The following is a 72,089-nucleotide window of genomic DNA, read 5'->3' on the forward strand; positions in this document are numbered from 1 at the left end:
TTGTCGCCCTAGTTTCCGTCATACCGGTGTTATGTTCCTTGATTTTGCGTTCCTTACGCAGTTGGGGTCATGAGACCCCCTTGAAAGTTTGCTTTGAATAAAACTCCTCTAGCAAGGCCCAACTTTGGTTTTACATTTTCCTAACAACCTATAACTTTCCCTTGGGTTCTACAGACCTGAGGATCATCCTTATTTTAACCCCCCGGCCAGTGCTCCTCTGAGTGTTGGTCCAAAACGGACAGCCTGCGGGGCGACCTCGGGGAAACTTGAGGGCTGGTTTTACTCATAACTTGTCCCATCCGGTGTGCCTTAGGAACGAGATACGTGCGACTTTTATCAGGATTTGTCAGCACATCGTGCGGTCTTGCTGGTCTTGTTTTACCATTGTCGAAATGTCTTTTAACCGGGACTCCGAGACTGATCGGGTCTTTTCGAGAGAAGGAATATCCTTCGTTGATCGTGAGAGCTTGTGATGGGCTAAGTTGGGACACCCCTACAGGGTATAAACTTTCGAGAGCCGTTCCTGCAGTTATGTGGCAGATGGGAATTTGTTAATATCCGGTTGTAGAGAATTTGACACTTGACTTAATTAAAATGAATCAACTGCGTGTGTAGCCATGATGGTCTCTTTTCGGCGGAGTTTGGGAAGTGAGCACGGTTTGGGGTTATGTTTGAACGTAAGTAGTTTCAGGATCACTTCTTGATCACTTCTAGCTTCACGACCGTTGTGTAGCTTCTCATCTTACTCTTATTTGTGTATGTTACCATATTTTCTTAGCGCTTGCTGCAACTCCACCTCATTGCCTTATCCTACCCATAAGCTTAAATAGTCTTGATCTCGCGGGTGTGAGATTGCTGAGTCCTCCTGACTCACGGATACTTCCAAAAAGTTGCAGGTGCCGATGATACCAATGCAGGTGATGCTACTGAACTCAAGTGGGAGTTCGACGAGGACCTTGGTCGTTAATATGTGTCATTTCCTGATGATCAGTAGTGGTGCCCAGTTAGGACGATCGGGGATCTAGTAGTTTGGTTTATCTTCCTTCGCATTTGGTTGTCCGTAGTCGCACTATGACTGTACTCTGATGATGGATGAACTTATTTGAATATTGTGTGACGTGGCGAGTGTAAGCCAACTCTATTTATCCCTTTCTTATTCATTACATGGGATGTTGTGAAGATGACCCTTCTTGCGACAAAACCACTATGAGGTTATGCCTCTAAGTCGTGCCTCGACACGTGGGAGCTATAGCCGCATCGTGGGCGTTACAAGTTGGTAATCAGAGCCATCCCCGACATAGGAGCCCCCTTCTTTTTTCGACACCTGAAACAGTAGGAGAGTCTCCTACTGCAAATTTAATTAAAGAATGCAATTATGTTACATGAGATCATTTACAAAACATTCCCTTTTGGGAATGAGGGTGGGGGGAGACTTTTTACAGGGAGTTAAGGAAGGATGAGAGAAAGGGTTTGTGTTTATCTCCTACTCTATAAGTCAGGAGAACAAGATCTTCCTTGAGCCTAGCAAGCCAGGAGGCTTGAGATGGGAGCACTCCTCTGAAGTGCTTATTATTTCGTTCCTTCCAGATGCTCCATGAAGCAAGCATAAAGATTTCCATGAACAGTGGTTTATTCCAAGAGATTTTAGCTTGTTCCACCCAATCTAGACGTGTAGGCATTGCATGGCCCATGATCTGAAGTTTGTCCTAGCATTTAAGGCTAAAGGTGCATTCCAAGAAGAGGTGCTCCACTGTCTCATTGTTGCAATTTGTGAAAAGGAGGCATCCAAAGTTAGTGCCAATGTTATAATGTCTCCTTTTGAGCATGTCTCGGGTGTTGAGTCTATCCGAGAGTAGCAACCAGCCAAATACTTTGATCTTCATTGTTGCTTTAGATTTCCAGATCGTTCTGTATGCTCAGTGTTCATGGATATCCTTGAAGTAGAAGGTGTAGAACCTGTTGGCCGAATAGTAGTCGGTCCCCCAAACACATGTCCACTCATCATTAGTTAGGGGGTTTAGGAATTCAACATGCATGGTTTTTTGCTGTAAATCTCGTGTCTCCTCAAGAGCTTGAGTGGAGAGTGGAAGATGGAACGTTTCACTAAGAGACGTGTTGCACAAGAAATCTCTCACAGATATATCCTCCTGTTTTGTGAAGGAGAAAGCTCTAGGGTGGGTCTCAGCAAAAACGTCTCCAATCGAGATATCCTTCCAGAATAGAGCTAAAGATCCATTGCGAACAGTCACATTGGTGATTCCTCTATATAATGGCATGAGTTTTGAGACGTCGCACCACCAAAATGAGCCGCACGGATCTATTGCATGTGGGATTTTAGTGGTGTAATATGTGTTCCAAATTAGCTCCACCCAAGGTATGTCCCAGTGGTTATAGAATTTGTGGAGGAGTTTGAGGAGTAGTGCATCACTTTGCACTTGAAGATTAAGAATGCCAATCCCTCCACACTCTTTAGGTTTGCAAATCATGTCCCATGAAGCCAAAAGTTGCACTTGGCACCTTGGTCTGTTTTGTTTGTCCATAAGCATTTTCTTCAGATTTTGTCTATAAGCTCAATAATGCCATTCGGGAGTTTGAGAGTGCAAAGAGCGAAAATTGTTAAAGATGTTATGACTGAGTTCATAAGTATGAGTTTCCCTCCGTAAGAAATCGTATTGAGGGTGGCAGACAATCTTCTCTCCACACGACGAACAAGGGGCATGCGATCCAGAATGGTTAGTTTAGTAGTGCCCATTGCCAGTCCGAGATAGGTGAATGGTAGCTTGCCAACGACACAACCAAAGATATCTACCAATGCGGTCGTAGTCTCTAGATCACAGTTCATTGGTATGACAGTAGATTTGTGGAAATTTATCTTCAAGCCAATTGAAGTAGCATAGTCAGAGAGTATGTTCTTGTTGGCTGTGGCTTGGGCAGAGCAAGCAGGCATAGCAAGTATAGTATCATCCGCGTATTTGATCACTGGATAGTCTTTCTGGCTATTGCAAGGAAAAGGTAGGCTGATCTCACCACGTGAGAATGCATCATTGATCGCCGCTTGCAAGAGGTTAGCCGCAAGTACGAAAATTAGTGGAGACAGGTGGTCACCTTGGCGTACTCCACATTTGTAATGGAATTGCCTTCCAGGTACACCGTTGAGCAGGACTGCAGATTTGCCTGATGAGAAGATGCATTGTATCCAACCGAGCCATTTGTCATTAAATCCCATATTCTTCATGATGACCATCATTGCCTCATGATCTATTGTATCAAATGCCTTAGCAAAATCAAGTTTGAGAAGCACAATTTCTTTCTTGGAGCTTTGGCATTGATAAATATATTCAAAAGCCCATGCAAGGCAGTCTTATATGGTGCGACATTTGAGAAATCCGTACTGGTTGCTGTGAATAATTTTGAGAATGGCCTTCTGCAAATGGTTAGCCAAAATTTTTGTGATCACTTTTGGACAACAGTTTAGAAGGGTGATCGGTCTGAAATCATTCACAATGTTGGGAGCATTGGTTTTTGGGATCAGCGTGATAAAACCATCATTAATTCTTTCAAGATTGAGATTGCCATCAAAGAATTGGTTGCAAAGTTTATAGAAATCCTCTTTTATTATCAGCCAACAAGCTTTAAGAAATGCTCCATTGAATCCATCCGGGCTAGGTGCGCGACCAGCAGGCATTGTTTTAATAACATGATCGATCTCAGCTTTGGTGAATGGGACTGTTAACTCATCGAGACCTTCAATCCTTTCGATAATTCTTGGAAGGTCAAATTTCATATCATTATGAGAGGAAGTGCCAAGTCTTTGTTTAATGGAGTGGAATAGTAAAGCTTCTTTCCCCGCGTGATCCTCCACGCAAATACCATCATATGTGGATAGTGTTGCAATATTATTTATTCTGTACCGCTCGGATGCCATGGCCTGAAAAAACTTGGAGTTTTCATCTCCGAATTGCACCCATCGAATGGTGCATCGTTTCTCCCAATATAAATTTTTTATAGTTGAGCAATTTGATGAGGTGGGCCTTGAGAATTTTTCTGAAATTTACTTCAGGTGTGGACAATTGTCTTGTTTTCCAGCCCATCAATTTCCAATAAAGCCCTCTTCGAATTTTCTATGGCAATGGAGAGCTTCGAAATGCTTTTGCTCAAGTGTTTGAGATCATGCCTTAGAGTTTTGAACTTTCTACAGAGCACTGTTGCCATATTTTGGGAAGACACAGGTTTTGACCTAGCATTATGAACTACTTGCATGAAGCCTGGATGTTGTAACAAGAAAGATTCAAACCTGAATAGCTTGGAGTGAGGGATGGAAGTTTCAATGTTAACGACGCAAGGGATATGGTCAGATACTGGTCGTCCGAGGGGCTTAACCATTGTGTGAGGTTAAGTGCTTGTCCAATTATTGCTTGTGAAGAACCAATCAATTTGCTCATGTAACGGATCAAGTTGCATGTTACTCCAGGTATACTTGCGGCCTTTAATGTGAAGTTCAATTAAGGCTTGTGATCAAATAAAGTCATCGAAAGTAATCATCGCACTATAACTCCCACCAGGCTTGTTTCTATTATCAGGGCTTCTAATGAAGTTAAAGTCTCTGACCAAGAGCCAATCTTCTTGAGAGGGGATATTTAGTGCCATGAGCCAATTAATGAAGTTAACTCGGTTGACCCCTTGACATGGTCCATATACATTAACCAGGGTCGAGAAATGAGCCGATTAGGTTGATTGAAAATGTGTAACCACGACAAAGTCTTCGTGAGCTATTGTGGTGGCTATGAAAATGGCACTATTCTAGATCATAGCCAGGCCTCCCAAGGCCCCCCGGGAGGGCACAAAATCAAACTGATCAAACCGTTTAGGGCAGCAAGACTTAATAAAAGTGTGATCAAAAGATGATTTTTTGGTCTCTTGCAAACATATAACAGTATAACCACACGAGTTGATTGCATTTTCATGTGCTAATTGTTTTGCATCAGAATTCATACCTTGGACGTTACAACAAAGTATGTTCCAATTAACATGGAGGGCCATAATAAAGATAGGATAATATGAAAGTACGAGTGGATAAACGCCAAAAGTATGAGCCCTGGACAGAGGGCTTGAGCCTGGGTCGAGGGTGGGCCATCATTAGGAGATGCCTGGAGATGCTCATCAGTGAGCTCTTCAGCAGGGATAGCACACATCATAGTACCAATGTGCTGAATAACTAGTATCGCCGTGGGTGGTGGTATCTCTGAAGTTGGAGATGGCTTGGAAACAACAGTGGTTGAAGCCACAGAGGGAATCACCCTAGGTTTTACCTTAGAGACCTTGGTCTTGGTGTCCGAGAGAGATGGAACTTTGAATCCATCATATTTATTAGATCTGCTGCCGCGGCGGAGAGGAACGACAGATTCAGGGGCAGGTGCTTTTCCACGGTGACTTGTAGAGGAAGTGACCACAGATGCAGGTGGATCAGGTGTTGGTAGAATGATTTGCATAGCCATATCCAGAGCAGAGTCCTCCATATGAGAATCTTCCATATGCTGAACAGCAGCCACATCCACCCCAAGATGAATACTAGGGTTATCAAGTGAAACAATGGCAGAGTTCTCCTGAAAAACAGTTTCATTTGATACTGACAGTGGCTCAGGTATTTGAGTTAAGCTTAGGGTGGAAGGAGCAGACAGTGTATGAGGTAGGACACTGCCAAAATCAGTCACAAGCTGAGTAGCTTCAGACAGTTGCAGAACACCATCTTGCTCAACAATGGTCAGTCTCATATCATCTCTTTCATATCTGAATCCATAACCAGTACTCCAAGGTCCATAGGCAGCAATGATAGGCATAATTGCAGCAGAGTTACAGGAATACCTTGGTTAAGCAGCATACAAGACATGATGTCGCCATTAGTTGTCATCTCAAAATGCAACCCAGCAGTAGAAATTGAGATTTGCACATCCAGTGAGCTAGGCTGAGGTGCCCTGAGAGCTGAACTCTCCCCTTCTTCATAATGAGCTGCAATACTGTTGAAAATGTTTTGAGGCACTAGGACATAGGTGTTAGAAACTGTGGCACTAGAGTCTGAAGATCCAAAAGAAGAGATAGAGTAATTCCAGGCCATGCCTGGGCTGTCCTGCAGGTTGTTGGCTGGAAGAATTCCATCTTGCACTTGTAACCCCTCAGCAGCAAGCCAAGCTTGGTAGTTATAGACAGCAGGTGGTGGTGAAGGCGGCCAAACTCCCCAATTGGGCTGGAAATGAATCTCATTACCTTGCTGAACCTCCTCATTGTTCTGGTTGGGAGCTGCATTCTGTGCCAGCCAATTATTCAGCTATGCTTGATACATCTGCTCTGCCGTCAGACCCTTTCCAAACAAAGGATGTGGGATTCCATCAGTGGGTGGAGGATCATTGCCCGCCGGAGGGACATCAGGGATATGAGCATTCCAGTCACTACTTCTCAAGATCGTGACACATACAGTCCAGCAGTGTCGTGCTCCACCAAGTTGGTGCATGACAAAACATTTAGGCACCCTACTAAGACCGAGTACTCTGGCTTTGATCAACACAACCTTCCTATACCCTCTAGGGTTATTCCAGGTAATCAGCTCACCAAACTTATCTACTGATTTGTGAATGTAATGCGAAGTCTGATAATCGTGAGGGAAACTAATGTATAAGAGCCACACTTGAGGACCATAAGTAGTCAACCTCATGTTAAGAGCAGCATCATGAGGGACAAAAGAGACAATAGTGTTCAATTTTTCCTCATCTTCATCGAGCTCAAAAGTAGTGCCAACCACAGCATCTCTAATGACTGAATCCGTAAATCCAAAGATCGCAATGCCTAGCGGGTAATCATCCACCTCAGTGGGAAAGAAATGAGACTCATGGAGCAAACCTTCGATGGTGTGGTGCAACGCACCTTTCTGGTGGAACGGGACGAAGCAATTGACTTCCACCATCGCCAGGAAGTCATGGCGCAGCGGCGGAGTGGGACAGACGACCATCTCATCCCGCACAACACGATCCTCAGGGCCCAGCTCGATTGTCATCCCTTGCAGTAGGTAAGGAACGACATTGACAGGGTAGTTCGCCATGGGCGAGGGCGGGCGACGAACCAGAGGAGCAGCAGGGGAGGTGGGAATAGCAGAGGAAGAAGGCGTATCGGCGGGGCTGATTCTAGTCTTGGGGACCCAAATTCCCTGTGCGGACCACCGAGTAGCCCAACAGGAGGTCACCACGTGTCCAGGAGCACCACATGATTCACAGCGGACGGTCACTCTTCCACGGGTGTCAGTGCGTCGACTTACGGGAAGTGTATCATTATTATCTGTCAAGATGATTTCTTGCCATTGTGATTGTGCCAAGGCCGGTGCAAGAATAGAAGGAGAATTATTTTGGATGATGTGAGGATTTGTATAAAAATTATCTGCAGAAATATTTAGTAAAGTATCCCTGGAATCTTGGTCATTCCAAGAATGCAACAATGCCACAACAGTTGGGCCATCGTGGGTATCTGGTATGCGTGCAATTTTATGAGCAATGGGCCGAGACTTCGGCTTCCAAAACATGTAAAGTGCAGTGATTAGCCCTCACTGACGTTTACTGTGGCCCAACCAACCACAACGATGGCAGAGGACTAGAGCAGGACAATCATAAAAATAATGTTCACTGGATCCACACGTGTTACATGGAGAAGGTCCAATCATTGGTGACACAGATGCATTAGCATGATTGGAGATATCACTATTCTCATGCGTCACATTGGCAAGATGTTTCTAAGCAAGAGGCACAAGCAATTCCCGGGCAGGAGTCAACAAGATGGCCCAATGCACTGAGAACAGATATTAAGCCTTTTGTAAATGTAATCCGAAGTTGGTATAGATGACAGTGACCATATCATGGCAATGTGACTCCGGGAATAACCAAACTTCATTTGATCAAGAATATGGAACACCATATAAGTTGGTATAGTATCCCAATAAAGTTGCTGAAAAGACTGACCTTCAAAAACATGTCATGGATCCTCAGAATTGGTTGATAATTCTAAATTGAAAGCATCGAGACATAAATCCTAAGGTAATGAATGCTGATTGTTCTGATTGCTGTTATTGCTCGGGGGAGTATTGACATGATGGAAACTCCCAAATTGAAGGCCGACCACCAAATTATGGTCATGAATGCCATTAAGACCATTAATGTTTGGAATATGGTTACTCGGAATGGCCTCGCTGGCGTCACACGCCGGAATGCACGTCGGCGGTGACACCACAGGAGATTGCAAAGGAGGGGTTGTCAAGTTATGATCATCACCAGTATCCCTTAGACGTAAAAAGTTCAAATTTGCTCTGATTGCTATGGGAGATCATGTGGAAAGCGCGTGGATAACCTTATATGAGTGCCAATGATAATCATTCCAAGGAGTAGAGGCCATGGAAGATCTAAAAAGTTGAAAATGGCAAACAAAGTCCGGCCAAATCCGATCTTAGAGATGATATATGAAATGCCCAACTTTGTTGGAGGCTAAAGAGAACCGAAAACTTCTTTCACCAATGGATTTGACATTGAGTCCCGATGGTAGATCTCCCATGCAACATTGCAAAGCAATACCCACAGATTCTTCAGACAAAGGGAATGAAGCCGAGGAGAAGTGAACCACCAAGAAAACTCCTTGGTACCGAAAGAAGGTGAGAAATGGACTGTAGAACCGAACCTTCAACGCACCTGATCAGCAATGGAGAGCCCATGCTTGAAATCCCAGTGTAGGAGGCCCTCCATGATGGTACAAAGCTATAGATCGCCGTTGTTGGGGTGGGAGGGTAGGTGGAGAGCGGTGGAGAGAGCCATTCCCTGTGTTAGGAGCACCCTTCTTGATCGAATCGCTGATGTTATTGAGTCTAGGACAAATTTTTTTGAGTCTTAGGCTTATATATAACAGAGAGTAGGATTCTTTTTACTCCTCAGTCCCTTCGTCGCTCTGGTGAGGCCTCCTGACGTAGATGTTTTGTCTTTCCTCTGCTAAAATGTCACTAAAAAAATTTAGGATCACGCGGGTATCTTGGGATCGTTCCGATATTATTGTGATGAGAACATTGTTCTTGGTGCCTCCTGACATTTAGGGGGTTGTGGTAGTGTCCCGGGGAGTTGAGCTACAAGGTGTTCTCGTCACAATTTTATCGTTGTAGTTCTGGAATACCTGAGTTCGCTGACATCAAAAATCTCTTTTATGCAGTTGTTGGTGAGATAACCTCGACGCCACCCAGTACTGGGGCGGGAGTTCAGGAGTATTGCCATTACTCATATAACAGATGCTTTTTGAAGGTTGAGGTACACAATTTTCGAAGGTTTCTTGGTTATGTGTTGACGGATGGCTACAGTTGGAGCATAGGGCTTGTTAGTTGTGTGATATATATTATGCCTCCCTGTATCCCCAACACCAGATTGCATAACCAGAAAGTTTCGGGAGTTTATAGGTTGGAATTCAAGTAGCTCTAGTATTTCTTCCCGTAGATATTTGGTTTATGATTGGGTAATCCTTACCACTTATTTGTTCCAGTCATACCTTGTTGTTTCATTCACCAACCTTTATTTAAGTGGCTTCTCACTTTAATGTACGTGTGATGTTAACTTTGGAAATTCATTCGTTCAAGCTATGTTCGGATATTTATTGTGAAGACTATATATTGCAATTTCTATCCGTTGATTCAGCTTATCTATCTGTCTATCAAGATTCTAAGGGATGTCACCCTCTTCTGGATGGCTCCTCCAACGTGTCTGAATCCGGAATGCAATGAAGGGAGTCAGGCGAACCCTCCACCTCCACCTCCGGAGGCAAGGCAAACTGTCATGGCAGCCACCAATGCCAACACCCAGATGCTTTTGCAAATCTTGCAAGAGCGCAACCAAGGCCAAGGAAATCAAGGAAATCAATGTAATGCCCTCGATGCGGCTATATCTCCTACATGTCGAAGCACGACTTAGAGGCATAACCGCATTGGACGCAATGTCACAAGTAAGGTAATCTTCACAACAACCCATGTAAGTATATAAAAAGGGAAAGGATACATAGTCGGCTTACACTCGCCACGTCACACAAATACATGAATAACATTACAATCATCCAATACACTCATGGTCCGACTACGGGACCAAAATAAAAGATCAACCCCAACATGTGACACGGTCCCCAATCGCCCCAACTGGGCACCACTACTGATCATCTGGGAAAGACACATAGTAACAGCGAGAGTCTTCATCGAACTCCCACTTGAGCTCAACCGCATCAACTGGAATGGTATCATCTGTCCCTGCAACTGGTTCGGAAGTAAACTGTGAGTCACGGGGACTTAGCAATCTCGCACCCTCGCGATCAAGACTATTTAAGCTTATAGGTAAGGCAAGGTAATATGTGGAGCTGCAGCAAGCGACTAGCATATATGGTGGCTAACATGTTCGCAAAAGAGAGCGAGAAGAGAAGGCAAAGCACGAACGAAGAACTATGATCAAGAAGTGATCCTATAGCAACCTACGTCAAGCATTACTCCAACACCGTGTTCACTTCCCGGACTCCGCCGAGAAGAGACCATCACGGTAACACACGCGGTTGATTCATTTTAATTAAGTTAAGTTTCAAGTTATCTACAACCGAACATTAGCAAATTCCCATCTGCCCATAACCGCGGGCATGGATTTCGAAAGTTCAAATCCCTCCAGGGGTGTCCCAACTTAGCCCATCACAAGCTCTCACGGTCAACAAAGGATATTCCTTCTAGCGGGAAGACCCGATCAGGCTCGGAATCCCGGTTACAAGACATCCTCGACAATGGTAAAACTAAACCAGCAACACCGCCCGAATGTGCCGACAAATCCCGATAGGAGCTGCACATATCTCGTTCTCAGGGCACACCGGATTGTCCAAGGTTCCGGTAGGCCAGCCCAGAGTTGCCCCCGGTGGCCACCGGCAGCTGACAGGTTGGACCAACACTCAGAGGAGCACTGGCCCGGGGGTTTAAATAAAGATGACCCTTGAGTCCGCGGAACCCAAGGGAAAAATAGGCTAGGTGGCGAATGGTAAAACCAAAGTTGGGCATTGCTGGAAGAGTTTTATTCAAGGCGAATTTTCAAGGGGTTCCCATTATAACCCAACCGCGTAAGGAACGCAAAATCCGGGAACATAACACCGATATGACGGAAACTAGGGTGGCAAGAGTGGAACAAAACACTAGGCAAAAGGCCGAGCCTTCCACCCTTTACCAAGTATATAGGTGCATTAAGATAAACAAGATAATATGGTGATATCCCAGCAATAAACAATGTTCCAACAAGGAACTATCTCCAATCTTCACCTGCAACTAGCAACTCTATAAGAGGGGCTGAGCAAAGCGGTAACATAGCCAATCAACGGTTTGCTAGGACATGGTGGGTTAGAGGTTGACATGGCAATTTGGGAGGCATGAAAGCAAGTGGTAGGTATCATAGCATAGGCATAGCAAAAGAGCGAGCATCTAGCAAGCAAAGATAGAAGTGATTTCGAGGGTATGATCATATTGCCTGCAAAGTTGTCAGAGTTGACTTGATCCTCATTACCTCCTCATTGTTCTGGTTGGGGACTGCATTTTGTGCCAGCCAATTATTCAGCTGCGCTTGATACATCTGCTCTGCCGTCAGACCCTCTCCAAACAAAGGATGCGGGATTCCATCAGCGGGTGGAGGGTCAATGCCCGCCGGAGGGACATCAGGGATATGAGCATTCCAGTCACTACTTCTCAAGATCGTGACACAAACAGTCCAGCAGTGTCGTGCTCCACCAAGTTGGTGCATGACGAAACTTTTAGGCACCCTACTAAGACCGAGTACTCTGGCTTTGATCAACACAACCTTCCTATACCCTCTAGGGATATTCCAGGTAATCAGCTCTCCGAACTTATCTACTGATTTGTGAATGTAATGTGAAGTCTGATAATCGTGAGGGAAACTAATGTATAAGAGCCACACTTGAGGACCATAAGTAGTCAACCTCATGTTAAGAGCAGCATCATGAGGGACAAAAGAGACAACAGTGTTCAAATTTCCCTCATCTTCATCAAGCTCAAAAGTAGTGCCAACCACAACATCTCTAATGACTAAATCCGGAAATCCAAAGATCGCAATGCCTAGCGGGTAATCATCCACCTCAGTGGGAAAGAAATGAGACTCATGGAGCAAACCTTCGATGGTGTGGCGCAACGCAGCTTTCTGGTGGAGCGGGACGAAGCGATTGACTTCCGCCACCGCCAGGAAGTCATGGCGCAGCGGCGGAGTGGGACTGACGACCATCTCATCCCGCACAACACGATCCTCAGGGCCCAACTCGATTGTCATCCCTTGCAGCAGGTAAGGAACGACATTGACAGGGTAGTTCGCCGTGGGCGAGGGCGGGCGACCAACCAGAGGAGCAGCAGGGGAGGTGGGAATAGCAGAGGAAGAAGGCGTATCGGCGGGGATGATTCTAGTCTTGGGGACCCAAATTCCCTGTGCGGACCGCCGAGTAGCCCAGCAGGAGGTCACCACGTGTCCAGGAGCAGCACACGATTTACAGCGGACGGTCAACCTTCCACGGGTGTCAGTGCGTCGACTTACGGGAAGTGTATCATTATTATCTGTCAAGATGATTTCTTGCCATTGCGATTGTGCCAAGGCCGGTGCAAGAATAGAAGAAGAATTATTTTGGATGCTGTGAGGATTTGTATAAAAATTATCCGCAGAAATAGTTAGTAAAGTATCCCTGGAATCTTGGTCATTCCGAGAATGCAACAATGCCACAACAGTTGGGCCATCGTGGGTGTCGGTGTCAAAACCGGCGGATCTCGGGTAAGTGGTCCCGAACTATGCGTCTAGGCCGGATGGTAACAGGAGACAAGGGACACAATGTTTTACCCAGGTTCGGGCCCTCTTGATGGAGGTAAAACCCTACATCCTGCTTGATTAATATTGATAATATGGGTAGTACAAGAGTAGATCTACCACGAGATCAAGGAGGCTAAACCCTAGAAGCTAGCCTATGGTATGATTGCTGTATGATGAAGTTGTCCTATGGACTAAAACCCTCCGGTTTATATAGACACCGGAGAGGGTTAGGGTTACACAAAGTCGGTTACAATGGTAGGAGATCTTGAATATCCGCATCGCCAAGCTTGCCTTCCACGCCAAGGAAAGTCCCATCCGGACACGGGACGGAGTCTTCAATCTTGTATCTTCATAGTCCTGGAGTTCGGCTGAAGGTATAGTCCGGCTACCCGAACACCCCCTAATCCAGGACTCCCTTAGTAGCCCCTGAACCAGGCTTCAATGACGACGAGTCCGGCACGCAAATTGTCTTCGGCATTGCAAGGCATGTTCCTCCTCCAAATTCTTCATAAAACTTTGTAAACATCAAGAGTAGTGTCCGGCTCTACAAAATAAGTTTCCACGTATTGTCCGGCTCTACAAAATAAGTTTCCACGTATTGCCATAGAGAGAATAATATTAACACAAATCTAATCTGCTGACGTATTCCACAGCGTGACATCACACTACGGCCAAGCCTTTGTTCGAATCGTTTTTGCTTTTCCACCTTAGCGTGTTTTGCGAGGCGGTTTCCTTGGGACGTCTTGTCAAAGCAGAGATCGTGTCCCCTTTATTTATGAGATTCTCATCAATACAGACGTGGGTAACCCAATCGTGCCCGTTAGCATGTTTTCTCGATTAAAGGCGAGTCCCAAACGGTTACGGGGAGGGCTCCTGGTATTCAACCTCTTATAAAGAGACCAATGCCTTGCTCCTTTTCTCCAATCTCAAAACAAGTTCGCCTGTCGCCTCGAGTTCCAACACCCTAGGCTCCAGATTCCAGGCGCTTCGGACCTTCGACAATGTCCGGTTCCGACCTTCAAGGCCGGTGGATGCCCTCCTCCGTCACGGAGGAGGACGTGCTAAGGTTGAGAGAGGCTAAGTTTTTGACCGCTGAAATTTCGCATAGGTTGCCTGCTCAAAGGCAGGCTATTCCCAGTCCCAAGCCTGGTGAGAGCATAGTGTTCATGTCTCACTTCCTTCGGGGTTTAGGCCTCCCGATGGATCCCTTCGTGAGGGGGCTGATGTTCTATTATGGGCTGGAATTTCATGACCTAGCTCCGGAGTCCATCCTCCACATTTCCTCATTCATCGTTGTGTGCGATGCGTTCCTCCGTGTTACTCCTCACTTCGGATTATGGCTCAAGACTTTTGGAGTGGAGCCGAAGATGATCGAGGGACGGCACGCAGAGTGCGGAGGTGCTGTCATAAGTAAGAATGCCGATGCTCCATGGCCCGAGGGCTCCTTTCAAGAGGAGCTCGGCTTGTGGCAACGAGAGTGGTTCTATATCACCGCTCCCAGGAGCGCCAAGTGGGTGGCGCCTCCTGCCTTTCGCTCGGGTCCCCCACCACGGCTAGCGTCATGGGTCAACAAAGGATTAGATTGGGGGTTATCCAAAGACGTGCCCCTATTGCAGGGCCGCATTAGGGATCTCTTAGAAAGAGACCTCAACCTGGTCAAGGTGACGCAGGTCATGCTGATTCGCCGAACATTGCCCGGCAAACGTCGCTCCCTTCGTCTGTGGGAGTTTAATCCAGAGGGACCACGAGCTCTCCAGCATTTTATGGGCGCAACGCCCGTGGAGATGTATAAAATGTTCTTCGGATCACAAGCAATGTGTCCGGATTTGACCGAGGACGCAGGTTTAAGCTGCAATCGCCCGGATACTCAAGTGAGTAACCTTGTGCCCGGACTCGCAATCCGTAAAATTGTCATAAACTCCCCCCTAAAAGAGCTGTCGTTTTAAACAGGAGTGGGTAGCGAAGGCGAAGCTGATCAGGTGTCCGGCTCCCCTTCCTGAAACTAGGTGTAACGCCCGAGACCGATGTGCTAGGTGTCGTCCAGTTATTCACTGTTGTTGTCTTGTCATTCGCTTGCCTGTTGTATATTGTCTTGTCATCATGTGCATTGCATCATCATGTTTTCAAAACTTGCATTAGTCCGGGTCTCCTAGTTCCGTCTGTTTTCCGTTCTGAACCCAGGCACACTTGCACCCGCCCGCGGCATGTCCGAAATAGTATTTTATAAGTGGCCAGAAAATGTTCTCGGAATAGGTTGAAAGTTGGCGTGCGGTCTTATTTTAGTGTAGGTAGACCGCCTGTCAAATTTCATCGCGTTCAGAGTTCGTTTGATGCCCCAACGTATAACTATAGCAGCAGTATAGCCGGTCTAACGTCGGACATTTTCGGTCTCCGGAAAGAGTCGCCGGGCCTCCCTCTCTTCTTTTCTCTCAGCTCGAGACCGTCTTCACAGCCCACTACCTACCGCCAGGTCCAACCTAACCTCTCTCGTCAGCCCGCGGCCCTCCTCACGCGCGCGTCCGAAAATTGTCCCGGACCTGACCCGAGCAGTCGTCACCGTCATGTCCGGATCATCCCCAAACATCTACAAAACGTCTCCATTTTGTTAATTGGACTTCCTAACATATTTTTCTCGACCTCCTGATTTCGACCAGAGGGTCTGAATCTACCCTAAACCCCTCCTCTTTTCTTATATAAGAGACTCCTAGTCTAAATCTAGACAAACCCTAAAATTAAGGACCCTTGTCCCATCCATCGTCCTGCCCGCCGCCACCGACCTGCCTTGGGATCCCCTCATTCCTTCCCGAGCCAACTCAGCGCCGCCACCCACCTTCCTCGAGCGGCACGCCTACCCGATCCACCACTGCATCAAGCCGTATCAGCAGCTCCAGGAACCCATAGCTCCACTCCCTTTCTCTCCTCCCGTGGTGTCTGAACACCTCCTGGAGCCCGACCTCGCGCGCCGCCTCCTGGCTCCCCTCGTCAGCCAGGAGCCCCATCCCCGAGCTCCAGATCGAGATGAGCTCGATCCCGAGCAGCCAGCCATCTCCAGCCTCGAGCAGATGGCCACCGAAGTCCCAGGAAGCCCGAGGAGCCCCATCGTTCCCATGGCCAACGCCTCAAGCTTGTCTCCGTTGGGTCTGCGCCCGTACCCGGTTCCTGGACGCCTCCGCCTAGATCCGCCGCCTGTGAGTCCCACCTCGTCTGCCTCACGCCTTGTCGCCGGAACCCCCGCCAAGTCCCACTCCGCGCCATGGGCGCTTCTCCTGCTTCGGCCTCCAAGTTCCAGCGCCAAGTCTCGCTCCCGTTGGCCGAGCTTGACCCTGCCTCTGGCTAGGTTGGGATCCCCAAGGCCGGATCCGCCCGTCCGCTCCAACCCCGCCGACCCGCCGGAGTACCCCTGCCTCGCCGCTGTCCACCAGTGCCGCCGTGCCCCGGCTTCCTCTGCTTCCAAGACGAGCGCCTCGACCCCGCTCGACCCGTTGACCGCGCCTCCGCACGCTTGGGTCGCCTCCTCTTCGGCCATTGACCGAGGCCTAGTCCCACCTCACCGATCTGGGCCGAAGCCCATGGTGAGCCTCCTGAGAGCCCTCTGCCCTGTGCACTAATGGGCCAACCAGTTTCAGCCCGTGGATGTTTTTTCCAGTCTTTGTGAATTTAGCTAATTTCCAGGGAACTGCAGTTTTTCAAAAAAAAACTAGAGTTCTTGCATATCATAACTCACCAACCGTGCATCGGATCTAAATAAATTATATATGAAAGTTGCTTAGAATTTTGTCTAGTTTAAGAATATTCAACTTTCATGCATGTTTGAAATATTTAAAATGTTGTTTGGTTAAATTTTCTCAAATAACTTGTTAAAATGTTTTAATTCACAACTAAATAACCGTAACTCGGATTTTAATAAACTTTATATGTAAATGGGGTGGAAAAATTCCTAGTTTAACATGGTGCACTTTTATTTCATGTTTAATAACTCTAAAGTATGGTTTATGGCAGAACAGTACCAAACCTTAAAATATGCATATGGGGTTTTACCGGAATTGTTGTTCGTTGTTTCCGGCCTCATTTAAACTTGCCTAGATAGGTAGTTTTGCTGTGCTTCACCCCTTGCCATGTTAATCAACATTTAATATTGTTGGGTACATAAACAAGATCGAACTAAATAACTTATCGTGGTGTTTCGTCAATATGCACCGTTGCATATTGAGCTCCACTTAATTTGTAGGATTGCTTGTGCACTTTGCCATGCCATGCATATTAAACTGGACATGCATCATAATTGTTTGCGCATCATGCCATGTTTATGTGATGGTTGTTTAATATGTTGTTTGCTTCTTTCCGGTGTTGCTTCTTCAGGTTGGTTCTGATAACGTCGTGTTTGTGAGGAACCGTTCGACTATGTCTGTTTGTCTTCTTCATGGACTCGTTCTTCTTCCTTGCGGGATTTCAGGCAAGATGACCCTACCCTCGAAACCACTTCTATCTTTGCTTGCTAGTTTCTCTCTCTTTTGCTTTGCCTATGCTGCGATACCTACCACTTGCTTATCATGCCTCCCATATTGTTGAACCAAGCCTCTAACCCACCTTGTCCTAGCAAACCGTTGATTGGCTATGTTACCGCTTTGCTCAGCCCCTCTAATAGCGTTGTTAGTTGCAGGTGAAGATTGAAGTATGTTCCTTGTTAGAACATGGAGTTGTTGTTCCTTGTTGGAACATGTTTACTTGTTGGGATATCACTATATATCTTATTTAATTAATGCATCTATATACTTGGTAAAGGGTGGAAGGCTCGGCCTTACGCCTGGTGTTTTGTTCCACTCTTGCCGCCGTAGTTTCCGTCATATCGGTGTTATGTTCCCGGATTTTGCGTTTCTTACGCGGTTGGGTAATAATGGGAACCCCTTGATAGTTTGCCTTGATTAAAGCTTTTCCAGCAATGCCCAACATTGGTATTACCATTCGCCACCTAGCCTTTTCATTTCCCTTGGGGGTGGTGCGCCCAAGGGTCATCATTATTTTACCCCCCCCCCCCCGGGCCAGTGCTCCTCTGAGTGTTGGTCCAACCGAGCGATGTCCGGGGCTACCAGGGGCAACTCTGGGCTGGCCTACCCGACGTCTTGCTCATCCGGTGTGCCCTGAGAACGAGATATGTGCAGCTCCTATCGGGATTTGTCGGCACATCTGGGTGGTGTTGCTGGATTTGTTTTAACTTGTCGAAGTGTCTTGTTGTACCGGGATACCGAGTCTGATCGGAATGTCTCGGGAGGAGGTTATTCCTTCGTTGACCGTGAGAGCTTGTCATGGGCTAAGTTGGGACACCCCTCCAGGGATTTGAACTTTCGAAAGTCATGCCCGCGGTTATGGGCAGATGGGAATTTGTTAACGTCCGGTTGTAGAAAACCTAAACTTGACCTTAATTAAAATGAATCAATAGCGTGTGTTACCGTGATGGTCTCTTTCCAGCGGAGTCTGGGAAGTGAACACGGTGTTGGAGCTATGTTTGACGTAGGTTGTTCTAGGATCACTTCTTGATCATACTTTTATCGACCGTGCTTTGCCTTCTCTTCTCGCTCTCATTTGCGTATGTTAGCCACCATATATGCTAGTCGCTTGCTGCAGCTCCACCTCATACCTTTTACCTTACCCATAAGCTTAAATAGTCTTGATCGTGAGGGTGCGAGATTGCTAAGTCCATGTGGCTCACAGATACTTCCAAAACCAGCTTGCAGGTGCCGTTGAGACCGTGCAAATGACGCAACCAAGCTCAGGAGGAGCTCGATGAAGATCTTGTCCTTTGCGTTGCTTCGTTCTAGTTGATCAGTAGTGGAGCCCAGTTGGGGTCGATCAGGGACCTTTGTCGCATTTGGGGTTCTTCTTTTATTTTGGTTTCATAGTCGGACCTTGATTGTATTTGGATGTTGTAATGCTTTATTCATGTAATTGTGTGAAGTGGCGATTGTAAGCCAACTATGTACCCCTTTCCCTTATGTATTACATGGGTTGTGTGAAGATTACCTCACTTGCGGCATTACTTTCAATGCGGTTATGCCTCTAAGTCATGCTTCGACACGTGGGAGATATAGCCGCATCGAGGGCGTTACACCAGGGCGGATCCCCTGCTAGTCAGGATGTTGAAGATCGTGCCTTTGGAGGGAAGTGAGGGTGAGGACAAGGAAACTATGGCCTCCTCGAAGGAGGCTGCTCCGAAGGGAGGCAACGACAATTCCTCTTCTAGGGGGAAGAAGAGGGCTGCCTCTGACGACCCGGAGACCATGGCCTCAAAGCGGGGGAAGAAGTCCTCGTTAGAGGGTCCGGCGCCGGGGAGATCCTCGCCCGAACTACGCCCCCAAAGGGATCAGCCCTCTAGCGAGCCGTAAGTAGAGAAAGATTTTCCTTTAGAGGGATGAGAGAAATCCATACTTTTTATCTACGAAGATTAACCGAAATTTTACCTTGTAGCTCGGACCTCAGCCCTTCTTAGCAGAGCTCGTCTTCGGGGGATCTTCTTCCAGAGATGATGGAGAGTGGAACGCCTCCCCCTGCCGTACCGCCTAGCGAGGTGGGCGACCCTGAGGTGTCGTCGCGGAGGGTTTCTCCGAATCTGGCAGGGGTGGAAGGTAGCCATATGGCCCCCCAAGGTTCTCCGTATCCTGGCTTCGATGGAGGTCATAGGATGAGTCCGGCACCATCTGGTGCGCGGTCGGAGGAGCTGATGATTCTGCTGGGGTGAGCTTCTATCTCAGAGGAGCACCGTGCATTGATGGGTACGATGATTGGAAGGATTTCGTCCGCGGAAAGCAGATTGCACGAGGCCGTCAGAAGTTTGCTGACGGGTTTTGAGGTACGTTTGATAATGTACTTCTTTGTCAGTTACGCATAAACAAGATGCACCATGTGTAGATAGTAGCCCCTGAGACTCTGTGCGTTGTCAAAATTGACGGCGCGCAGAGGATCATAATCCCAGGTCTAATTTTTGCCTTTGTATATAGGTGGCGAAGTGTCCGAAATCGAGCCGAACTGATGATTTTGCCGAACTAAAGCAGCAACTTGACAAGGCAGATGCCGACATCGCACTCGTCAACGAGTGACTTGACGATGCTCAAGGTATGCAATTCCTCGGGCGGCATCTGGTAAGAGGAGCTTTTATGCCAGTATCTTACAATGTGTGTGCTTGACGCAGATGGTGCGGCCGCCGTGGAGAGTCTCCGGGTGGAACTTGCCCGAGCTAAGGAACAAGCCAGGACAAGTGATGCGGCTGCCGAGAAGGCACTTGAAGAGCTGAGAGCCGAACATGCTGCTCACTGCCGAAGCAAGAAGGAGATGGCCGAGATGGCCGTGAAGTTAAAAAGCGCTGCTGACTGTTGCAAGTCTCTTGAGAAAGAAGACTGGGCGAGACAAATGGACTTAGAGAAGGCCGTTGTTGATGCCAAGGACGCTCGCTCTGCGATGAGAGGTGCGAAGGAGGAGCTGCGTCAGGCCGGACAGATTGCGGCTGGAAAGCCCTTTATGCTGCGGAGGAAGTTTGGCGATCCGAAGTTTGCTCTGTTGGACCGGATGTGGAGTGCGAAGGACACCTATCTGGATTTGGCAGCGAGTGATGCTGATGCGACTGAACACTTTCGAGATCAAGAAGATCGCGAAGCGGAAATGCTTTTCTGGTCGCAGTTCCACAATCCAGAGCGTCCATTGGCAGTGGACGGTCGTCTGGCTCAATGGGCCGAACTGAATAGGTTGTCCGGACTTGCCATGAAGTACGTCATGGGTCATCTGTGGCCGGGGAGATCGGAGCCAAAGAGTTATTTTGGCTTGGTGCAGCAATTCCTTGGCGCGGTGCCACGTATCGATGCAATGAAGTGGTCAGCATGCATAGAGGGCACACGGATGGCTCTTTCGTGTCAAGACATACTGGGCAGAGATGGAGACCACCGTTGTTGCATCCCGAGATTCGGACCAAAGCCGAGTACCCTCCGAGCACTATTTTCAGGAAGTCCTTGAAGGCGCTCGTGTAATAGAGACGCAGTGCTCGAAGGATGCTATGTTCTGATAGCATATGTAATTATGAAGCAATATTTTGATGAATTGTAGTAGCCTTTTATACTTGTGCCTGCAAGTATGTGGAACACCTCCTGTGCGGCCGTTTTAAGATATACATACAAAATCTGAAAGATGGCAGTCGTTGGCTTCTGCCCCCACGCACATAGTGCGGGGGTGCTCGCAGAAGGCGCATTTTCACACTTAATCCAACGTCTTGGTCCTAGAAAGGAGGTGATAGTGCAGCGAGCTAGGAAACCGGACTATAATGCTTTAACACTTTCACTTAGCCATAGGAGCTTGACAATGGGACTATTTAGGTAGCCCCTGGTGGCGACTGCGCTCGCCCGAATTGGGGGCGCGTATGTGCCTGGCCGGGAAACGGCCCTTCGTTAGCCGGAGAGTTGTCGAGTGGTTGACTAGTCTCACGCCATATCATGACAGTCAGTTTTTGGCTTTCTCTGCTGAGGTGCTCGCCTGGCCGAACCAGGGCACAATCGCAGTAGTTCTCCTGGTGCTGCCTTAGCCGATAGAGCGGAACGTAAGGCGGCCGAACACAGGAGCCGAGCAACCCAACATTTGACCAAAATCATGACTCGGAGCTGATGCATATAAGGCCAAACTCGCGACGCCGAACACTCCCTAAGGTATTCGGTCTTTATGAGAGCGGGCTAAGTAACGCTCTAAGGTATAAGCCCCTAGTGTCCAGGTATGCGCAAGAATTCTGACGTGGCCACATGCCAAGACGACAGCCTCCTCCTTGGTCATAGAACCAGGGGATGTGTATCAACAAGAGACAGTAAAAAAGGTTTATGCAGGGTCTTAATCTGAAAAGAATCCTTGGAACGGGTCCCTACTGCACGTCTGCGCCTGTGTCTCCGTTGTGCCATATCCTGGACGGGCGCAACACGACGTTCATCTATAAAAAAGAGAGCAACTAAGTTGAAAAAGGGGCGTGCCAAACAATAGTTATATGAAATAAACAAAGTGTAAAGTAAAATATGGAAAGTTGAGCTTTATTGTCTCTTATTTTATACGTGTGAAGCCCCTAGTGCAGGGGTATATGGCCAGTAAGCCTTTATCAACGATACTTTTGTGCCGGACTCGTCTATCCGTGTCCGTGGTCTTAATGACCTGTTCCAATGTTCTGGCTGGTGAAGCCATTGTATTGTGGGGCTGTTAAAGCGGCCGCACAATCCTCCGCTTGGGGGAGGCGCCCTTACTGCTTCCCCGTTAAGGAGATGATGCCGCGTGGACCGGGCATCTTAAGCGTAAGAGATGCATAATGCGGTATTGTGTTAAAGCGGGCGAAAGCTTCGCGTCCCAGCAGTGCTTGATAGCGACTTGAGAATGGGACGATGTGGAAAGTCAGCTTTTCGCGACGGAAGTTATTGGCAGATCCGAAAATAACCTCGAGCCGGAGAAAACCCATGCAATGGGTGTCCGGACCTGGTGTTACTCCTTGAAAGGAGGTTTTGCTGTGGCGAATTCTTTTTGGGTTGATCCCCATGTGGCGGATTGAGTCCTGATATATCAGGTTGAGTCCGCTGCCACCGTCCATAAGGACATTTGAAAACTGGAGTCCGCCAATTATTGGATCGAGTACCAGGCCAGTCGAGCCTGGGTTCCTGATACTTCTAGAATAATCCAGATGATCGAAGATGATTGGTTTTGACAACCAGTGGCGGGATTCCTTTGGGATAGACCGTGGGGCGCGTACCTTTATGGGCGCCGCACATTTTGTTATGTGGAGTAAGTTTACTGTTTTTACTTCTTGTGGGAAATTCTTTTGTTTCCCGGTGCTCTGCTTTTGGGGTTCGTCCTGGTCTTCGCTTGGTGTATCGAGCCCCTTGTGTTCGGTGTTGAGTCTGCCGGATTGTTTGAAAACCCAACTATCTCTATGTGTATGGTTAGCAGGCTTTCCGGGAGTACTATGTATTTGACATATCCTATCCAGGATTTTGTTTAGGTTGGATAGGTCGTCCCTGATATCTTGGAGGGGCGGCTTTTTCTGATTTGGTCATGAGCTTTTGAATCCGGCATTGACTGTCGTGCTCTTCGGACTTTTTTCCTTAGTCTGGCGACGGTCCTTATTGCGTCGCGGTTTTTCATTTCCATCCCTAGTTTCGGATGTACTTGGGTCGCTGGTGCTGCATCTTGCCAACCAGCTATCCTCTCCTGCGCAAAAGCAGGTCATGATGTTTGTTAGTGCGGCCATTGTTCTTGGCTTTTCTTGGCCGAGGTGTCTGGCGAGCCATTCGTCTCGGACATTATGCCTGAAAGCTGCTAAGGCTACAGCGTCCAGACAGTCGACTATCTGATTCTTTTTAGTAAGAAATCTATTCCAGAATTGCCGAGCTGACTCTCCGGGCTGTTGAGTTATGTGACTAAGATCGTCTGCATCCGGAGGGCGGACATAGGTCCCTTGAAAATTTGCTCGGAAAGCGTCCTCGAGCTCTGCCCAACTTCCGAGTGTGTTTTCAGGAAGGCTTTTAAGCCAATGCCGGGCTGGCCCTTTAAGCTTGAGGGGTAAGTATTTTGTGGCGTGGAGGTCATCTCCTCGAGCCATGTGTATGTGGAGGATATAATCCTCGATCCAGACTCCAGGGTCTGTTGTTCCATCATATGCCTCTATGTTTACGGGTTTGAATCCCGCTGGAAATTCATAATCCAGGACCTCATCGGTGAAACATAGGGGGTGTGCGGCACCCCTATATTTGGCGGTGCCATATTCTGATAATGGCTTTATTGCATTGCTTACGAGAGCTTGCTTTCTTGGCCCGTAAATGGACCTGGCTGGGCCATGATGCGAATCCTTAAGTGGGTCGCATACCGGCTTAAGTGCGGCGTTGCTTGCCGCTTTAAGCTGGACCTGGGGTCGTTTATCCGACTGTGTGGCTTTCTTACTTTTTGAATGCGAGGGCTCTAAGGCCTCCTCGTCGAATTCAGGCAGTAGTTTTCTCCTCGGATAGCTTTTAGTGCGGCGACTGCCGCCGTATTTGTCTGCGTTATTGATTACTTTACTCCATCTGATCTTGAGTGCATCTTCCGCAGTCTTTAGCTTCCGCTTCTGCTTTTTCAGGCTGCGTGTAGTTGCAATGAGCCGTTTGTGGAGGTTCTTCTACTTCGTGGGCTTGTCCGGTGTAGGGTCGTCCAGAATGCCATTTTCGCCGGGGGAGGAATGTTCGGTTTCTCGATCCGGCTTGTCTTGTTGGGACGGTTGCTATGAGGCATGCTCGTCGTCTACCGGCTCATCCTGCTCTATGGCTTGGTCTTTATCGAGGCGGGGCTTAGGTCGGCGTTTACGCCGATGCTTTGATTGTTTTTCGAGAGATCGATCCCCCTCCCTATTTTCCTCGTTGTTGCTTCCTTTAGGGGTATCCACCATATACACATCGTGAGATGAGGTGGCTGTCCAATGCCCTATAGGAGTTGGTTCTTGGTTGTCTCCTGCATCGTTGTCCATACCGTCGATGTCTTCGGAGTCGAAGTCGAGCATGTCGGTTAAGTCATCGACAGTGGCTACGAAGTGGATGGTGGGTGGGTTTTGAATTTCTTCATCATCCGTATCCCAACCTTGCTGACCATAGTCCGGCTAGGGCTTTCCTGATAAAGAAAGAGACTTTAGAGAATTCAGGATGTCGCCGAAGGGCGAGTGCTGAAAGATGTCCATGGCAGTGAACTCCATTATCGGCGCCCAATCGGATTCGATCGGCGGGGGCGCGGGGGGCACGGAGTTTGGAGAGGAATCCGGCTCTTCGGAGTCACGGGCCATGCGGAGTGCGGGGCTGGAGTTCGGCTCGATCACCTCTGAGATCGCAGCCCTTGAGTCAGCGTCTAACCGCTGATCCTCGATCTGCGCAGTAGGCTCCGAATCAATGGTCGGAACCGGTGCGTGTGTGGCCTCCAAAGCGCTGCTCGGCGGCAGAGCTATATCATGCCCATCGAGACAGTGCGGCGTGCTTGGCTGTGGCTTGAATCCATCGAAGATCAAGTCCCCGCGGATGTCAGCCGTGTAGTTTAGGCTTCTAAGCCTGACCTGATGGCCAGGGGCGTAGCTTTCGATCTGCTCAAGGTGGCCAAGCGAGTTGGCCCGCAGTGCGAAGCCGCTGAAGACGAAGATCTGTTCGGGGAGAAAAGTCTCACCCTGGACTGCATCATTGTTGATGATCGAAGGAGCCATCGGGCCTAAAAGCGACGACGCAGAGGAACTCTCAATGAAAGCACCAATGTCGGTGTCAAAACCGGCGGATCTCGGGTAGGGGGTCCCGAACTGTGCGTCTAGGCCGGATGGTAACATGAGACAAGGGACACAATGTTTTACCCAGGTTCGGGCCCTCTTGATGGAGGTAAAACCCTACGTCCTGCTTGATTAATATTGATGATATGGGTAGTACAAGAGTAGATCTACCACGAGATCAAGGAGGCTAAACCCTAGAAGCTAGCCTATGGTATGATTGTTGTATGATGAAGTTGTCCTACAGACTAAAACCCTCCGGTTTATATAGACACCGGAGAGGGTTAGGGTTACACAAAGTCGGTTACAATGCTAGGAGATCTTGAATATCCGCATCGCCAAGCTTGCCTTCCACGCCAAGGAAAGTCCCATCCGGACACGGGACGGAGTCTTCAATCTTGTATCTTCATAGTCGTGGAGTTCGGCTGAAGGTATAGTCCGGCTACCCGAACACCCCCTAATCCAGGACTCCCTCAGTGGGTATCTGGTATACGGGCAATTTTATGAGCAGTGGGCCGAGACTTCGGCTTCCAAAACTTGTAAAGTGCAGTGATTAGCCCTCACTGACATTTACTGTGGCCCAACCAACCACAACGATGGTAGAGGACTAGAGCAGGACAGTCATAAAAATAATGTTCAATGGATCCACACATGTTACATGGAGAAGGTCCAATCGTTGGTGACACAGATGCATTAGCATGATTGGAGATATCACTATTCTCATGCGGCTCACATTGGCAAGATGTTTCTAAGCAAGAGGCACAAGCAATTCCCGGGCAGGAGTCAGCAAGATGGCCCAATGCACTGAGAACAGATATTAAGCCTTTTGTAAATGTAATCCAAAGTTGGTATAGATGACAGTGACCATATCATGGCAATGTGACTCCGGGAATAACCAAACTTCATTTGATCAAGAATATGGAACACCATAAAAGTTGGTATAGTATCCCAATAAAGTTTCTAAAAAGACTAACCTTCAAAAACATGTCATGGATCCTCATAATTGGTTGATAATTCAAAATTGAAAGCACCAAGACATAAATCCTGAGGTAATGAATGCTGATTGTCCTGATTGCTGTTATTGCTCGGGGGAGTATTGAAATGATGGAAACTCCCAAATTGAAGGCTGACCACCGAATTATGGTCATGAATGCCATTAAGACCATTAATGTTTGGAATATGGTTACTCGGAATGGCCTCGCCGGCGTCACACGCCGGAATGCACATCGGCGGTGACACCACAGGAGATTGCAAATTAGGGGTTGTCAAGTTATGACCATCACCAGTATCCCTTGGACGTAAAAAGTTCAAATTTGCTCTGATTGCTATGGGAGATCGTGTGGAAACCGCGTGGATAACCTTATATGAGTGCCAATGATAATCATTCCAAGGATTAGAGGCCATGGAAGATCTAAAAAGTTGTAAATGGCAAACAAAGTCCGGCGAAATCCGATCTTAGAGATGATATATGAAATGCCCAACTTTGTTGGAGGCTAAAGAGAACCGAAAACTTCTTTCACCAATGGATTTGACATTGAGTCCCGATGGTAGATCTCCCATGCAACATTGCAAAGCAATACCCACAGATTCTTCGGACAAAGGGAATGAAGCTGAGGAGAAGTGAACCACCAAGAAAAACTCCTTGGTCCCCAAAGAAGGTGAGAAATGGACTGTAGAACCGAACCTTCAACGCACCTGATCAGCAATGGAGAGCCCATGCTTGAAATCCCAGTGTAGGAGGCCCTCCATGATGATACAAAGCTATAGATCGCCATTGTTGGGGTGGGAGGGTAGGTGGAGAGGGGTGGAGAGAGCCATTCCCTGTGTTAGGATCCCCCTTCTTGATCGAATCGCTGACGTTATTGAGTCTAGGACAACATGTTTTGTGTCTTAGGATTATATATAACAGAGAGTAGGATTCTTTTTACTCCTCAGTCCCTTCGTCGCTCTGGTGAGGCCTCCTGACGTAGATGTTTTGTCTTTCCTCTGCTAAAATTTCACTAAAAAAATTTAGGATCACGCGGGTATCTTGGGATCGTTCCAATATTATTGTGATGAGAACATTGTTCTTGGTGCCTCCTGACATTTAGGGGGTTGTGGTAGTGTCCCAGGGAGTTGAGCTCCGAGGTGTTCTCGTCACAATTTTATCGTTGTAGTTCTGGAATACCTGAGTTCGTTGACGTCAAAAATCTCTTTTATGCAGTTGTTGGTGAGATAACCTCGACGCCACCCAGTACTGGGGCGGGAGTTCAGGAGTATTGCCATAACTCGTATAACGGATGCTTTTCGAAGGTTGAGGTACACAATTTTCGAAGGTTTCTTGGTTATGTGTTGACGGATGGCTACACTTGGAGCGTAGGGCTTGTTAGTTGTGTGATATATATTGTGCCTCCCTGTATCCCCAACACCAGATTGCATAATCAAAAAGTTTCGGGAGTTTATAGGTGGGAATTAAAGTAGCTCTAGTATTTCTTCCCGTAGATATTTGGTTTGTGATTGGGTAATCCTTACCACTTATTTGTTCCACTCGTACCTTCTTGTTTCATTCACCAACCTTTATTTAAGTGGCTTCTCACTTTAATGGACGTGTGATGTTAACTTTGGAAATTCATTCGTTCAAGCTATGTTCGGATATTTATTGTGAAGACTATATGTTGCAATTTCTATCCGTTGATTCAGCTTATCTATCTGTCTATCAAGATTCTAAGGGATGTCACCCTCTTCAGGATGGCTCCTCCAACGTGTCTGAATCCGGAATGCAATGAAGGGAGTCAGGCGAACCCTCCACCTCCACCTCCGCCTCCGGAGGCAAGGCAAACTGTCATGGAAGCCACCAATGCCAACACCCAGATGCTTTTGCAAATCTTGCAAGAGCGCAACCAAGGCCAAGGCAATCAAGGAAATCAAGGTCAAGGGCAATTCAACAATCAGCCTCAGTTTGCTACCCTCAACCAGTTCCTTGCAAATCAGCCGAAGTCTTTCAGCAACTGTGCCGAGACCACGGACGCCGATGATTGGCTCGTGGATATCAATAAGCATTTTGGATGTAGCAATGCCAGGCCTGAGGATTTTGTCAAGTTCGCTTTGTTTCATCTCAAGGACCAAGCTGTTGATTGGTATCAGCAATACAAAGATTCTAGAGGAGGTTGAGTGATTACCTGGGATGATTTCTGCCAAGACATCAATGCTCATCATATTACAACAAGTGTTGCTGAGAGCAAGCGTGAGGAGTTCCGCAATCTCAAGCAAGGAAGGATGTTCGTGTACCAATACAACATCCAGTTTCAGAAACTTGCTCGCTTCGCAAGGCAGGATGTTCCTGATGAAAAGAGCATGATCTATCACTTCAGGGGTGGCCTCAAAGAAGATTTGCAGTTAGCTCTCGTTCTTGTTGAGCCGACTAAGTTCGATCAATTCTATAACACGGCCCTCAAGCAAGAAGGTGCTCAGCTCAAGTGTGAGGCTTCTAAGAAGAGAATCGGGGATGCATTTCAGTCTTCTTCTTCCTCACAAGTGGTAGCTAAGCAACAGAAGTTTTGGCTTCCTCCTCCTCCGTTTCGTCAACCCTACCAACAAAAGAAGAAAGGTGGCAATGGATCTTCCCACCCACCCAACCTAGGCTATCAGAACAAGTCTCAGACTCAAGCTCCAAGCTTAAGTGCTCCTTATCATCGTCCGCTCGCAGAGGTGACTTGCAACAAGTGTCAGCAGAAAGGTCAGGATGCAAACAAGTGCTTCAAAAAAAGGCGCCTTCCGCCTCCTCCTCCTGTGAGGTATTCAAGCAATGAAGTGGTCAAGCATAATCCCAAGTCTGCAATGGTAAACATGATTAATGCAGCTCAAGCAGAGGATTCTTCTCAAGTGATCACGGGTAATCTTCCAGTTAATGATATTCCTGCAAAAGTCTTATTTGATTCTGGTGCATTGCATTCTTTCATGTCATATCCATTTGCATCGAAGCACAATTTTCACACAGAGGCTTTACCTAAAGCATTGAAAGTTGTTTCTCCGGCTAAGCGTTTGAGCTCTAGCATGTTGGTTCCAAATTTCGGTATCCAGATGGGCAACCATAAATTTCTGGCTTCCCCAATTGTTCTTGGTGACTCGGATATTGATCTAATTCTCAGGATGGACTGGCTTTCTATGCACAAGGCTCAACTTGATTGTGCTGCCAAGGAGATTATGTTGGCACACTCGTCTGAGGATGTGATCATCTATGCCGCTCATGAAGAAACCATTCGATTGTTTTCTCTCAATGAGAAGGGTGAGTTTGATGCAATTTCTCAGATTCCAGTTGTTTGTGAATACCAAGACGTCTTTCCAGAAGAGCTTCCGGGAATGCCTCCTCACCGGCCAGCTGAATTCATTATCGATCTTGAGCCTGGTACGGAACCCGTTTGCAAGCGTCCATACAAGCTTGGACCAAAGGAGCTGAATGAATTAAAGAAACAGCTCGATGAACAGGAGCGTCTAGGTTTGATCAGGCCGAGTTCATCTCCGTGTGGCTCTGGTGTTCTTTTTGTCCAGAAGAAGGATGGCACGGACCAACTTTGTGTCGACTTTCGTCCATTGAAAAAGAAGACAATAAAGAACAAGTATCCACTTCCCAACATCAATGAGCTATTTAAGCAACATAAAGGTGCAAAAGTATTCTCCAAGCTTGACCTCCGTATGGGTTATCATCAGATTCGCATTCGTGAACAAGATATTCCCAATATAGCATTCAGAACAAGTTTTGGTCCTTATGAATATACTGTCATGTCTTTCGGCCTTGTCAATGCTCCTCCAACATTCTCTCGCGTGATGAACTTCGTATTCAACCCCTACACAAATGAATTCGTCCTGGTGTATCTCGATGATATCTTGGTCTTCTCCAAGAATAAGAAGGATCATGCCAAGCATTTGCGATTAGTGCTCGACAAGCTCAGAGAGTATCAATTCTATGCGAAGTTTTCCAAATGTGAGTTTTGGCTTGATGAAGTTCTTTACCTTGGTCATATCATCTCCGCCAAGGGAATTGCTATTAATCCTGAGAAGGTTTCTGCAATTGTGAACTGGGAACCTCCTCAGAATGTCAAGCAGCTCCGTAGTTTTCTTGGACTTGCAAGCTATTGCCGAAGATTCGTTGAGAATTTCTCAAAGATCGCAAAGCCTCTTTCCAACCTCCTCTAGAAGCAGGTCAAGTATGTCTGGACTCCGGAGTGTGACGTTGCCTTCAACACCCTCAAAGAGAAGCTAGTCTCAGCTCCTGTCTTGACTCCTCCTGACGAATCCAAGCCATTTGAAGTTTTCTGTGATGCCTCTTGCAAGGTCTTGGTGCTCTGTTAATGCAAGAGAAGAAAGTTGTGGCCTATACCTCTTGTCATTTGAAGCCCAATGAAAGCAACTACCCCACTCACAATCTTGAGTTGGCAGCAGTTTTCCATGCATTAATAACATGGAGACTTCCCTTGTTGGTAAGGCAAGTGAACATTTTCATAGATCACAAGAGCCACAAGTATATATTCACTCAACCCAACCTCAACCTCAGGCAAACTCGTTGGGTCGAAATGATTCAAGAGTACAATCCAAGTATTGAATATACTCCAGGCAAGGCCAATGTGATTGCAGATGCTTTGAGCAGAAAGGCTTACTGCAATAGCTTAATCCTCAAGCCATTCCAACCAGATCTTTGTGAAGCTTTCCGCAAACTCAACCCCCAAGTTGTTCCTCAAGGTTTTCTTGCCAACCTTCAAGTCACTCCTTCTTTGGAAGATCAAATTCGTGAGGCACAACTCATTGACACCATGGTGAAGAAGGTGAAACGCGGTATTGCCAAGGGCCTATCCAAATACAAGTGCTATCACATTGATGACAAAGACACTTTATGCTTCGAGGACCGGATTGTGGTTCCTAAAGGTGATCTAAGGAAGGTCATAATGAACGAAGCGCACAATTCTCTTCTGTTCATTCATCAGGCAGTTCGAAGATGTACCATGACCTCAAGCAGTCGTATTGGTGGACTCGAATGAAGTGAGAGATTGCTCAATTTGTGAATGAATGTGATCTCTGCCGAAGGGTGAAAGCAGAACACCAATGACTAGCTGGTCTCCTCCAACCTCTTGCTATTCTAGAATGGAAGTTTGATCATATCGAAATGGACTTCATCACTGGGTTTCCTAAGTCCAAGCATGGGAATGATGCTATTTTCGTTGTCATTGACAAGCTTACAAAAGTGGCTCATTTGCTTCCAATCAAAGAATCTATCACAACAGCTCAGTTGGCAGAGCTATACACCTCCAAAATAATCTTGTTGCATGATATTCCGCAATTGATATCTTCAGACCGCGGAAGCATTTTCATTTTTAAGTTTTGGGACTCCATTCAGAAGGCCATGGGCACCAACATTCGGTTTAGCACAGCTTTCCATCGTCAAACAAGTGGGCAAGTCGAGCGAGTAAATCAAACCTCAAAGACATGCTCAGGGCTTGTGTCATCTCTTTAGATATGAAGTGGGAAGACTATCTTCCATATGCCGAGTTCTCCTACAACAGCATTTTCCAAGCAAGTTTGGGCAAGGCCCCATTTGAAATTCTATATGGCAGAAAGTGTCGTACTCCTCTCAATTGGTCAGAGATTGGTGAACGCCAACTTCTTGGCAATGACTTGACCACATAAGCTGAAGAAATGTGTAAAGTCATCCGTGAAAATCTCAAAGCCGCGCAATCGTGCCAGAAGAGTTACTATGATAGCAAGCATTGTGACTTGGCTTTCGAGATTGGATACTATGTCTACCTCCACGTCTCCAATGAAATATACTCGAGGCTTTGGTATCAAAGGGAAGCTTGCCCCAAGATATGTGGGTCCTTTCAAGATCATTGGAAAAATAGGCGGCGTCGCCTATCAACTTGAGCTTCCATCCAACTTCACGAATATGCATGATGTGTTTCACGTATCACAGCTTCGCAAGTGCTTCAAGACCCCCGAGCGCACTATCAACTTCGAAGAGATCGATCTCCAAGAAGATTTGTCTTATCATGAGTATCCCATTGCTATTCTTGAAGAAACCAAGCGCAAGACTCACAACAAGTCAATCAAATTCCTGAACGTGAAGTGGTCACACCATTTCGACCGAGAAGCCACCTAGGAACACGAGGATCAGATCTGTTATAAATATCCGGAGTTCTTTCAGTCCTAGATCTCGGGACGAAATCCTCTTGTAGTGGTGGAGTGTGGTAACACCCCGGATGTAACTTTCCTTATTTGTAACTCCAACTCTTGCCATTTCCGGCTATGTGATATGATATTTCCTTCGTGGTTGGGTTTTTGTCTTTCATTTTGCATTTTGTTCATGTCATGCATTTCATATCATGTCATCATGTGCATCTCATTTGCATTCGTGTTCTTCTCATGCATCCGGTCTTTTTCTCATTGTCCGTGTCGCAATCCGACACTCCCACATGCACCCGTTGCACCCCTCTAATCTCGTTTCGTGAGCGGGAGAAAAACATTCTCGGAATGGGTCGAGATTTGTCGACTGGCCTTGGTACATCACCAGTAGGCCGCCTATCAAATTTCGTTCCATTTGGAGGTCGTTTGATTCCCCAACGGTTAACTGGGTAACCATAAAAGCCCCTATTTTGTTGCAGCCCAACACCCCTCCAAAACCGCCCCAGAGGCAGCGTCTAACCGCTGATCCTCGATCGGCGCAGTAGGCTCCGAATCAATGGTCGGAACCGGTGCGTGTGTGGCCTCCAAAGCGATGCTCGGCGGCAGAGCTATATCATGCCCATCGAGACAGTGCGGCGTGCTTGGCTGTGGCTTGAATCCGTCGAAGATCAAGTCCCCGCGGATGTCAGCCATGTAGTTTAGGCTTCTAAGCCTGACCTGACGGACAGGGGCGTAGCTTTCGATCTGCTCAAGGTGGCCAAGCGAGTTGGCCCGCAGTGCGAAGCCGCCGAAGACGAAGATCTGTCCGGGGAGAAAAGTCTCACCCTGGACTGCATCGTTGTTGATGATCGAAGGAGCCATTGGGCCTAAAAGTGATGACACAGAGGAACTCTCAATGAAAGCACCAATGTCGGTGTCAAAACCGGTGGATCTCGGGTAGGGGGTCCCGAACTGTGCGTCTAGGCCGGATGGTAATAGGAGACAAGGGACACAATGTTTTACCCAGGTTCGAGCCCTCTTGATGGAGGTAAAACCCTACGTCCTGCATGATTAATATTGATGATATGGGTAGTACAAGAGTAGATCTACCACGAGATCAAGGAGGCTAAACCCTAGAAGCTAGCCTATGGTATGATTGTTGTATGATGAAGTTATCCTACGGACTAAAACCCTCCGGTTTATATAGACACCGGAGAGGGTTAGGGTTACACAAAGTTGGTTACAATGCTAGGAGATCTTGAATATCTGCATCGCCAAGCTTGCCTTCCACGCCAAGGAAAGTCCCATCCGGACACGGGACGGAGTCTTCAATCTTGTATCTTCATAGTCCTGGAGTTCGGCTGAAGGTATAGTCCGGCTACCCGAACACCCCCTAATCCAGGACTACTTCAGTGGGTATCTGGTATACGGGCAATTTTATGAGGAGTGGGCCGAGACTTCGGCTTCCAAAACTTGTAAAGTGCAGTGATTAGCCCTCACTGACATTTACTGTGGCCCAACCAACCACAACGATGGCAGAGGACTAGAGCAGGACAGTCATAAAAATAATGTTCACTGGATCCACACATGTTACATGGAGAAGGTCCAATCGTTGGTGACACAGATGCATTAGCATGATTGGAGATATCACTATTCTCATGCGGCTCACATTGGCAAGATGTTTCTAAGCAAGAGGCACAAGCAATTCCCGAGCAAGAGTCAGCAAGATGGCCCAATGCACTAAGAACAGATATTAAGCCTTTTGTAAATGTAATCCAAAGTTGGTATAGATGACAGTGACCATATCATGGCAATGTGACTCCGGGAATAACCAAACTTCATTTGATCAAGAATACGGAACACCATAAAAGTTGGTATAGTATCCCAATAAAGTTGCTGAAAAGACTAACCTTCAAAAACATGTCATGGATCCTCAGAATTGGTTGATAATTCAAAATTGAAAGCACCAAGACATAAATCCTGAGGTAATGAATGCTGATTGTCCTGATTGCTGTTATTGCTCGGGGGAGTATTGACATGATGGAAACTCCCAAATTGAAGGCTGACCACCGAATTATGGTCATGAATGCCATTAAGACCATTAATGTTTGGAATATGGTTACTCGGAATGGCCTCGCCGGCGTCACACGCCGGAATGCACGTTGGCGGTGACACCACAGGAGATTGCAAATTAGGGGTTGTCAAGTTATGACCATCACCAGTATCCCTTGGACGTAAAAAGTTCAAATTTGCTCTGATTGCTATGGGAGATCGTGTGGAAACTGTGTGGATAACCTTATATGAGTGCCAATGATAATCATTCCAAGGATTAGAGGCCATGGAAGATCTAAAAAGTTGTAAATGGCAAACAAAGTCCGGCCAAATCCGATCTTAGAGATGATATATGAAATGCCCAACTTTGTTGGAGGCTAAAGAGAACCGAAAACTTCTTTCACCAATGGATTTGACATTGAGTCCCGATGGTAGATCTCCCATGCAACATTGCAAAGCAATACCCATAGATTCTTCGGACAAAGGGAATGAAGCTGAGGAGAAGTGAACCACCAAGAAAAACTCCTTGGTACCCAAAGAAGGTGAGAAATGGACTGTAGAACCGAACCTTCAACACACCTGATCAGCAATGGAGAGCCCATGCTTGAAATCCCAGTGTAGGAGGCCCTCCATGATGGTACAAAGCTATAGATCGCCATTGTTGGGGTGGGAGGGTAGGTGGAGAGGGGTGGAGAGAGCCATTCCCTGTGTTAGGAGCCCCCTTCTTGATCGAATCGCTGACGTTATTAAGTCTAGGACAAAATGTTTTGTGTCTTAGGATTATATATAACAGAGAGTAGGATTATTTTTACTCCTCAGTCCCTTCGTCGCTCTGGTGAGGCCTCCTGACGTAGATGTTTTGTCTTTCCTCTGCTAAAATTTCACTAAAAAAAATTTAGGATCACGCGGGTATCTTGGGATCGTTCCAATATTATTGTGATGAGAACATTGTTCTTGGTGCCTCCTGACATTTAGGGGGTTGTGGTAGTCTCCCAGGGAGTTGAGCTCCGAGGTGTTCTCGTCACAATTTTATCGTTGTAGTTCTGGAATACCTGAGTTCGCTGACGTCAAAAATCTCTTTTATGCAGTTGTTGGTGAGATAACCTCGACGCCACCCAGTACTGGGGCGGGAGTTCAGGAGTATTGCCATAACTCGTATAACGATGCTTTTCGAAGGTTGAGGTACACAATTTTCGGAGGTTTCTTGGTTATGTGTTGACGGATGGCTACAGTTGGAGCGTAGGGCTTGTTAGTTGTGTGATATATATTGTGCCTCCCTGTATCCCCAACACTAGATTGCATAACCAAAAAGTTTCGGGAGTTTATAGGTGGGAATTCAAGTAGCTCTAGTATTTCTTCCCGTAGATATTTGGTTTGTGATTGGGTAATCCTTACCACTTATTTGTTCCACTCGTACCTTGTTGTTTCATTCACCAACCTTTATTTAAGTGGCTTCTCACTTTAATGGACGTGTGATGTTAACTTTGGAAATTCATTCGTTCAAGCTATGTTCGAATATTTATTGTGAAGACTATATGTTGCAATTTCTATCCGTTGATTCAGCTTATCTATCTGTCTATCAAGATTCTAAGGGATGTCACCCTCTTCAGGATGGCTCCTCCAACGTGTCTGAATCCGGAATGCAATGAAGGGAGTCAGGCGAACCCTCCACCTCCACCTCCGCCTCCGGAGGCAAGGCAAACTGTCATGGCAGCCACCAATGCCAACACCCAGATGCTTTTGCAAATCTTGCAAGAGCGCAACCAAGGCCAAGGCAATCAAGGAAATCAAGGTCAAGGGCAATTCAACAATCAGCCTCAGTTTTCTACCCTCAACCAGTTCCTTGCAAATCAGCCGAAGTCTTTAAGCAAGGAAGGATGTTCGTGTACCAATACAACATCCAGTTTCAGAAACTTGCTCGCTTTGCAAGGCAGGATGTTCCTGATGAAAAGAGCATGATCTATCACTTCAGGGGTGGCCTCGAAGAAGATTTGCAGTTAGCTCTCGTTCTTGTTGAGCCGACTAAGTTCGATCAATTCTATAACATGGCCCTCAAGCAAGAAGGTGCTCAGCTCAAGTGTGAGGCTTCTAAGAAGAGAATCGGGGATGCAATTCAGTCTTCTTCTTCCTCACAAGTTGTAGCTAAGCAACAGAAGTTTTGGCTTCCTCCTCCTCCGTTTCGTCAACCCTACCAACAAAAGAAGAAAGGTGGCCATGGATCTTCCCACCCACCCAACCTAGGCTATCAGAAGAAGTCTCAGACTCAAGCTCCAAGCTTAAGTGCTCCTTATCATTGTCCGCTCACAGAGGTGACTTCCAACAAGTGTCAGCAGAAAGGTCAGGATGCAAACAAGTGCTTCAACCAAAGGCGCCTTCTGCCTCCTCCTCCTGTGAGGTATTCAAGCAATGAAGTGGTCAAGCATAATCCCAAGTCTGCAATGGTGAACATGATTAATGCAGCTCAAGCAGAGGATTCTTCTAAAGTGATCACGGGTAATCTTCCAGTTAATGATATTCCTGCAAAAGTCTTATTTGATTCTGGTGCATTGCATTCTTTCATGTCATATCCATTTGCATCGAAGCACAATTTTCACACAGAGGCTTTACCTAAAGCATTGAAAGTTGTTTCTCCGGCTAAGCGTTTGAGCTCTAGCATGTTGGTTCCAAATTTCGGTATCCAGATGGGCAACCATAAATTTCTGGCTTCCCCAATTGTTCTTGGTGACTTGGATATTGATCTAATTCTCAGGATGGACTGGCTTTCTATGCACAAGGCTCAACTTGATTGTGCTGCCAAGGAGATTATGTTGGCACACTCTTCTGAGGATGTGATCATCTATGCCACTCATGAAGAAACCATTCGATTGTTTTCTCTCAATGAGAAGGGTGAGTTAGATGCAATTTCTCAGATTCCAGTTGTTTGTGAATACCAAGACGTCTTTCCAGAAGAGCTTCCGGGAATGCCTCCTCACCGGCCAGCTGAATTCATTATCGATCTTGAGCCTGGTACGGAACCCGTTTGCAAGCGTCCATACAAGCTTGGACCAAAGGAGCTGAAGGAATTAAAGAAACAGCTCGATGAACAGGAGCGTCTAGGTTTGATCAGACCGAGTTCATCTCCGTGTGGCTCTGGTGTTCTTTTTGTCCAGAAGAAGGATGGCACGGACCGACTTTGTGTCGACTTCCGTCCATTGAAAAAGAAGACAATAAAGAACAAGTATCCACTTCCCAACATCAATGAGCTATTCAAGTAACATAAAGGTGCAAAAGTATTCTCCAAGCTTGACCTCCGTATGGGTTATCATTAGATTCGCATTCGTGAACAAGATATTCCCAAGACAGCATTCAGAAGAAGTTTTGGTCCTTATGAATATACTGTCATCTCTTTCGGCCTTGTCAATGCTCCTCCAACATTCTCTCGCGTGATGAACTTCGTATTCAACCCCTACACAAATGAATTCGTCCTGGTGTATCTCGATGATTGTCAGTGTACTAGAATAGGGGTACCCTAGTACCCCGAACTTGTGCACGGGCAGTTGCAGCACCCCGCGGCAAGGTTTGCCGGGAGAACGCCAAGATCCTCCGTGGTTCCCTTGGAGCCATTCAAGAACAAAGTATTTAAGCTCAGGAGACAAGGCCCCGGCAAGAGGAGCTTGCCGGGAAGGCCAACCAAGGCACTCCAAGGAACTTGCCGCGACGCGCCACGCGCTCCGGCAAGGCAACAAGGCCCCGGCAAGAGGAGCTTGTCGGGAAGGCCAACCAAGGTACCTCGAGGCCCGGTGAACGACAAGCTTCCGGACCCGACAAGATAACAGCAGCGGCAAGGCGCTTTCCGCGGCAGGCGGCCACTCTGTGCCCACGCTCCAGAGCATCCACTAACGTGTCGCCCTAGGGGCCTCTCCAGGCGCGCGTGGCGGGAGGCTGTGCAGCCAGCGGTGCGCAGTGGCATGCGAAGCTGACAAGATCGCCATCATGGTGTACGGTGGCGCCCCTAACGGTCCTTTTCTGCACTGTTCGGGCGACTCAGACGGGCATTTAATGCCCTTGTCCCCTGCTGTCAGGGTTAGGTAGGGTGCACTGTACAAGTAACTGTACCAACCACCTCACTTTTTACATTTGTACCCTTCTCTGCGTTGCCACCTGTCGTGACCCCTTTAGCGTATAAAAGGAGGCCCATGCGCAACATAGAGGGGGTTGGGTTCGAAGGTTCGAGTCATTCGTAAGCCAAAAAACGCTCTCTCTCTGGAGCAAGAACACAAGATAATCAGACAAGCAGCAATAGGAGTGTTATCTCTCCGGAGAGCTCCGAAGCTGGGTAAACCGCTCGTGTGCTTCGCCTCGATCTGCTCTTCGTGTGATCTCCGCCCCCCGCCGAACCGAAAGGGGCTCGGTCCGCCGGCCCCATAGGTGTTCGTGGATTCAGTTTCCCCGACATCTTTGGCGCACCAGGTAGGGGTCGTTGAGATTGTGTGAACCTGATCCGGCGTTCACACGAGCTAGATCTTCATTCCCTTCATCAACATGCCACCGAAGAAGAAGACTTCGGCGGCAGCCGCTCCGTCCACGTCACTTCCGCCACCGTTGGAGCAAACGGGAGGTGGAATGGACGCCGGCGGAAGAATGGACGTCGACGAGGAAGCTTATGATGCTGCCAGGTCCAAGGACAAGGCTGCACAAACCTCGGCGACTGTACATTTTCCGCGCCGCTCTCAGGAGGCGCAATACCAACAGCGTCATGGCACTTGCAGTGCCATACGCATGATAGGCCAAGACCAAGCTGGCGGATCTCTGGGCGCTCAAGACCAGCGTGCACGCCAGCGTGCTGGCACGAGCGGGGCACGGTCGCCTGGACAGGATACTGCTCCTTCTAACATAGCTATAATTCCGAGCACGTCCCGCTCCTCACGCCGTCCGCCACCGCCACCCACCACTCCAGCAGAAGCTTTGGCGCGAGCTCAACTGCTCCTAGATTACCTTCCGACGTCGGACAAGATCGACGAATGGAGGGCCACCGTTCAGAGTCTCATCGGCTACGCCAATGGCGACACTCCACGGCGACCGAGCGCGTCGCCGCCGCGGCAGGGTTGCCGGGCGCGAGCCGGTGGCAACGAAATGGGTGGAGGTGCAACTACCATGCAATCACCACCTCGAAGGCCAAGATCGCCGGCTCGCCGGATCCACCTCGACAGCGACTCCACCGCATCGTCGGATCCACGAGCTCGTCGCGATCAGCGCCAAGTTCTTCATGATCGACAACAAGAAGACGCTCGAACTCGCATCGAGCGCCGAAGAGAAGCGCGACGTCAATCCGACAAGCGCGCTGGGCCCTCTGTTGACATGCACGCGCCAGGGGAACCAGGCAATCTGCCATACATGGTAGTTTGCCCTGCGTTCACTCATGAGCTGCGGCAAGTCCAGTTGCCCAGCACAAAGAACTTCAAGCCAGACATACCGGAGAAGTACAACGGCAAGACGCATCCGTCGGAGTTCCTCAGCATCTACACCATTGCGGTGCAGGCTGCCGGGGGACGGGATGACAAGATCCTTGCCAACTACTTCCCGCTGGTACTCAAGCCCAACGTCAGATCCTGGCTCATGCACTTGCCGGACAACTCCATATCCTCTTGGGCTGATCTGTGCCATCAGTTTGTCGGCGCCTTCACAGGCGGACACAAGCCTCATGGCCAGGAGAGTGATCTTCATCTGCTCGCCCAGAAGGAAGGAGAGCCCCTGTGCAAGTACATTCAGAGATTCAGCAGTGTGCAGCACAACATCCCAGACGTCCACCGTGCTGCAGTGATCAGCGCGTTCCATCAGAACGGGCGAAACCGCAGGATGCGGGAGGAAATGGCGATGTGCAAGATCAGGGACGTCTGTGAGTTATATGCACTGGCCGAGAAGTGTGCACGTGCTGAGGAAGGGAGGACACTCCCCGGAGAGAATGTAGGAGCGGGAGGATCTGACAATGAAGATGCTGCCCCGGCAAGGAAAAACCGGCGGCGGAACAACAGGAGGAGGAAAGGCAAAGAGGTGCTAGTTGTTGAGCAGTCCGGCAATGGTGGTGGCGCCAAGAAAGCCAAAGCTGGTGACTCCGGCAAGGAGGTTGCCGCGGAGGTGGTGGTCGCCGACAAGTAGGACGGCGCCAACAAGCAGTATTGCAAGATCCACCGCACCAAGGGCCATGATCTCCAGAGCTGCAAGAAAGTCGTGCAGCTTGTTGAGCAACAGAAAGCTGAATACGAGCGGCGCGACAAGGAGAAGGCACGGGAAGGTGCTGGGGGATCCGGCAAGAAATGTCCCGGCTGAGGAGGACGCCGCCTCAAGGCCAAGTAGCGTCAAGGAGATAGACCTCCTCGCGGCCGCGACAAGGATGAAGATGACGACGACGATGAAGACAGGGATGATGAGGAGACTGATGAGCAGGAGTTCTAGAAAGCCACAGAGGTCCTGTACGTTGACGGTGGTGCTTCTCTGCATACCTCGCACCGTCAGCTCAAGCAGTGGGTGTGGGAAGTTAATGCAGCAGAACCACCCGTCGAGTCACGCAAGCCTCTGAAATGGTCCAGCACGCCTATCATCTTTGGTATTGAGGACCACCCTGAATACATAACTACGGTCGGGTGCTTGCTGATGTTGGTTTCACCAACAATCCGCAACCTCAAGGTCACTAAGATGCTAGTTGACGGCGGGGCCGGCTTGAACCTGATCTCCTCCGCGGTGCTCCAGAAACTCCAGATTCCTGACAGCGAGCTCGAAGAGACCGGTACATTTCAAGGAATCAACCCGGGAAGGAGCAAGCCGAAGGGAAAAATCACGTTGCCGATAACATTTGGCAGCGAGCTGAACTTCAGGACTAAGAGGGTCATGTTTGATGTTGCTGACTTTCCATTACCTTACAATGGAATCCTTGGCCGTCCGGCACTCGCCAAGTTCATGGCAGCCTCTCACTATGCGTACAACATACTGAAAATGCCAGGCCCGATAAGTGTCATCTCTGTCCCTGGTGACAAGAAGGATGCTCTTATCTGTGCCGACAAGATCTACCGAGAAGCAGCAGCCGCAGCAGAATGCAAGACACTTGCCGCTGAAGCTCCCGGGGGGAAGAGGAAGACCAAGTCCGGCAAGAGCTCTGATGCCCACTCCGGCAAGCGCACCTCTTCGGAGTGCTGCGCTACTGTCGAGGACGCACCATCGAGCTCCACCGGCAAGTGTAAGAAGGCAATGGCAGCTCCACCTGAGACCAAGAAGGTGTCCGCCAAGGAGGACGGCACTGGTGGTACCTTCACCATCAGCGCCACTCTTGACCCCAAATAGGAAAGCGCGCTCATTGCTTTCCTGCGGGCGAATGTCGACGTGTTTGCGTGGCAACCGTCTGATATCCCCAGTGTTCACAGGAAAGTAATTGAGCACCACCTTGCCGTCTGTCCTCATGCGTGGCCCGTCAAGCAGAAAGTCAGGAAACAGGCAGTGGAGCGCCAAGAATTCATCGCAGAAGAAATCAAGAAGTTGGAAGCAGCAGGCCTTGTCACAGGAGTGCTCCATCCCACGTGGTTGGCCAATCCTGTTGTTGTGCGCAAGACTAACGGGAAATGGAGGCTTTGTATTGACTTCACTGATGTTAATAAAGCTTGTCCCAAAGACCCATTTCCCCTGCCGCACATTGACCAGATTGTTGACTCCACAGCCGGATGTGATTTGCTTTCATTTCTTGATGCATACTCAGGATACCATCAGATCTTCATGGTAGAAGAGGATGAAGAGAAAACCGTATTTATCACCCCGTGTGGCATGTACTGCTTCGTACGGATGCCTTTCGGTTTGAAGAATGCTGGTTCAACATTCGCAAGGGTAGTCCACCACGCTTTTGAGCCGCAGATGCACAGAAATGTGGAAGCCTACATGGATGACATAGTGGTCAAGAGCAAGAACAGGGCGACCCTGATTCAAGATTTAGATGAGACATTTGCAAATCTGCGCAAGATCAACCTCAAGCTTAACCCTGAGAAGTGCGTGTTTGGAGTCCCTTCTGGCAAGCTTCTCGGGTTCTTCGTGTCTCAGCGGGGAATTGAAGCCAATCCCGACAAGATCAAGGCCATTGAGCAGATCGAAGCACCAAAGCGCGTCAAGGATGTACGAAGGCTTGCCGGTTGTGTGGCTGCTCTCAGCAGGTTTATCTCTAGATCTGCTGAGCGCGCCCTGCCATTTTTCAAAATTTTGAAAAAGGCAGGTCCAATAAAATGGACTCCGGAGGCGGAGGCTGTGCTGCAGGACTTGAAGAGATACCTGCCCTCCACTCCAACGCTTGTTGCACCTAAGCCGCAAGAGAAGTTGCTTCTGTATATAGCGGCAACCAATCAAGTGGTTAGTGCTGCGTTAGTGGCGGAGAGGGAGGCAGATGATGAGCCAGCAACCACGGTAGATGCATCCAGCGACAAGCAGGGGGCTTCGCCGACAAGCTCTGGTCCCGACAGAGATGGATCTGCGCAGGAGCATGATAAGATGCAGAAGAGAATGGTGCAGCGTCCAGTTTACTTTGTCAGTTCCCTTCTACAGGGGGCTAGATCAAGGTACTCCGGTGTGCAGAAGTTGCTTTTCGGCCTCCTCATGGCCTCGAGAAAGCTGCGCCATTACTTCCAAGCACATGAGATCACAGTCGTCACTCGCTTTCCGCTGAAGAGGATACTGCAAAATCCAGAAGCGACAGGCAGGATTGTCGAGTGGGCGCTGGAACTGTCAAGCTTTGGCCTCAAGTTTGAGAGCACTTCAACTATCCAAAGCAGAGCATTGGCAGAGTTCATAGCATAGTGCACGCCAACACCAGATGAAGAAATTCCAGAGACGAGCATCCTCGTCAAAGAGGCAAGCAAAGAATGGCTGATGTACTTTGATGGTGCCTTCTCGCTGCAAGGCACCGGTGCGGGAGTACTGCTTGTCGCACCCACCGGAGAGCACCTCAAGTACGTAGTCCAGATGCACTTTCCCAAGGAGCAAGCAACCAACAATACTGCAGCGTATGAAGGATTGCTTGCCGGTTTCAGAATCGCAGCAGACCTTGGGATCAAGAAGCTCATTGTCAGGGGTGACTCACAGCTTGTCGTCCGCCAAGTGAACAAGAACTACCAGAGTCCATTGATGGAAGCATATGTTGATGAAGTGAGGAAGCTAGAAGAACACTTTGACGACTTACAGATGGAGCATATCCCAAGAGCTCAGAATGACATTGCTGATGGCCTGTCAAAGTGCGCCGCACTAAAGTTACCTGTGGAACCAGGGATCTTTGTGCTCAAGTTGACTCAACCATCCGTAACACCATCAACTGGACAAAGCAAGAAGAGGAAGTTGGTTTCTGGTGACTACTTTCCGGCAGAGCTCCCCGAAGCCGCCGCCAAGAAAGTCCCCAAGATCAACACCAAGGATGCTGAGGGGCAGTCTGCTCCGGCAAGCCTTATGGTTTGTTCCGTTGAAGCAGACGCTCCCGACAAGTTTTGCTCTAGCAAGCTTGCCGGGGAACATCAAGCTCTGGCAGGGCCGCAAGTCCTTGCCATAGAAGCGGATGTTCCCGCAGCAGCAGATGTGCCTTTAGTCCTTGTTGTCGAGCCACAAGCTCCAGCATGGGCACAGCAGATTGTCCATTTCCTTCAGACAGGAGAACTTCCCGAAGAGCAAGAAGAAGCGGAAAAAAGTAGCCCGGCGGTCAAGTATGTACTAGTTTGTCGATAGCATACTGTACAGAAAAAGACTCAACGGTGTGAAATTGAAGTGTATTTGCCGGGAAGATGGACAAAAGCTGTTGGCAGAGATACATGGAGGCATATGTGGCCACCACATTGGCGCAAGAGCACTTGCCGGCAAAGCTTTCCGGCAAGGTTTCTTTTGGCCGACAGCCCTCTAGGATGCAACTGCACAAGTAACCAAATGTGAAGCGTACCAGTTCCACTCCAAACAGATACACCAGCTAGCTCAGGCTCTCCAGACGATCCCTTTATCCTGGCCATTTTCGGTCTGGGGGCTCGATATCCTCGGCCCTTTCCCCCGAGCTGTCGGGGGCTTTGAGTACTTGTACGTCGCAATCGACAAGTTCACAAAGTGGCCGAAAGTGCAGCCAGTGAGGAAGGTGACAGCGCAGTCAGCAGTCAAGTTCTTCAGGTCAATTGTTTGCCGTTTCGGGATCCCTAACAGGATCATCACCGACAACGGCACGCAATTCACGAGCCGCACCTTCATGCAGTACGTCCAAGACCTTGGCGCCAAGGTCTGCTTCGCTTCTGTTGCTCATCCGAGAAGCAACGGTCAAGCAGAGAGGGCAAATGCTGAAGTGTTGCGCGGGCTCAAGACCAGAACTTTCGACAGGCTGCGCAAGTGCGGAAGAAACTGGATCGAGGAGCTGCCGGTGGTTCTTTGGTCGATCAGAACGACACCAAATCGAGCCACTGGCCAGACGCCTTTCGCTCTAGTCTATGGAGTAGAGGCAGTTCTCCCCACGGAACTCGTATACAGATCACCTCGAGTGCTCGCTTATGATGAGCTTGAGCAAGAACAGCTGCGACAAGATGAGACGCTGCTCCTTGAGGAAGATCGTCTTCAGGCTGCTGTACGAGCTGCTCGATACCAGCAAGCTTTGCGCCGCTACCATAGCCGCAAAGTTAAGGCCAGAAGCATCGAGGAAGGCGACCTTGTTCTTCAGCATGTTCAGTCCACCAAGAATTCCAACAAGTTGACACCGAAGTGGGAAGGCCCTTATCGGGTGAAACGAGTCACAAGGCCCGGCGCTGTCCGCCTTGAGACCGAAGATGGCATTCCGGTGAGCAACTCCTGGAACATAGAACATCTTCGTAAGTTTTTCCCGTAGGGCGCGGTTGCCGGAACCCGTTCCGGCAACCACCTTTTGTACAAGTCTTGCCGCTGTTGCATGTAATCCTTTGTACAAAGCCGGGCGCAGATCCCATGCGTAAATAAAACCCCATGTGCTCCGCACAACTTGTCCATTTCATGCATTAGTTTCTTTCTTGCATGCGTTATCTGACACTTTGTGCAACACTTACATCCGGTAAGCAATAACGAGCTGAAGGGCTCCATATCATTATTTTCTCTTCTTTCCTCTTTTCAACAAAGGAAAAGAAGGTTCCATCACACACAAGTTTGCCAGGGGGAAGGAGAAGATTGTGGTATGGACCAGGCGTCGTTCAAGCAAAGTTTTGCCTTGCCGGGAAGCAAACGACAGAAAAGCTAAGTTGCCAAAGTTTGAGCAATCAATTTTTAAATTTTTGAGTTATCTTCCTCGAACGACCCTGCTTTGTATGGAAAACCTGTGCGCGGAGGAACCAACTCGTGGCTAGTTGCGCCCTTACTTTGTTTCGAGTCCGCTCAACAACTTAAGTGTGCTGCATCTAGTCGCGACAAGGTTTCTTGTCGGAAGCAGCGCCGCCAGCAGGCTGCTGACGTTTCGCACTCAGCGCTCGCGGCTCGGGTGCCTGCGCCGACAAGTTCCCTAGAAGCGTAGGGTAAAAACATACAAAGGAAGGAATCTAGTAGAGGAAATAACATAGCAATTGATAACAGAAATAAAGTTATATTACAAGATAACTTGTCGCAGCTCTAACAGACTGTTTTCATAACATGATTAACAGCGACAAGGGAAAAGAAGAAATGGGCGGCCTAATCTACGCGATCGCCCTCAAACCTCTTGATCTCGCTCACCTTGTCCACAATGGGTGCGACAAGGGCCTTGAGTGCGTCCCGATCGGCGTCTGGCGGCAAGGACTTGAGGACGTTGGTGAAGCTGAGGCCTGGATTGCGGAAGGCCACCTTCATCAGCACCTTCTGGAGAACCCCGGCGCAGATTTTGCGTGACTCGTCGGCTAGCTGCTTTGGGATCCGCTCCCGGAGCCGCTGGAGTGCCGTCGCCACGCCCTTGAAGAACAGGCTGAGCTTGGCGCTGGGTCGGAGATTCTCGTCGGAGGGATACCCAAAGTCCTCCATCCCCAGCTGCGCCAACTCCTCGTCGATGACTGCGGCAATATTCACCAGACCCTCGGCCAGTGCTCCACAGTATCTCTGAACGAGTTCTGGGTAACTGCGATGCTCTCCAGCAGCGCCTTGTCAGCTTTGACCTTCTCCGACAAGGTCTTCTCCCGCTCCTTGGCGGCCTCCAGCGTCTGCATCAGCGTGGCTAGCTTCAACTCCAGGTCCGCATTGGAATCCTTGGCGGTGCTGAGCTCCTTGCCCCTCTCAGCGAGAAGACCTTGCAGCTCACCGTGGGCGGCAGCATCCTTCTCACGCTCACGCTTGAGCGCCGCAAGCTCCTCGCCGCTCTTCCCAATGTTGGCCTCCAGCTGCGCCACCTTCTCCTCCAGCTCTTTCTTGGCGGTCTGCGCGATTGCGGCAGCGTCCTTTGCTTCCTTGAGCGCCCCGCCATGTGCTTGCTTGCGCTCGCCGAGCTCCTCCTCGTAGCTGTCGAGGTTGGCCTTCCGCTGCACCAATTCGCCTTCTCGCGCGGACTGCTTCTCGCCAGCCAGCCTTTGTTCCTCCTCAGCTTCGACCTTCTCGAGAAGGAAGGCCGTGCGCTCCTCGGCAAGTCGCTCCCGCTCCTGTGCCAGGGACCGGAGAGCTTCTTGATTGTGGCCCTGGAGCTCCTCCGCGTGCTTCTCCATATCAACTCCCGCCTTCACGACAAGCGCTTCCCGGGAAGCCAGCTTGGCTTGCCGTGCGCGGTAGAGTGACAGCAGCTTCCGCAGCAGCTGCTCCTCGTCAGGCTCGCCACTGCTGCTGCTGGGCACGTCGACCAACAACAGTCCAACGGAGGCGAGCACCTCCCCATCGAAAGTTTCCCCCTCGACCGGCGCCCTGGAGCTCGACGCCCAGGGTAGCTTGTTGAAGATATCGTTGCCGACCTTCAAGTAGGCGTCGGGCCCCGCAGCAACGGCAGAGGGATCGGTGGTCGGCGCAGCGCCTGGCGCTCCTGCGGCCTCAGGATTGTCAGTGCGATCGCCCGACCCCTCGCCGGCTTCTGCGGCGGCGGCCTTGGCGGCCTCTTCGCCGGTGGTCTCATCAGCACCGGCCCCTTCCTCGCCGGCGCCCTCTGTCTCCATTGGCTCAGCAGCAGATGCGTCTGAAGAACGAAGAAGGGAGAAAAATCAATCAAAAATCCAAGAGAAGAAAATCAGAAGAAGAAGAACCTAAGGGAAAGTTTTTGGACAAGTGAATTACCTGTGCCAAGATCTGCAGTTGCGGTCTCGGCCGCCGCAGGATCAACGGTGCTGCCCCTTGCCGGAGAGTGCTCCCTTACCGGGAACTCCTCCCTTGGCGGCGTAGTCGAAGCAGATGGCACTTCGGGACCAGCTTCCGGGCGCTCCTGATATGGCTGCTCTGCTCCTACACAAATCAACAAGCATGACATCAGCAAAGGAAAAAGCACTCATGCGCGCCTGACAGCGGAAAGCTAACTATGAACTTACGCTGGGGGCTGCGCTGGGGGCTGCTTTGAGGAGTGGTTGCCGGTTCCGTCAAGGTGGTCTCGGACCCACCCCCTGCTGACACGGTGGGGTCATCTTCGATGACAATCACCGCGGCCTTGGCCCTCTTTGCCGCTCTCTGGGCCAGCGTCCTGAAAAGAAAGGAGTCAAGATTGAAGCAAGTCAGATACAAGATAAAAACACCAAGATTGAAGAACTACAAGAGCACCAAAGAATCTTACTCTTCTTCCTCCTCGTCGGAGCTGAGCGCGGAAAGATCGAAGTCCGGCTCCCCTCCGGTGCAGCGAGGCCGAGGAGTAGGATCCCTTGCCCGCTTGGTGGGGGCGGTGGCGGTGGCCCGGGAAGATCCCGCTCCAGTTGCCGCTGCTGTGTGAGGCGCTCCCGTGGCAACATTGCTTTCCGCGGTAGAGCGTGTCGCACGGCTCGGCGGCTGTTGACCCAGCTGCCGCCCCGCTACGTCCGTAGCCCTACGAAGACACCTTCTTGGCGGGGCCGGGGGCTCCCCCTGTGGCAAGCTTTCTGAAGGCTCGGGCTCTTCCTCGCCAGCCTCGCTCGGCTCAGCTTCAGAGCCGGCAGGCTCCTCCTTGCCAATGAACTCCGCGCGCTCGGCGAGGTTTGCCGCATCTGCCGCCTCCGCCTCCTCCACAGTGAACCCGAACGCGCCCGCGGCAGCTGCGTCCGCAACCTCTTCCGCTCTAGTGGCGATGCGCTGCAGCTCCTCGTCGCTGGTGTCACGGGTGAGGCTCTTCTGCTCGTCAGCGCGGACCGGCACTTCTTCCAAGTTGTCGAAGAACGCTTGCACGACGTCATCCGCAGGCTCTTGCCAAGTTGGAACGATTCCGTGTGAATCGCACAACAGCATCATGGCGCGGATCCGGTCAAGTGAAGAATTATTGCACAATGGAACGACGCCCCTCGCCAGCGTGAATGGGTGCTGGGGATCGCGTTTGAACAACTCCAGGAGCATTGCGTCCAGCTCCATGACAATGAAGTTGTAGTTGAGGCCCGGCCGCAGCCTCATGATGTCCGCCGAGTTCCTGAATTCCCAGGCGGGCCTCCCCCTCTCCTGCAGGGGGGCGATGTGGCGGCGGAGGAAATCTGCACCTACAGCGCCTACAGTGAGCCCGGCAAGCCTGAGGTGAAGGATCCTAGTAATGGCGATCTTCAGCCTCTCGTCTTCCAGGGCCACGTTGCTCCAGTCATTTCCGCGCACTATTGGAGCTTGGCGCACGGCGGTGAAGGGCTGCGGATTCTCCTCGACGATCCAGCACCACTCCGCTCTCCACTCCTCCCACTTGCTGCGGAGCTCACCCTCCAAGTACGCCTCCTTCTTGCCGACTCTCGAGATCCAGGCGATCCCTCCGGCAAGCGGCTCTCCTCTCTCTACCCGAGGTATGAAGAAGTGGCGGAAAAGGGCAACATTGGGGTGGACTCCGACAAAGTTTTCGCACAAATGTGCGAAAACTGCCATGGTCAGAACGGCGTTGGGGGTGAAATCAAGGAGGCGGAGGCCGTATGTGTTCATGATATCGCAGAAGAACTCCGAGAAGGGCGGGCAAAGCCTGCAATAGAAGAACAGCGCGAAGAATGGGTACCCGTTTGGAGCCAGTTCCGAAGCAGCGGCCGGGAGTACCCTCGTGCGCGGGTGCGCACGCGTCTCCGTCGCCCAAAAGAGGTAGAAGTACTCCCTCAGCTCCTTCGCACCGAGCTGGGGGGAGAAGATCGCCCGCTCCTTCCGCAGCGCCGCGAGCCGCTGCGCCTCGGCCGACTTCACGCCCTTTCCCTTGTCGGCTTTCGGAGCCATGGCAGAGGTTGTGGGGGAGGTCGACCGCGTTGGTGATGCTGGTGGCAATGGGGGGTGGAGCGCTGCTCTCTCGGCTTCGAGAAGAAGGGGGGGGAGCGGCGGAGGTTCGTGAAGATGGAGTAGTAGCAACCAGCGAGGGGGAACGAACTGCCCCTGTTTCCTCTGCTTATAAAGAGGGACGGGGCGGACGTTTCGCCCTTCCGAATAAAGAACCACCCACGATCTCTCCCACGACGCCGCATTCGACGCGTGCCGTTAGGGGAGAGCGCGGTGGATACGGAGCGAGATTCAGCGTGGCCCAGTCCGCGTGTGCCCGTGCCCTGTCTTGGGCCTGGCCCAACAGCGCTCGGCATCGTGTCTGGCCCAGCCCGGGGGCTCCTGTCGGTGTACTAGAATAGGGGTACCCTAGTACCCCGAACTTGTGCACGGGCAGTTGCAGCACCCCGTGGCAAGGCTTGCCGGGAGAACGCCAAGATCCTCCGTGGTTCCCTTGGAGCCATTCAAGAACAAAGTATTTAAGCTCAGGAGACAAGGCCCCAGCAAGAGGAGCTTGCCGGGAAGGCCAACCAAGGCACTCCAAGGAACTTGCCGCGATGCGCCACGCGCTCCGGCAAGGCAACAAGGCCCCGGCAAGAGGAGCTTGCCGGGAAGGCCAACCAAGGTACCTCGAGGCCCGGTGAGCGACAAGCTTCCGGACCCGACAAGATAACAGCAGCGGCAAGGTGCTTGCCGCGGCAGGCGGCCACTCTGTGCCCACGCTCCAGCGCATCCACCAACGTGTCGCCCTAGGGGCCTCTCCAGGCGCGCGTGGCGGGAGGCTGCGCAGCCAGCGGTGCGCAGTGGCATGCGAAGCTGACAAGATCGCCATCGTGGCGTACAGTGGCGCCCCTAACGGTCCTATTCTGCACTGTTCGGCCGACTCAGACAGGCATTTAATGCCCTTGTCCCCTGCCGTCAGGGTTAGGTAGGGTGCACTGTACAAGTAACTGTACCAACCACCTCACTTTTTACATTTGTACCCTTCTCTGCGTTGCCACCTGTCGGTGACCCCTTTAGCGTATAAAAGGAGCCCCATGCGCAACGTAGAGGGGGTTGGGTTCGAAGGTTCGAGTCATTCGTAAGCCAGAAAACGCTATGTCTCTGGAGCAAGAACACAAGATAATCAGACAAGCAGCAGTAGGAGTGTTATCTCTCCGGAGAGCTCCGAAGCTGGGTAAACCACTCGTGTGCTTCGCCTCGATCCGCTCTTCGTGCGATCTCCGCCCCCCGCCGAACCGAGAGGGGCTCGGTCTGCCGGCCCCATAGGTGTTCTTGGATTCAGTTTCCCCGACAATGATATCTTGGTCTTCTCCAAGAATAAGAAGGATCATGCCAAGCATTTGCGATTAGTGCTTGACAAGCTCAGAGAGTATCAATTCTATGCGAAGTTTTCCAAATGTGAGTTTTGGCTTGATGAAGTTCTTTACCTTGGTCATATCATCTCCGCCAACGGCATTGCTATTAATCCTGAGAAGGTTTCTACAATTGTGAACTGGGAACCTCCTCAGAATGTCAAGCAGCTCCGCAGTTTTCTTGGACTTGCAAGCTATTGCCGAAGATTCGTTGAGAATTTCTCAAAGATCGCAAAGCCTCTTTCCAACCTCCTCTAGAAGCAGGTCAAGTATGTCTGGACTCCGGAGTGTGACGTTGCCTTCAACACCCTCAAAGAGAAGCTAGTCTCAGCTCCTGTCTTGACTCCTCCTGACGAATCCAAGCCATTCGAAGTTTTCTGTGATGCCTCTTGCAAGGTCTTGGTGCTCTGTTAATGCAAGAGAAGGAAGTTGTGGCCTATACCTCTTGTCATTTGAAGCCCAATGAAAGGAACTACCCCACTCACAATCTTGAGTTGGCAGCAGTTTTCCATGCATTAATAACATGGAGACTTCTCTTGTTGGTAAGGCAAGTGAACATTTTCATAGATCATAAGAGCCACAAGTATATATTCACTCAACCCAACCTCAACCTCAGGCAAACTCGTTGGGTCGAAATGATTCAAGAGTACAATCCAAGTATTGAATATACTCCAGGCAAGGCCAATGTGATTGCAGATGCTTTGAGCAGAAAGGCTTACTGCAGCAGCTTAATCCTCAAGCCATTCCAACCAGATCTTTGTGAAGCTTTCCGCAAACTCAACACCCAAGTTGTTCCTCAAGGTTTTCTTGCCAACCTTCAAGTCACTCCTACTTTGGAAGATCAAATTCGTGAGGCACAACTCCTTGACACCATGGTGAAGAAGGTGAAACGCGGTATTGCCAAGGGCCTATCCAAATACAAGTGCTATCGCATTGATGACAAAGACACTTTATTCTTCGAGGACCGGATTGTGGTTCCTAAAGGTGATCTAAGGAAGGTCATAATGAACGAAGCGCACAATTCTCTTCTGTCCATTCATCCAGGCAGTTCGAAGATGTACCATGACCTCAAGCAGTCGTATTGGTGGACTCGAATGAAGAGAGAGATTGCTCAATTTGTGAATGAATGTGATCTCTGCCGAAGGGTGAAAGCAGAACACCAATGACTAGCTGGTCTCCTCCAACCTCTTGCTATTCTAGAATGGAAGTTTGATCATATCGAAATGGGCTTCATTACTAGGTTTCCTAAGTCCAAGCATGGGAATGATGCTATTTTCGTTGTCATTGACAAGCTTACAAAAGTGGCTCATTTGCTTCCAATCAAAGAATCTATCACAACAGCTCAGTTGGCAGAGCTATACACCTCCAAAATAATCTTGTTGCATGATATTCCGCAACTGATATATTCAGACCGCGGAAGCATTTTCATTTTTAAGTTTTGGGACTCCTTTTAGAAGGCCATGGGCACCAACATTCGGTTCAGCACAGCTTTCCATCGTCAAACAAGTGGGCAAGTCGAGTGAGTAAATCAAACCTCAAAGACATGCTCAGGGCTTGTGTCATCTCTTTAGATATGAAGTGGGAAGACTATATTCCATATGCCGAGTTCTCCTACAACAACATTTTCCAAGCAAGTTTGGGCAAGGCCCCATTCGAAATTCTATATGGCAGAAAGTGTCGTACTCCTCTCAATTGGTCAGAGACTGGTGAACGCCAACTTCTTGGCAACGACTTGACCACATAAGCTGAAGAAATGTGTAAAGTCATCCGTGAAAATCTCAAAGCCGCGCAATCGTGCCAGAAGAGTTACTATGATAGCAAGCATTGTGACTTGGCTTTCGAGATCGGATACTATGTCTACCTCCACGTCTCCAATGAAATATACTCGACGCTTTGGTATCAAAGGGAAGCTTGCCCTGAGATATGTGGGTCCTTTCAAGATCATTGGAAAAAGAAGCGGCGTCGCCTATCAACTTGAGCTTCCATCCATCTTCGCAAATATGCACGATGTGTTTCACGTATCACAGCTTCGCAAGTGCTTCAAGACCCCCGAGCGCACTATCAACTTCGAAGAGATCGATCTCCAAGAAGATTTGTCTTATCATGAGTATCCCGTTGCTATTCTTGAAGAAACGAAGCGCAAGACTCACAACAAGTCAATCAAATTCCTGAAAGTGAAGTGGTCACACCATTCCGACCGAGAAGCCACCTAGGAACACGAGGATCACATCTGTTCTAAATATCCAGAGTTCTTTCAGTCCTAGATCTCGGGACGAAATCCTCTTGTAGTGGTGGAGTGTGGTAACACCCCGGATGTAACTTTCCTTATTTGTAACTCCAACTCTTGCCATTTCCGGCTATGTGATATGATATTTCCTTCGTGGTTCGGTTTTTGTCTTTCATTTTGCATTTTGTTCATGTCATGCATTTCATATCATGTCATCATGTGCATCTCATTTGCATTCATGTTCCTCTCATGCATCCGGTCTTTTTCCCATTGTCCGTGTCGCAATCCGACACTCCCACATGCACCCGTTGCACCCCTCTAATCTCGTTTTGTGAGCGGGAGAAAAACATTCTCGGAATGGGTCGAGATTTGTCGACTGGCCTTGGTACATCACCGGTAGGCCGCCTATCAAATTTCGTTTCATTTGGAGGTCGTTTGATGCCCCAACGGTTAACTGGGTAACCATAAAAGCCCCTATTTTGTTGCAGCCCAACACCCCTCCAAAACCACCCACTAGCCCATCTAAACCCCCTCCATGCTCTACATCATTGGATCACGATCGTGTGGGCGAAAACCGCACCTCATTTGGACTCTCCTAGCTCCCCCTACCTATAAATATGTGTCTTCCCCGAAATTTTCGCGGTACCAACCCTAGAAATCGCCCCTCCACGCCGCCAGACTTGTCTGACCCGGACCGTAGGAAATTGCGCTGCCGCCCTGAGCCAACCAGCGCCTGACACGTGGCCTCCCGCCGCCGTCCATAGCGCCGGCCCACCCCCGGCCCCCGCGGGCCCATCCGCCACCGCCGCCCGACCGCGTCTCTGCCGTCCGCGCTCCTTCGCCCGCGCCGCTCCGCCGGTCCCCGCCGCCGCTCCGGGTGCCGCCTCCACCACATCGCCACCCCTCTTGCTGGCCGCCATCGCCTCCCGTCGACCCCGGCCTCAGGAGCCACCGCCCGCACCTCTCCGGCGAGTTCCCGAGCTCCGGCGAGCTTCTCCGACCTCCGGCCGTGGCCTCTCCCTCCAACCTCGGCAAGAACCCTGGACATCCCCGATCCCCGTGACAAAAACTAGATCTGGGATCCAGAGGGTGAGATTTTTCTAAGTCATGAAATTCTAGCATTTTGGGCACCCCTTTGTCATGTCATATCTCATTGCTCATGACTCTGAATCATGCATATGATATATCAAAATCTTCGTCTGGTGATGCTCTTCATGTTAGTGTCATTTGCATGCATGTTACTGTCCATATTGATGCCATTATCCTCCTTGCAAAAGTGCTATATGATGTTAACTGCTGGTATTTAACAGAACTTGATGATTTGTCATTTTCACTGCATTTTGTGTGTGCATCCTATGAGCATGATGTCTACATGTTTTATGAGCTCCATCATGCCATCTTTACAGTGGTGCAAGTCTTGTATTTTGAGGAGTTCTGTGGTGACTAGCACAAGCATGAAAACTAGGCTATGTGATGTTGCTGATTTCAGGCACTTAGTGATTTTGCTGTCCTTTTCCTGTTACATTTTGACGCTATGTAAACTTGTTGATACCATGAGATCCATGCACATTTTGAGATTGTTCAGTAAGCATGTTTTGTAGATGTGGTATTGCCCTATCCATTAATTCCTCTGGTTGGAATTATGGAGTACTCTATCTTGTCATTACCATGCTGTACTTTTGCTAAATATTGTTCCTTGGAGATTGTTAACATGAGATTCAATATTGCCATGTGTTTTGCTAGTGATGCATGTAGCCTATGAACTTACTCTTGCCATTCTTAGCTTATTGAACATGTCTACTTCATGTTGGTGACCTTTTTATGCCATGAAATGCCTTGTGGTGAGTGAATTGAGCTTGCAAAGTTGCTATAATGAATCTGTTCCTTCCATGCTCTTTTTTTCTTCTAAGTCTGAAACTGTTCATATAACTTGCCATGTTTGCAGGGTTCTACCATATTTTCCATGCATCTTTGGGTAAAGTTCAGTAAAGGAGTTCTTATCTATGTCTTTAGTACTAGCATGCCACTCCATTTTTTGCCATGATATGTTCCTGTAGCATGTTGTTTGCTAGCTCTAAACATTGCTTCCTGATGCTGTTTTGACATGTTTAGTATTTTCTCTAAGTCTGAATCTGTTATCATTTGCATTTTTGCCACGCTCTTTTGAGCTTGTCCTGGTGAGAACTAGCAGGAGCTCAGTGTTCATGGTTTGTAGAGCTTCACCTGTACTTTATGGTCATGTGCTTTGTGACTATGTTGGAGTGTTGTAGCAAAGTTTCTTGTTACATTCTAAGCGCTATGATGCTATTAATCCCAGATTTGCATCATTCTTGTTTTGCTTGTCATTAGCAAACCGTGAATCGGTTTCCGATGATCCTTGATACATCCATTTTGCATCTTCCTTTTATATTGATATTTATTGCATTATGGGTTGTCATTGCACATTATGTCACAATACTTATGCCTATTCTCTCTTATTTTACAAGGTTTACATGAAGAGGGAGAATGCCGTCAATGGGAATTCTGGGTTGGAAAAGGAGCAAATATTTGATACCTATTCTGCATAACTCTAAAAGTCTTGAAACTTCATGGGAGCACGTTTCAAAATATATAAAAAATATAGGGCAAAAGAATTACCCGAGGGGGCCCCCACCATCCATGAGGATGGGAGGCGCGCCCTAACCCCCTGGGGCGCCCCCTGCCTCGTGGGCCCTCTGGTAGCCCTCTGATGCCCATCTTTTGCTATATGAGGTCTTTCGTGGAGGAAAAAAATCATAAGCTAGCTCACGGAATGAAACACCGCTGCCACGAGGCGGAACCTTGGCGGGACCAATCCAGGGCTCCGGCGGAGCTGTTCTGCCGGGGAAACTTCCCTCCGGGAGGGGGAAATCATCACCATCGTCATCACCATCGATCCTCTCATCGGAAGGGGGTCAATCTCCATCAACATCCTCACCAGCACCATCTCATCTCAAACCCTAGTTCACCTCTTGTATCCAATCTTTGTCTCAAAACCTCAGATTGGTACCTGTGGGTTGCTAGTAGTGTTGATTACTCCTTGTAGTTGATGCTAGTTGGTTTATTCGGTGGAAGACCATACGTTTAGATCCATTATGCATATTAATACCCCTCTGATTATGAACATGAATATGATTTGTGAGTAGTTACTTTTGTTCCTGAGGACATGGGAGAAGTCTTGCTATAAGTAGTCATGTGAATTTGGTATTCGTTCAATATTTTGATGAGATGTATGTTGTCTTTACTCTAGTGGTGTCATGTGAACGTTGACTACATGAAATTTCACCATTGTTTGGGCCTAGGGGAAGGCATTGGGAAGTAATAAGTAGATGATGGGTTGCTATAGTGACAGAAGCTTAAACCCTAGTTTATGCGTTGCTTCAAAAGGGGCTGATTTGGATCCATATGTTTCATGCTATGGTTAGGTTTATCTTAATACTTCTTTTGTAGTTGTGGATGCTTGCAATAGGGGTTAATGATAATTGGGATGCTTGTCCAAGGAAGGGCAGTACCCAAGCACCGGTCCACCCAAATATCAAATTATCAAAGTAACGAACGCGAATCATATGAACGTGATGAAAACTAGCTTGACGATAATTCCCATGTGTCCTCGAGAGCGCTTTCATTTATATAAGAGATTGTCCAGGCTTGTCCTTTGCTACAAAAAGGATTGGGCCATCTTGCTGCACCTTATTTACTTTATTTACTTGTTACCCGTTACAAATTACCTTATCACAAAACTATCTGTTACCGATAATTTCAGTGCTTGAAGAGAATACCTTACTAAAAACTGCTTATCATTTCCTTCTGCTCCTCGTTGGGTTCGACACTCTTACTTATCGAAAGGACTATGATAGATCCCCTATACTTATGGGTCATCAAGACTCCTTTCTAGCACCGTTGCCGGGGAGTGAAGCGCCTTTGGTAGGTGGAATTTGGTAAGGAAAAATTTATATAGTGTGCTAAAATTTACTGTCACTTGTTTCTATGGAACATAATCCTTTGAGGGGCTTGTTCGGGGTATCTTCACCCTGAATAGTAGAGCAAAGAGTTGCTCCTCAACCTAATGAACCTACTAAAAAAATTTACTTTGAAATTCCTTCTGTTATGATAGAGAAACTGCTAGCTAATCATTTCACAGTTGATGGAACATTACATCCCGATTTGCACCTAATCTATGTGGATGAAGTTTGTGGATTATTTAAGCTTGCAGGTATGCCCGAGGATGTTATCAAGAAGAAGGTATTCCCTTCATCTTTGAAGGGATTGTCATTGACATGGTTTAGGCTATGTGATGATATGAGATCATGGAACTACAACCGATTGAAATGTATGTTGTCATGTGAATTTGGTATTCGTTCAATATTTTGATGAGATGTATGTTGTCTTTACTCTAGTGGTGTCATGTGAACGTTGACTACATGAAATTTCACCATTGTTTGGGCCTAGGGGAAGGCATTGGGAAGTAATAAGTAGATGATGGGTTGCTATAGTGACAGAAGCTTAAACCCTAGTTTATGCGTTGCTTCAAAAGGGGCTGATTTGGATCCATATGTTTCATGCTATGGTTAGGTTTATCTTAATACTTCTTTTGTAGTTGTGGATGCTTGCAATAGGGGTTAATGATAATTGGGATGCTTGTCCAAGGAAGGGCAGTACCCAAGCACCGGTCCACCCAAATATCAAATTATCAAAGTAACGAACGCGAATCATATGAACGTGATGAAAACTAGCTTGACGATAATTCCCATGTGTCCTCGAGAGCGCTTTCATTTATATAAGAGATTGTCCAGGCTTGTCCTTTGCTACAAAAAGGATTGGGCCATCTTGCTGCACCTTATTTACTTTATTTACTTGTTACCCGTTACAAATTACCTTATCACAAAACTATCTGTTACCGATAATTTCAGTGCTTGAAGAGAATACCTTACTAAAAACTGCTTATCATTTCCTTCTGCTCCTCGTTGGGTTCGACACTCTTACTTATCGAAAGGACTATGATAGATCCCCTATACTTATGGGTCATCAAGACTCCTTTCTAGCACCGTTGCCGGGGAGTGAAGCGCCTTTGGTAGGTGGAATTTGGTAAGGAAAAATTTATATAGTGTGCTAAAATTTACTGTCACTTGTTTCTATGGAACATAATCCTTTGAGGGGCTTGTTCGGGGTATCTTCACCCTGAATAGTAGAGCAAAGAGTTGCTCCTCAACCTAATGAACCTACTAAAAAAATTTACTTTGAAATTCCTTCTGTTATGATAGAGAAACTGCTAGCTAATCATTTCACAGTTGATGGAACATTACATCCCGATTTGCACCTAATCTATGTGGATGAAGTTTGTGGATTATTTAAGCTTGCAGGTATGCCCGAGGATGTTATCAAGAAGAAGGTATTCCCTTCATCTTTGAAGGGATTGTCATTGACATGGTTTAGGCTATGTGATGATATGAGATGAGATCATGGAACTACAACCGATTGAAATAGGAATTTCATCAGAAGTTTTATCCTATGCATCTTGTTCATCATGATCGTAATTATATATATAATTTTTGGCCTCGCGAAGGAGAAAGCATAGCTCAAGCTTGGGGGAGGCTTAAGTCAATGTTATATTCATGCCCCAATCATGAGCTCTCAAGAGGAATTATTAATCAAAAATTTTATGCTCGGCTTTCTCTCGATAATCGCTCCATGCTCGATACTTCTTGTACTGGCTCTTTTATGATGAAGACTATTGAATTCAAATGAGATTTATTGGAAAGAATTAAACGCAACTCTAAAGATTGGGATCTCGATGAAGGTAAGGAGTTAGGTATAACACTAACTTTGATTGTGTTAAATCTTTTATGGATACCGATGCTTTCCGTGAATTTAACACTAAATATGGACTTGACTCTGAGATAGTAGCTTACTTCTGTGAATCCTTTGCTACTCATGTTGATCTCCCTAAGGAGAAGTGGTTTAAATATAATCCTCCAATTGAAGTAAAAGTAGTTGCACCTATTAAAGTTGAAGAAAATACTATCACTTATAATGATTCAGTTGTTCCTACTGCTTATATTGAGAAACCACCTTTCCCTGTTAGAATAAAGGATCATGCTAAAGCTTCGACTGTGGTTCGTAAGAGTAATACTAGAACACCTACACCCTCTGAGCAAACTAAAGTTGAACCTAGTGTTGCTATGGTTAAAGATCTCTTGGCTGATAATATTGATGGGCATGTTATTTACTTGTGTGATGAAGCTGCTAGAATTGCTAGACCCGATACTAAAAATAAACATAGATCTGTTGTAGGCATGCCTGTTGTTTCAATTAAAATAGGAGATCATTGATATCATGGCTTATGCGATATGGGTGCTAGTGCAAGTGCAATACCTCATTCCTTATATAATTAAATTATGCATGATATTGCACCTGCTGAGATAGAGGAAATTGATGTCACAATTAAGCTTGCCAATAGAGACACTATTTCACCAGTTGGGATTGTTAGAGATGTTTAAGTATTGTGTGGGAAAGTCAAATATCCTACTAATTTTCTTGTTCTTGGTTCCCCACAAGACAACTTTTGTCCCATTATATTTGGTAGACCCTTCTTGGATACTATTAATGCTATGACAGACTGCAATAAGGATATTGTTTCTATTGGTTTAGGGGATATGTCTCATGAATTTAACTTTGCTAAATTTTGTAGACAACCCCATGATAAATAATTGCCTAGTAAATATGAAATTATTGGTCTTGTGTCTATTGTCGTGCCTCCTAGTGATCCTTTAGAACACTATTTGCTAGACCATGAAAATGATCTATTTATGAATGAAAGAAGGGAAATAGAGGAAGTATTCTTTAAACAGGGACCTATTTTGAAACACAACTTTCCTGTTGAAATCCTAGGGGATCCTCCTCCACCCAAGGGTGATCCCGTGTTTGAGCTTAAACCTTTACTTGATACTCTTAAATATGCTTACTTGATGACAAAAAGATATATCCTGTTATTATTGGTGCTAACCTTCCAGAGCATGAAGAAAAGAAATTATTGAAAACTCTGAAGAAGCACCAACCTGCTATTGGATATATTCTTGATGATCTTAAGGGCATTAGTCCCACTCTATGCCAGCACAAAATAAAGTTAGCGAAAGATGCGAAACCGGTTGTTGATCACCAACAATGGTTAAACCCTAAGATGAAAGAAGTGGTAAGAAAAGAAATACTAAAGCTTCTGGAGGCAGGTATAATTTATCCCGTTGCTGATAGTCAGTGGGTGAGTCTTGTTCATTGTGTCCCTAAGAAGGGAGGAATTACTCTTGTTCCTAATGATAAAGATGAATTGATTCCACAAATAATTGTTACAGGTTATAGAATGGTAATTGATTTCCGCAAATTAAATAAAGCTACTAAAAAGGATCATTACCTGTTACCTTTTATTGATCAAATGCTAGAAAGATTATGCAAACATACACATTTTGCTTTCTAGATGGTTATTCTGGTTTCTCTCAAATACCTATGTCAAAAGAGGATCAAGAAAAAACAACTTTTACTTGCCCTTTTGGTACCTTTGCTTATAGACATATGCCTTTTGGTTTATGCAATGCCCCTGCTACCTTTCAAAAATGTATGACTGCTATATTCTATGACTTTTGTGAAAAGATTGTTGAGGTTTTCATGGATGATTTCTCCATATATGGAACTTCTTTTGATGATTGCTTAAGCAACCTTGATCGAGTTTTGCAGAGATGTGAAGAAACTAATCTTGTCTTGAATTGGGAGAAGTGCCACTTTATGGTTAATGAAGGTATTGTCTTGGGGCATAAAATTTCTGAAAGAGGTATTGAAGTTGATAAAGCTAAAGTTGATGCTACTGAAAAGATGTCGTGTACTAAGGACATTAAAGGTATAAGAAGTTTCCTTGGTCATGCCGGTTTTTATTGGAGGTTCATTAAGGACTTCTCTAAAATTTCTAGGCCTCTGACTAATCTCTTACAAAAAGATGTTGATTTTGTCTTTGATGTTGATTGTGTAGAAGCATTTGAAATACTTAAGAAAGCTTTGATTTCTGCACCTATTGTTCAGCCTCCTGATTGGAATTTACCATTTAAAATTATGTGTCATGCTAGTGATTATGCTGCAGGGGCTGTTCTAGGACAAAGAGTTGATAAGAAATTAAATGTTATCCAATATGCTAGTAAAACTCTAGACAGTGCCCAAAGAAATTATGCTACTACTGAAAAAGGATTTTTTAGCAGTTGAATTTGCTTGTGATAAGCTCGGACCTTATATAGTTGTTTCTAAAGTAACTGTTCACACTGATCATGCTGCTATTAAATATCTTATGGAAAAAAAGATGCTAATGCTATACTTATTAGATGGGTTCTCTTGCTACAAGAATTTGATTTGCATATTATTGATAGAAAGGGAGCTGAGAACCCCATTGCAGACAACTTGTCTAGGTTAGAGAATGTTCTTGATGACCCACTACCTATTGATGATAGCTTTCCCACTACTAGGAAAAGGGCTATAGATGGAAATGACACTAATGGCGCACCAGACTTGTGGTGCGCCATTAGTATATACTAATGGCGCACCACCTTCTGATGCACCATTAGTGTTGAAAATACTAATGGCGCACCCTGCCGACGGTGCGCCATTAGTACCAATTTTTTTTGAACTAGTGCGCCTGTCCAAACATACTAATGGCGCATCAACTGGTGGTGCGCCATTACTAGTTGTAACTAGTAATGGCGCACCAGCCATAAGGTGCGCCACTAATGTTATTTTTTTTATTATTGTTTTTATTCCTTTTTTTGCAAAAGTACAAATGGCGCACCACCAGGGGGTGTGCCATTAGTAACCTGGATTACTAATGGCGCATTTGCTGCTGGTGCGCCATTAGTAAGTGGGCAGCAACAAGATATTTTGGACAGCCTCTCCTCCCACACTCACTTTCTCCCCACTTCATTCTCTCCACCGCCTCCTCCTTGTCTCGGGTGCCTCCTCTTTTTCACCTCATTTCCACCATAGATTCATTCAAATTAAGTGGTTAAGTTACCTTGTTTTGCTAGGTAAGTAAGGGGGGAAGCTATATTTATGTTGTTCTCCCTACAACAATGTGCACATGCACTTTTTATGGCCTAGCTAGATCTATGTATGTTCGTGGTGTTGCATATGTTTGTGGTGTTGCATATGTGTTTGTCTTTGGAGGTGTACCGGTATTTGAAATGCGATAGTTGCCAATATTTTGCCGGAATGTTGATTCATTTCCGTTTCGGCGAGAATTTTGGCATTAAGCATTCTTTTTGGTCATATTTTTAGGGAAAGTCATGCCAAATTTTTTCTTGGTTCTAAAATATCGTTTTGCTCTACCCCGCAGGCGACCATGGTCCGCACGATGACCGAAGGCATCGTGAATAGGTTTTTGAGGTCCGCGAAGGCCGAGATGCTTCAAAAGAACGAGACGAAGATAAGATGTCCGAGGATACCCACCTGAAAGTAATGCTCATGGCTCTGGAGATGAAGGTAAAACACAAAATGACCGACGCATGCTTTGACGAGAACATGTCATTCTGGCACGAACGTCTTCCCAAGGGGAACAAGTGCCCGACCAGTTTGGAGGAGGCGAAGAAAATCGTGTGTCCTCTGGATTTACCACACGTGAAATACCATGTCTGCATGAACAATTGCATCATTTATCGGGACGAGCACGCGGAGTCTACCATATGTCCGGTGTGCGGTGTCACTCGATACAAGAAGAGAAATGAAATACCATGTCTGCATGAACAATTGCTTTTATTCACAAGTAAATAATACTCATAATAAACATTCAATTCATGAAAACAAACGGGTTAGTCCATCCACAGGAGTGATCATTTAACCGGACTTAGCACTCATGCGATTCACCGGAGTCTCTGTCATCAAAGCTGACAATTGATTAGGATAAGAAGGAACGAAACTTGACATGGAAGAGATGATTTGGAGGAATATATGACTCTGCAGAGTTTGTACAAAAATTTTCCCACAGTGAACGGATTTCCGTAGTCACGAAGGACTAGTTCCATTTACGGTATTTCAGAAGAAAACACAGCTAACCGGTACACACCCATCCTACCTCTCGATGCTAGGAATCACCCTAGTCATCGTCCAAGAAAAACTTTTGAGACGGGGAGATCACAATCTCGAATAGCATGGGATCAAATTTATATACGTGCGCTCTAAGGGGTGCCCCCCTCTCGGTCCCAACCGGAAACACCCATGCCCCCTGACCGGATGACTGGCTTTAATCTAGGGCCATGGAACCATCATCACGGCCTCTCCTCTTTGGTGTGTACCATGAAGGCGGTTTGGAACTTACTAAACCATATTCCTTGCGGAAAACATGTGGTAGTACAAGGAAGGAAATGATAGGTACTGGACCGATATGGTTTGACACTGAAGTCACATAGTCTGGCGTAAGACTGGCATGCTACAACACTGCCGTCGTACCCATCCTCATGCCAACACATGGCCATTCATATTCACATTCATCCACGTATGGATCATCGAACTCACTTACCTCATTATCACATAAAATAACGTTCATCGGTATACTCACCGGCATGCCATGAAACTAACTAAATGCAAAACATGCCAAGACACTCATCATATCAAAAGTTCAAACATGCTTGCCTGGTTCAGAGTAGTCGGAGCCTAGCTCGGTGAAGTTCGCGGCTCCGTCACCTCCTTCGGTATCTACGTTTGAAGAAGATATATGCGCTAACGTAAATACCAAGGAGAGCACATAAGGTAAACCAAATATTTTTCAAATAAATCTGATAAAAAACTAGACAAAATTTTAAAGAGAACAGAAAAAGAATCAATCAAAAATACTTTTTTGATTAAAAGTTATAAGGGTTTTTGTCCAGGGACTTATCTGTAATGAAACAGAAGATTTCTAGAGGCTAGTTTATAAAAGCAGAAAACGCTTTGGTAGCGATTACGCCAGCCCGAAGAGAAAACGTATTTGGCAGAAGGCGTTTTCAGATAACGCTTCGTTTAGAAAGGACAGAGAGGCTGACAGCGGGTCCCACTTGTCATGTTTAAATCTTCAAATGGGAGGGACGAGGCTCGTCGGCGCCCGAGAGCTGCTGTGGTCACCGGCGGCGATCCACGGTGAGGCATGGGGATCAGAGGTTACCAATGTGCTCACCGTGTCCTTCCGCAACGGTGGGTGGTGGTGTTGGTCGCCGGTGAGCAGCACGTCGACGGCGGTCTCAACTCCGGCGGACGGTGGTTCGGGCGTGGATGGAGCTCGTCGGAGAGGGCTGCAAAGATTAAATTGAGGTGGGGGTTAGACTACTGGGTGCAAGAGAGGGCTACGGACGAGGTTTGGGCGCCGGAGGTGGCCTCACCGAAGTGAATCGAGCTGGAGGCCGAGGTGGGGCGAGGCAGCCGGAGCTGGGGGAGGAGACCTCCTCGAGGTCCCCCTAGTGGCCTGGCGGGGTGTTGGTGAGTAGTGGAGGTGCTGCGTGCACGAGAGTGAGCTCGGGACCCCTTTATATAGGCGGTCCGAGGCGGTTGCCGTGAACGAGGATCACCGGCGAGTGATTACGGTGGCACAGTGCTCGGTCGGGGTGGTTAGGGGGTCGAGCATCATCACGGAGGTCCAACGGGTCCGTTTTGGTGTTGAACTGGCCGGGGTTTGGGTGTTAAGGGCGAGCTCGACGGAACGGTGATGGTGCGGGCCCGTCGGCGGCAGAGAGCGCGTTCCGTGCTTGCCGGCCACGGTGGCTGTGCTACGGGCGTGCCCTGGCGTGCATGAGGCCACGCGGAGAGCCAGGGAGCGATGGGCGGCGCGGAACGGCGTTCTGCCGTGGTGTGCCTCCTGTCGGCCGCCACGGGAGGTCCCGACGCCGCAGAAGACACCGGCGAGGGCGAGCCAGCGTGCTACCGACGCCAGGAAGGCTCCACGCACGCATGTGCAGCTTCAGACAAGAGGAAGAGGCGGCGAGGAACGTGCCAAGGGCACTGTGGCCGCGTGACTGAAACTGACGGACTGAAGATGACACTGAAAACTGAATTTTCTGAACTATGAACGGTAACAGTGCCCACCAGGTGTTCGACCGAATGAAATTGGCCTCTGGTGAGTTTTCCTTGAGCTGATTTTTGGTGGAGTGGCTTCTCCTTGCTCAAATAGGCTGCCTGAATTTTGGTGGAATTTTTGGAGGAGTGTAGATATGAATTTCACCAAATTTGGCAAATCTGGTCCAAACTTGTAGAGACTGAATTTTGAAAAATTTGAAAAGAGGAGGAGTGGATCAAGATGGTTCTGGGTTGTGGGTTCAAAGGACAATCCAGGAGAATTGGTTTGAGGTCAAAACTCAAATGCAATAGGGCACTTGCTTTGAAAATCTCTCAGGCTCCAAATAATTTTCAGAATTGAATTGAGGGAAAAATAATTGGAATAAAAATCCAAAACCAGTTTGGATTAGTTGGGACAGAGAATTTAGGTTGATCACAAGTTGTAGGGGAGGTTTTGGAGGGGTTTTACCACATGGGCAAGAATGCCAAGTCATGGTGGTTCCAAGATATGAAAATCCCAAATTTCATGGAGTTTCTTTTTTTTAAAAGAAAAAGATTAAACTCCCAAAAATAATTTAGAGAGAGAACCAACAGAGAAGAAGTTTCAAAAGGTCAAACACCAAAGTTTGAAGCCAGAATAAAAACCTTGCCAAAGAAAAGAAAGTCTCTTAAGAGGAAGGTTTTCTGGAAAATTTTAAATGGCCTCTTTTCAAAAACCACAAAGTTTTTGCTGAAAACCAAAGTAAAAATTTTGGAGTGTCACAACACCTACCCCCTTAGGAAAAATCTCGTCCCCGAGATTTCAGCTGATCCTTAAATAAGTGTGGATGCTCTGTCCGAAGAAAATCCTCGCTTTCCCAGGTTGCTTCACTGTCGGTGTGATTGCTCCACTGGACTTTGAAAAACTTGATGGTTTTCTGTCGGGTCCTCCTTTCAGACTCCTCTAATATTCTTATGGGACGTTCTCGATAAGTGAGGTCTGGCTGTATGTCAATGTTCTCATGAGATACTTGTTTCTCTGGGTTGCTTACGCACTTCCTTAATTGAGAGACGTGGAACACGTCGTGAATGTCGGACAAGTCTTCGGGTAAGTCTAGCTGGTAGGCTAAAGTGCCTCTTCGTGCCACTATGCAAAATGGTCCAATGAATCTTGGTGCTAATTTTCCTTTAATCTTAAACCGTTGCAATCCTCTCATCGGGGATACTCTCAAGTATACAAATTCACCGGGTTCGAAGCTGACCCTACGATGTTTCTGATCATAATAACTTTTCTGTCGACTTTGAGCGGTCTTAAGTCGGTCCCTGATTAGCTTGACTTTTTCCTCGGCTTCTCTGAGCATATCTGGTCCGAAGATGCGGCTGTCTCCGGTCTCTGACCAATTTAACGGGGTACGACATCTCCTTCCGTATAGGGCTTCGAAAGGAGCCATTTGCAGGCTGGCCTGGTAACTATTGTTGTATGCGAACTCGGCATATGGCAGGCTGTCCTCCCAACTGGTTCCATAGGTGAGGACACATGCTCTCAGCATGTCTTCTAAAACTTGGTTTACGCGTTCTATTTGTCCATCAGTCTGAGGATGGTATGCGGTACTGAAGGCTAGTTGGGTTCCCAGAGCCTGTTGTAATTGCTCCCAAAATCTTGAGACGAACTGAGTGCCTCTGTCGGAAATTATAGTCTTCGGGACACCGTGCAGACAGACTATGCGGGAAAGATAAATCCTGGCAAGCCTCTGAGTGGTGTAGGTTGTCTTTACTGGAATAAAGTGTGCTACTTTGGTCAACCTGTCAGTGATGACCCATATGGCATCATTCCCGTGTCGTGACCGAGGTAATCCGACAATAAAATCCATCCCTATTTCATCCCATTTCCACTCAGGTATTTTGTTAGGTTGCAGTAGTCCGGCTGGTCTTTGTTGTTCAGCTTTTATGCGTTGACACGAGTCGCAGCATGCAATGAAAGCGGCTATGTCCCTTTTCATACCGTGCCACCAAAATCTTTCCTGAATATCCTTATACATTTTGGTTCCTCCAGGGTGGATCGAATATGGAGTGGTGTGTGCTTCAGTTAAAACTTGCTGTTTAAGGTCTTCTATGTTTGGCACGCATAACCTTTCTCCGTACCATAATATTCCTTCATTGTCTATGACGAATTCTGAGGCCTTGCCCATACTCAACTTCCTTTTAATTCCTTCAATGCTGGGGTGACCGGACTGAGCCTCTTTAATTTTCTCCACAAGGTGTGGTTGTATTTCCAAGTTTGATATGGTGCCTTCTGCTACCATTATCAAATTGAGCTTGACAAATTCTTGATGGAATTCGGGCCTCAAGCTGTGCAGATAGTTCTCGTCGGAGCTGGGGTTCCGACTCAGGGCATCGGCCACTACGTTTGCTTTCCCTGGATGGTAATGGATACCAACATCATAATCCTTTACCAATTCTAACCAGCGGCGTTGCCGTAAATTTAGTTCTGGCTGCGTAAAAATGTATTTGAGGCTTTTGTGATCCGTATATATCTCACATCGATTCCCAAGTAGAAAATGCCTCCATTCCTTGAGTGCATGAATAACTGCTGCCATTTCTAAATCATGAGTGGGATAATTTTCCTCGTGTTTGCGAAGTTGCCTTGAAGCGTAGGCGACAACCTTGCCTTCTTGCATCAACACGCATCCGAGACCCTTTCTGGATGCGTCACAAAATACTTCAAAATTCTTGTGTATATCGGGTACAATTAATACTGGTGCTGTTGTTAATTTCCGCTTTAGCTCTTGGAAACTTTTCTCGCAGGCTTCTGTCCATTCAAACTTCTTATCTTTCTTGAGTAACTGTGTCATAGGCTTGGATATGGTGGAAAATCCTTCAATAAATCTGCGGTAATACCCCGCCAGTCCCAAGAAACTTCGTATGTCTGTTACGCTGGCTGGTGACTTCCAGTCAAGTACGGCCTTGACTTTCTCTGGGTCCACTGCTATACCGTCTTGAGTCAGCACGTGGCCTAGAAAACCTACTTGTCTTAGCCAAAATTCGCACTTGCTGAACTTGGCATACAATTGGTGTTTCCTTAGCTCTCCTAGTACAATCCTGAGATGTTCTGCGTGCTCTTCTGGTGTTTTGGAGTATACCAGAATATCGTCGATGAATACTACGACGAATTTGTCCATAAACTTCATAAATACTTTGTTCATGAGGTGAACAAAATATGCCGGGGCGTTAGTTAATCCAAATGGCATCACTGTGAACTCGTACAGTCCATATCTGGAGGTGAAGGCTGTTTTGGGGATATCTTCCGTTCGTACCTTCAATTGATGGTATCCTGACCTTAAGTCAATCTTTGAGAATACCTTGGCCTGAGCAAGTTGATCAAACAAATCATTTATCCTTGGCATCGGGTATTTGTTTTTGACTGTGACCATGTTAAGTGCTCGATAGTCGATACACAATCTCAGCGTTCCATCCTTCTTCTTGGCAAATAAAATTGGTGATCCCCAAGGTGAGGAGCTGGCCCGAATGTACCCTTTATCCAGTAATTCCTTTATCTGCTTCTTCAATTCGATCAACTCGGATGGTGCCATTCTGTATGGTTTCTTGTATATGGGGGTGGTTCCTGGTGCTAGCTCAATGCAGAATTCTATTTCTCGATCTGGTGGCATGCCTGGCAGCTCTTCAGGGAATACATCTGGAAATTCACACACTACTGGAACCTTGTTTAGCTCAGAAACGTCCACCTTATTTAACCTCGGTTGCCGGGTTCTTTTTCCTTCCTTGGCCGATACTCTTATTGTCTTCCCTTGGTGGTGTGTGAGAATCACGGTCCTGTTGAAACAGTCTATAAAACCTTTATTGGTGGTTAGCCAATCCATCCCTAGGATGACATCCAGTCCTTTATTTTCCAATACAATAAGATTTGCGTAAAACTCCAATCCTTCAAACTCAATGACCACATTCTGACAGTAATTCTGAGAAACTTGCTGAATCCCGGGGGACTTGATTATTATGGATTTCTCCAAAGGAAGCATCGAAAAATTATTTTGCAAAGCAAAACTTTTCAAGATGAAAGAGTGAGAAGCTCCAGAATCAAACAAAACCATTGCAGGTATTGTGTTGACAGGAAACATACCGAGTACGATATTCGAAGCATTTTGTGCCTCCTCTTTGGTTACGTGGTTCAGATGACCCTTCCTGTGGTTATTGTTGGGATTGAAATTGTTTCGTTTGGGCGCTGAATTATTGTTGTCGTTGTTCGGCTTTGGGGTTGAATTCCTTGGCTTGGGGCACTGTTTGGCATAGTGCCCTTCTTCTCCACAAGCGTAACAAGTAACGCCGGGGCGATAGGTGAATTCCTTGTCCCTTGCATGAAAATTCTTGATTGGGCGTGAGACATTGGATGAGAATTTGGGTGTCCCACCCTTTTTAAAATCTATCTTGCTTCGGTGATTGCGAGTGTGGTTAGTCTGGTCCCTTTTTCGCTTGCGGATATCTTCCAGACTGCGTCTCTCATTTTCCAGAGTAATGGCCTTGTCCACCAGCGTTTTAAAATCAGGAAAAGTGTGCACGACCAGTTGGCATTTAAGTGCGGGCGCCAGACCGTCAAGGAATTTCTCCATCTTCTTGATTTCAGTCATACGCTCCTCATTGGCGTAGCGGGATAATAGGGTAAATTGACTGTTGTAATCTGACACTGTCATGTTCCTTTGTTTGAGGTCATCAAATTCTGTGTTCTTGATTTTCATAATACTCTTTGGAATATGTGCACCACGGAAACCTTCCTTGAAATCATCCCAGGTTATGTCATTTTCGTTGGGATGCATGTGCAGAAAATTCTCCCACCACGATGCGGCTGCTCCTGTGAGATAGTGTGGAGCATATAGTACTTTCTCGAGATCTGAACACTTTGCAATAATTAATTTCCTCTCCATATCTCGAAGCCAGTCCTCGGCTTCAAGAGGCTTGTCAGTGTGAGAAAATGTTTGAGGACGTGTCTTCTGTAGCTCAGATAACTTGGAATGTTGCTGATACTGTCCATGGTGATTTCCCATGTTGATGACTTGGTTCATTATTTCACGATGTTGTTGCTGACTCTGTTCATAAAGGCGGCACATTTGTGAAAGTGCCGATTCATTTCCCGGTTGGCTTGACTGTCCCTGAGTGAACTCGTTGCTGGGTTGTGCATCATAATTTTCCTCTGATGGAATTGGCATGGAGCGAGTCCAAGGACGAGACATTTTTCACTCTGGGGATATATTTTGTAAAACCCATAATAAAAGCGGAAAGAGTCGCAAAAACAAATCCATAAAATGCATAAGGCTGGCAAATAGAATTTAATAACTCAGCTTACTTAAGAAAAATAAAACGACTTGCGCACGGAGAAGGACTGCTCATCACACATCTTACACGCGGGCGGTAATTATACAGTACATCACTCAGGATATGCGTACCTAATCCTGACATGTTATTAAGGCTAGTGCACTTCTCCAGATCCTACATGATGCGAAAACAGGCTACTTCTCCCAGCCTATGCACAAATCTTACAAAGCGGTACAACACACGGCAGCTAAGCGTACTCAGGCAGAAATGTTGACGACCTCCCTTGCCCTGCCGAGGGCGAGGCGTAGCGAGGTTGGGGACTCGACCTCCTCCTCGCTAATGGGCTCCATACATGTAGTGTTGCGCAGAGCGGGCGGAGCGATTGCCAGGGGCGGAGCAACACGTACAGGAGTGGGCGTGAAGGTTGGTGTAGTGCGCGCTGGAGTGGGTGCAATGACTTGGTTAAATTCTTCGGTAGAAGGCAGGCGACGAGTAGGCGTAAAAGATGCTGATGACGAGACAAAAGTCAGTGGCGAAGCGATGGGTAGGAGCTCCCTCCTGTTGGCAGCACAGCCATGGACTGAGTCCATGCGGGTAGCTACGAAGTCGTCCACCAGGTTGTCGAAGGCTGCCTCCAGGGCCCGGAGATACTCAATGAGCATCTCAAAAGCCTCGTCTCGTTCCCCTCTGGGGCAGGAGTATGCGTAGTGACAGGTGTAAGGCACATGGCACGGAAGATAACGGTAACGACGAGTCTTCATCACGGGAAGGACATCCCTGAGACGAGCTATCGCCTCGCGGGCTGCCATCTGCATAGCATGCCTCTCCGTAGGCATGGCTCTGCCCACGAACCGGAAGCGGTGTAACTCACCACGCCCTCCCCTGAACTGCACCGCGGCCTGGTGCATGGTCAGACTGTCGTTGACTCGGTGCTGGTAGAGTGTGAAGACTGGGCGCACGGATGGCCCCATCGCGACCTAAACGATGGAAGAAAGAAGCTTGACGAACCCATCGGGTACGTTGGCGAAGGTCTGAGACTCGCAGCTGACGTCGGCCATCTACAAAAGTAGGCAAAATTCTGCAGGGTCAGATCATAAATTTATGCTGACTGACAGAAAATGACTACCATTGCAAAAATATAAATTAGCTCTATCAGGCTAATAACCAATTAGCGATCGCACCTAGTGGCTTCCTACAGTCAGCCTGGCTCTGGTACCAAGCTTGTCACGACCGGTTTTCCAATAAAAATATTTATTGAAAAGCCAATCTTTTAAGTCCAGTATGAGAGAAATCCTCCACACTGGCAGACAAATTCTTGATACAATAAGCCAGTAGCATAAAATATATTACAGGGTCGAACTACGGTTGCTCAACCAAATTATTACAAGCACGCCAATAATCATACATAATGGCGGACAGAACACAGTGGTGTGGAGACATACTACTGACTCAAGGATAGGCTGGTGGTGGAAAAACACAGCAGGGAGAGAAATACAAGACTC

The sequence above is a fragment of the Triticum aestivum genome, chromosome 4A (genome assembly GCF_018294505.1).
Source record: "Triticum aestivum cultivar Chinese Spring chromosome 4A, IWGSC CS RefSeq v2.1, whole genome shotgun sequence".
NCBI lineage: Eukaryota > Viridiplantae > Streptophyta > Magnoliopsida > Poales > Poaceae > Triticum > Triticum aestivum.